The sequence below is a fragment of the Panthera onca genome, chromosome B4, assembly GCF_046562875.1.
Source record: "Panthera onca isolate mPanOnc1 chromosome B4, mPanOnc1 haplotype 2, whole genome shotgun sequence".
Taxonomy (NCBI): Eukaryota; Metazoa; Chordata; class Mammalia; order Carnivora; family Felidae; genus Panthera; species Panthera onca.
The window spans coordinates 22939821-23011909 of record NC_138345.1 but is presented as its reverse complement, the minus strand read 5'-3'; the positions used below and the strand labels follow the sequence as shown (position 1 = coordinate 23011909).

At 37.4% G+C, this 72089-nt stretch overlaps 2 protein-coding genes and 1 pseudogene across 7 annotated transcripts; 1 reads left to right on the top strand and 2 right to left on the bottom strand.

The window, feature by feature from the left end:
- Positions 1–18050: 18050 nt before the first annotated feature.
- THNSL1 (threonine synthase like 1) lies at positions 18051–27803 on the bottom strand. Of its 4 annotated transcripts, none has more exons than XM_060659136.3 (4): positions 27497–27803; positions 23909–24020; positions 21648–21822; positions 18051–20400 (listed from the first exon to the last, which is right to left on the bottom strand). In XM_060659136.3, the coding sequence occupies exon 4, from the start codon at positions 20350–20352 to the stop codon at positions 18121–18123; it is 2232 nt and encodes a 743-aa protein (XP_060515119.3). In that variant the 5' UTR covers positions 20353–20400; positions 21648–21822; positions 23909–24020; positions 27497–27803; the 3' UTR covers positions 18051–18120. The 4 variants fall into 4 exon arrangements, with proteins under 4 accessions (XP_060515119.3, XP_060515120.3, XP_060515121.3 ...); XM_060659137.3 differs by having other exon boundaries at positions 23958–24020; XM_060659138.3 differs by lacking the exon at positions 23909–24020.
- A 59-nt stretch (positions 27804–27862) lies between these two features.
- On the top strand, positions 27863–58512 carry ENKUR (enkurin, TRPC channel interacting protein). Of its 3 annotated transcripts, none has more exons than XM_060659142.3 (5): positions 27875–28475; positions 42057–42202; positions 46245–46468; positions 49352–49498; positions 57517–58512. In XM_060659142.3, exons 1-5 carry the CDS (start codon positions 28399–28401, stop codon positions 57688–57690), a joined length of 768 nt encoding a protein of 255 aa, XP_060515125.1. In that variant the 5' UTR covers positions 27875–28398; the 3' UTR covers positions 57691–58512. The 3 variants fall into 3 exon arrangements, with proteins under 3 accessions (XP_060515127.1, XP_060515125.1, XP_060515126.1); XM_060659143.3 differs by lacking the exon at positions 27875–28475 and adding an exon at positions 40065–40353 and having other exon boundaries at positions 57517–58080; XM_060659144.3 differs by lacking the exon at positions 49352–49498 and having other exon boundaries at positions 27863–28475.
- Positions 58513–65642: 7130 nt separating this feature from the next.
- On the bottom strand, positions 65643–66151 carry LOC132660390 (gametocyte-specific factor 1 pseudogene; annotated as a pseudogene).
- Between the last annotated feature and the right edge of the window lie 5938 nt (positions 66152–72089).

Genomic DNA, 72089 nt, shown 5'->3' with positions numbered 1-72089 from the left:
TATTCTCATCTTATTTTCCCACAAAATGAGAAGGAATAGAAATCTAGCTCTCAAAAGAAATGCTCCAGAGGTGCTGGCTATCTAAGTCAGAGGAGCACGAGACTCTTAGTCTTGGGGTTATGGGTTCGAGCCCCACGCTGGGTGTGGAGATTACTAAAAACTAAATAAACTTAAAAAAAAATAAAGAAAGGAAAGCTCCAGGGCAAGATGAGTCATGTAGTAAAAATACACTGGAGGAAACCAATAGGTCTTAGTCTCACGCTACTATTTCCACCAGCTTCTGATATGGCTAAGTGACTAATATCAGACCACCTCACCTAGGAATATGAATTATAAATTTAGGTAACATACAAATACAACAGCCATTTAAAGGCAATGAAGAGCAAATAGGCATAAACTCGAGGGGATTAAATTCTTAAAATAAGAGAACTGTACTGTCTATAATCCATATTTATTCAACTTTTCCCTGAGAACATTCTTCAGACTGTAAGGCATGAATGGACACAACTCAATCAAGAAGTAGCCATTTTATTAGCCTAAGAAGTCAGAGATGGAATTAGGAGCTACTAGAGTGGTTAGAAATGGGGGAAGCAGATTCCAGGTAAAAGGGGAACCTATGACAGAGATAAGCCCTCAAATCTAAGCATACCCTACCTTTAAATACTTGGTTGACCCCGGAATAGAGCATGTGCAAGGCATGACTCCAAGGATGCCTGAGGAAAAGCAGTGGCTGGACACTGCAAAGAGCAGAGATTTTCGCAGCTGTCTGCTACAGAGAAGACAAAGGGGATTAAAGATCAGAAATGTTAAAGGAGCTTGAAAAACACTCAGAACATTTCAATGAAAAGCCAGAAGAGCCACACTGTCAACGTGAAATTCAAATCCCAGTTCGAAAGGATTTACCTTGGAACTCGGAGAAAAAACTAAAATAGACCTACACTAATAAAGCCTAGAACCAAACTTCTACAAGTTCAAGATGACTGGCAAGCAATTTACCTGCCTGCTACAAAAAAAACTTGACATTCTTCAAAGGAAGATAATAGAATTCAGGATCTCTACAGTAACTTATCCAATATATCTGGTATGTAATAAACACTTAGTAGACATGAGAAGAAATAGGAAAATGTGACCCATAATTAAGAGAAATATCAACCAATACAAACAGTCCCACAGATGACCCAGATGTTGAAATTAGCAAAGACTTTAAAATAACTCTGATAAATATGTCTTAAAATTTACTGAAAAATATAATCATAATGCAAAGAGAGATGGGGACTTTTAGGAGAAAAATGGGAAGTATGAAAAAGGATCAAATGGAACCCCAAAATATAACATCTGAAATTAAAAGTATATTAGATGTTATTAACAGCAGGTTAGACACCATGGAAGTAAAGGATTGAAGACCCTAAAAACCAATGCAGCCATTGTAAAAAAATATTGTATAGAGGCAAAAAGATGTTACATACGGAGGAACAAGGATGGGAAAATGTATGAATGATAACTGATTTTAATTAGAAATTGAACAAATTAAAAATTTACTTTAATTAGAACATAAATAGGCTTTCACACAATTCTATTGATATGAAAGCATAACTGATGATATTTCAAACTAATTCCACTACATTTATTATTATTTAATTTCAGTGGTTTTGAGATATTCTGGAGCAAAAAGGTTTATAATTGACTAAAAGTGACTGGAAGTAGTGCTGTTTCTTTTTTTTAATATCAAAAAGGAACATATAAGGTCAAAATGATACAAAATGGAGTAAAAAAATATTGCTACATGTAACATATACTTTAAATTATTTTAAAATACACAGAAAAGTAAAGGTGGTAATGATCATTACATTAAGGTGGTGGGATTATAAGTGATTATTTTTCTCCTCTCAAATTTCCAAGTTTTATACCAATGGCCTATTATTCCTTAATATTTCGGTATGTATTTCTGAAACACAATGACACTCTCATACATAACAATAGCACAACGCTCAAAATCAGGAACTTAATACTGATATGCTACCACCATATAATCCAAACATTTCTCTCAAATTTTGCTGATTGTTCTAAGAATCCCATTTATAGATCTACAATTAAGTCCAGATCCTGCATTGCATTTTTATCTCCTTGTACTCTTCAATCTTGAACAGTTTTTAGATCATTCTTTAATTTTCATGACCTTGAAGTTTTTTATACTTTATATACTGAACTAATTGTAGACTAACAGAAAACTTTCAAAGAGTACAGGAATTCCTATATGCTTTGCATTCAGATTCTTCAAATCTTAACCATTTTAACACATTTTCTTTATTTCTTTTTTCCAAAGTATTGCAGAGAAAAATGCAGCGATGATCACTCCTTACTTCTAAAAAACATCAGTATGAATTGCCTATTAACAAGGACTTTTCCTTATGATACCAAGACACAATTATTAAACTCAGAAAATTAACATTGATATAATACTTTTATCTAACCCACATTCAAATTTTGTCAACTAACCCACAAATGTTCTTTTTATCAAAAGAAAAAATGATGTCTGGTCCAGGATCCAACCCAAGATCACAGGTTGCATTTAGCTGTTACATCTGTTTAGTGTCCTTTAACCTGGGACAGTTCTATAGTCTTTTTATCTTTCACAATCTTGGAACTTTTATTTATTTATTTTTTAAAGTTTATTTTGAGAGGGAGAGGGAGAGGGAGAGAGAGAGAGAGAGAGAGAGAGAGAGAGAGAGAGAGAGAATGCATGAGCTGGGAAGGGGCAGATAGAGAGGGAGAGAGGATTCCATGCAGGAGCCCAGCTCTGGGTTCAAACTCAGGAACTGTGAGATCAAGACCTGAGCTAAAACCAAGGGTCGGGTACTTAACCAACTGACCCATCCAGGCACCCCTGGGAATTTTTGAACAGTACAGAAGCTATCTTGTAGATTTCCCTCCAAAAAATGGGAAACATCAGCAGAGAAATGAAAACAATGAAAAGAACCAAACGGAAGGCTTAGAATATTATAACTGATATAAGAAAATCACTGAAGGAACTCATGAAAATAATGGAGGTGCAGAGGAAAATGTCAGTGAACTTGATGGCAGATCAATAAAAATGATCAAATGTGAAGAATAGAGGGGGAAAAAACACTGCAGAAAAGAACAGAGAAAGAGCTTCAGGAACCTATGTGACATCATGAAAACGTGTAACATACATGACAATGGAGTCCTAGACCGAGAAGAGGGATGTTGGGACAGAAAAAAAAATTTGACAAAATAATATCCAAATGCTTCCCTTATCTGGTGAAAGGCATAGGTTTATAGATTCAAGAAGTTTAGCAAACTCTGAACAGAATAAATTCAAAGAAAGCTTTGGCTAGACCTACCATAATCTAATCTGCTAGAAATAAAAAACACAGAAAAGCCCTGAAAACACCTAAAGGAAAAGGATAGATCACATCAGGAGAAACAATGATCCAAATTACTGCAGTTTCTCATTAAAACCATGGAAATCATAAGACAGCAGAATAGCTTCTTTTCCGAAGGACAGCCTCAGAATTGTTAGTGTTTATAACCCTCATCTCAAAATTACACCCCTAGTAATTTGGTATAAATAAATGATCAAAAAACTCCTAAAATGCTCATTCTGGTATTGCTTAAAACAGCAAAAACTATATAAGTAAGTAAATAAATACATGAATAAATAATTGATAAATACTTCAAAAAAGGGATTAAATATATAATTGTACATCTTTATACAGTTCTATGCAGTCATTTAAAATTCTGTTCATATACTTATTGACATGGGCAGGTATCTACCATCTTGTCAAATTTGGAAATCAAGCTATTTAAAAGGCATGCATGGCATATTTTCCGAACTTACGTACACAAGTTCTCACCAAAGTAAGGGAGACAGTATCACAACTTTGTCTAAGGAAGAAAGAACAAAAGGTTAAACTGTCATTGGTTTCGAATATTATTATTATTTTCAACATTATTTTATCTTAGTGTTCAAATTCTCAAATCATGACCAAGAAGCTATGTCTTCCTGATTTACATGAGTTCCTCTTAAAAAAGAGGAACTTCAGGGGTACCTGGGTGGCTCAGTCGGTTAAGCATCTGACTTTGGCTCAGGTCATGATCTCACGCTTTGTGAGTTTGAGCCCCGCGACATTGGGCTCTGTGCTGACAGCTCAGAGCCTGGAGCCTGCTTTTGGTTCTGTGTCTCCCTCTGTCTCTGCCCCTCCTCCACTCACGTGCTCTCTCTCTCTCTCTCTCTCTCTCTCTCTCTCTCAAATATAAATAAACTTTAAAAAAAGAGGAACTTTAATTTTAAGAGGAACATTTAATATAACTGTGGTACATGGTTTAAAAGGGTCCTCGATGAACCGTGCCTCCCCAGGTCCACACCCCCTTCCCATGTCACTTTGCTATTCTTCCCGTTGAGAGGAGGCACACACTTCTCCTGAATCAAACTAGCCATGTGGCTTGCTTTGACCAACAGAATGTAGAGGAAGTGGTACTTTTGGGTTTTGGAGCCTGTATCTTAGGTACCCTGCTAGCTTCTGCTTCTGCTTTTGGAATGCAGCAGCCATGTAAAGGCTATCTTACTGGGAAGAGGAATCACATGAGGAGGGAGGCCCAGAGGGATAGAAGACCGAGGAGAATGGAGGCACCACATCTAATAGCCAGCCCCAACGCCCAGAATTGGAAGTAAAGTTTTTTGGGATCCTGGAGGTCTAGTGACATTGTCCCAGCTCATACCACATGAAACATGGATGAGCCATTTCCACTGAGTGTTACCTGAGCTCCTAATCCACAGGATAGGTAGCAAAGGGTGGTTGTGGCACTCCCTCGTCATGCATAGGTAACTGGAACAATACCACTCAGTTACAAATCTCCACATCAACTTAGGGGTGCCCGGGTGGCTCAGTTGGCTAAGCTACAGACTCTTGATTTCAGCTCAAGTCGTGAGCTCATGGTTCCTGAGATTGAGCCCTGTGTCAGGTTCTGTGCTGATAGTGCAGAGCCTGCTTGGGATTCTCTCTCTCCTTCTCTCTCTCTCTGCCCCTTCCTCGCTCATGCTCTATCTCTCTCAAAATAAATAAATAAAAACATTAAAAAAAATCTCAACACAGACTTAAATATTGCTTATAGCTAGAGGATAAGAAAATGTCAGGAACATAACATGGTGACCATTTTGAGTGAACATGCCAGAGCAAAACAGTCCCTATTAAAAAGAGAAAATTTGGGTATTCAAGCAAAGCTTGATGAATTTGCTTTCTAAGTAGGCATCACTCACCAAGATCCTATTATAAAAAACATTTTTCAAGCTTTTGATTCTGGCATTTAGAATTGTTACGTAGCATTAAATTCATTTCACAAAGGTATATTTGAAAATTCACAGCACCAGGGTAAATAATTTAAAGCAATGTTCTGCTAAAATGACTATCAAAATTCCTGGCATTGAAAACTTTGAATTAATTTAGAGACACCTGCTATGCAAACAAATTGCCAAAGGGATGCCAATGATTCTCAGTATACACATTCTTATTTAAATAAGCCGTGCTACCTTTGACAACTATGGAACCTTTCTCAATCCAAATACTAAGCATGCAGTGTAGGTCTAGGTCATTCTATATAGTTGACATTTGAAAAATAGATACGATTCAAAAGCTATTTAATAAAACACAATTTGAAACAAAAGTGTGCATTTGAAATCATATTCATCCATTCTATTCCAGTATCAATAATCGGCATTCATTTCAGATATCAACCTAATAACAGTATTAGAAAGATTCTTCTTGAATATGTTAAAATCATTCCAAAAGTGATTTTAAAATGACTACTAAAGAAATCTCTGATTTTCTAAGATAAGCTCTTTCAAAATTTAAGACAGTAATAGTAACAGCACCCATAAGAATAATGTCACGTATTCTTGTAAAAATCTCCTCACACACATTATTTTATTAGAGCCCCATAACAGATGTGTATCAATTGTATAGATTAAGAAACAGAGGCCTTTGCATATGAGAAAGGTGCTCACTGTTGCTGTAAAAAGAGTATCTTTTAAATCATACACCTAAGTTCTCTAAGAGTTAATTGCCTAACTCATGTATTATTATCAGTGAATATCACAAAATTTATATACAGGTAGCACCATAACTCAGATAGGGAAATGGGGACACCACCCCACTCCATGTCTATTGAAAGCATAAATTTCATGAGAATCTTTCAGACAGCTATCAAACTCCTGTCATTTTTCCAGATAACCAAAAAAAATTTAAAAAACAGCTCATTTTATAAGGGAAACTATCATTTTCTATGATACCTTACCCTAGATTTAATAAATAAACAAAACAAAGACAGATATTGGACAAAATGGCACCCACAGAGAATCTGAAGTGTCCTATAATATTTTGTACCTTGGAAATGACTGCAAGTTAAAATGTTCCATTACATAAGAAAACTGCCCAATAATTGAGTGTGGGTTACATTTTATTGCCAGTTATCAGAATGAAGTCTATCAAGAAGTCAATTAACTAAAAATTTATTAACATACTGATACTGTGGCAGGTACCAAAAAATTTAGACTTCTAAAGAGAGTTATATTTAAATTGTAAAAATGGGGTGCCTGGGTGGCTCAGTCGGTTGAGCATCCGACTTCCGCTCAGGTGGTGATCTCACAGTTTGTGGGATCGAGCCCCACATCAGGCTCTGTGCTGACAGCTTGCTCAGAGCCTGCAGCGTGCTTCAGATTCTGTGTCTCCTTCTCTCTTTCTCTGCCCCTCCCCTGCTCATGCTCTGTCTCTGTCTCTCAAAAATAAATAAATGTTAAAAAAAAAAAAATTAAAAAAATAAAAAAATAAAAAATAAATAAATTGTAAAAATGATAAGTAATTATAAGAAAGATATCTGGGAGGTTAGCAAGTTAACTCTAGGAATTAGAAACAGCATATAACTAATAAAGCTAAAAAGAGCAGGCATGGTGGATGCTGGGGGAACAATGAAATGAAGTAAATCCTGAAAATGTTGATAAATAGATGGGCAGGGTTTATGAAGTCATTTCTAGTAAAACAATATAAGGAGGAAAGAAGAGCAAGAAAGGTTTGGAAGTTAGGGGAAACATAGAAATTGCATTTATTTGGAGGTAAAACTTTTGAAAATTCCTGTATGCTTTCATTAATGACTGAGGTATTTTCCTTCTCTTCTTTGAAGAGGGTTTGGAGACTATTTGAAGATGCAGTGGGAAATAAAAGTGCAAATTAAATGTTCAGTGAGTTGGGCACGTGAAACAGTCCACATCTGCTCCCTACTCCCGCATCATCAAATCTGCACGTCCTTCTATATTCTTGATCTTTGTGAATGGTAAAACCATCCATCCAGTTTATAAACCAGAATCCCTCTCTATGCCCTTCTCATTGAATCTGTCACCAAATCCTATAAAGTGACTTCCCAATTCTTCTTGAAACTGCTCACTTTCCACCTCCTCAGTCCATGCTCTGGACTCCTAATTGGAGGCCCTGGAGGCCCTTCCCTCCACCCCTCCCACTCCCCATCGCCAGCTAGCATGATCTTTCCAGCATGATCATACTAGCCTGATAGTTCTAAAACAAAGAGTTGATTATGGTATTCTGCTTAAGATCCCTCAGCGACACATCATAGCTTCAAAAATTATAAACTCATGGATCCTGCCTGCTTTTCTAGCTTCATCTTTATAACCTCACATTTACACAGTTTGTTCCAGGCAAGCTGAACAATACATACTGTACTTCAGGACATGTTGTTTCCCACTACCCACCAATTTACCTATGTAAATGTCACTTAACTTTTATTTTTAATTAAATTTTTTTTGTTTTTATTTATTTATTTTGAGTGACAGAATGCAAGCAGGGGAGGGGCAAAGAGAGAAGGAGAAAGAGAGAATACCAAGCAGGCTCCACACTGCCAATGCAGAGCCCAACACAGGGCTCGAACCCACAAACCATGAGATCCCAACCTGAGCTGAGATTGAGTCAGACACTTAACTGACTGAGCCACCCAGGCACCCCTTGACTTTTAATCTATGACTCATATGTGGTCATCTCCTCCAGAATACCTTCTTTAGTCCCTCACTCTCAAGTCTGTCTCTCTTCTTGGTTCCCGACGCATAGTTTCAGGTCTGAAACATGATCATGGCTTGGCGTGGGTGAGGGAAGCGTTAGCCAGGCAATTGTTCAGTACACCAATCTTCAAGAAGACTTAACCTTAATCAGGAACACTGCTGAGAGAGAGATTTGTGTTTATCAATGCTATACGTGGTTAAAAGGATTACTTTGATAGGCTTCTAGGAAATCAGAAGCCTGAGAAGACCCAAGAATATGCTTGAATAGCAATAAATGATTTCTAAACTGCCTTTCAAAGAGGGAGCATTTGGTTAGTTCCCATGTTTTTATTTTGCTGGTTAGGGTGTGCAGGTTTGGAGTCAGAGCAAAGCTGTTTGGAACAACATAGGAGAGGGCATCCTCTGCCAACAAACATCCTTCCCTGCACTGTGCTTGTGGTGTGGTGGTCTGTGGAAAACTGTGGTTTCTTTCCAAAAGAAAAGTGGGTCAGATACTTAAGGAACATCAGTTTCTTTTTTTTTTTTAATTTTTTTTTCAACGTCTTTTATTTATTTTTGGGACAGAGAGACAGAGCATGAACGGGGGAGGGGCAGTGAGAGAGGGAGACACAGAATCGGAAACAGGCTCCAGGCTCCGAGCCATCAGCCCAGAGCCCGACGCGGGGCTCGAACTCATGGACCGCGAGATCGTGACCTGGCTGAAGTCGGACGCTTAACCGACTGCGCCACCCAGGCGCCCCAAGGAACATCAGTTTCAAGGGAAAATAAAGACCTAATTAGCTTTCTCAGGACACACCATGTTTCTCTCTGGTCCTTCTCGTAATATTTATCACATGATCTTGTAATAAGTTAAATGACTTATTGAAGTTCTCCATAAGTTTCCCAAGTGCTGAGACTATGACTTTTTTGTTTTGTAACAAGTCTGTAAAAGGAACATGTTCACCCAAATGTGAGATCTTGAAGTATAGTGAACTGACACCCAAAGATCAGAATTTAGCAGTGGGTCCAGACAGCAGGACTGTCCAGAGAAGAATGACCTTGAGTCAAGCAGGTAAGAATACTATGTTCACTAAAGAGACTTTCTTTTCATGGGATAGACATAGAAGATTGTGAGGGAAAATATCCCTTAAAACTATACTTTCTTTGGTTTGACCTCATGTTTACCAAGTAAACTACTGACTGCCTATTTCCTACTTTCATATAAGGGATGGAGGGTCCTGGATGGAGAAAACCAAATCTATGGTCCCTAGAAAAACATATCTACCATCATCAATCAATAAATTTGCATTCTAGTTTATACATTATTTTCCTAAAAGTGTGATTAGTAGAATATAAGATCTCTAAATCTGATTGACTGTGTGTATGTGGACAAATCATAATTTCTTAACCTCTCATTCTGCTGACCACATCAACCTATCTGAGGTTTGGGGTAGATCAAATAAAATAATATGTGTGTAACCATTTTGAAAATTATAAAGTTCCTACATGTATTTTTTTCCTCTTCGACAAGAATGGCCTACATATGTCAAAGGATATTTTAACTTTGGTTATTTTTTCCCTAAAATTTTATTTCATTTTGGTACTACTTTTTCCCAGTAGAAATTTTATGCTCTTGACCTGATTTAAACTAATATTTTCCTTCTTTCCACTGCCAGTAAAATATTGTTATATTCAACTTTTCTCAGGAGCAAGACGATCTGTATTTCTTCATACTAGACTACCACACTGAAAAGGGAAAGGGGTACCTCTTGACCTGATGACTCTTCATCTGGAAAATATACAAAATACTGTGAAAAAACAAGCTAGTAGGATCTTTTAGGATTAAGTTACATTGCTTTATTAGACAAGAAACTACACAGATGTGGAATTTACAAGAAATGATGTATTTTCTGGTAATGACCCATATTGATTTGGCAGTTGTTTAAATATTATGTCAACCAATTATATTTAAAATCTCAACCAGATTGGAGAGATAATCTGCTTGGAAATTGGAGAGGAAGAAAGTACTATCGAGGGCAAGTAAAACTGTTTTTTGAAAACTGCTACTTGACTTGAGCCTTGAAACTCAAAACAAATACGAATAATCTTAAATTTTGTCAAATCAGGATATTAAATCATTTATTTAAACCACTCGACCCAGCAGAAATGCTATTTTCTTGCATATATTTTCTGCTCTATTAGAGAACTGTGCTAAAACGAGCAGGTTCATAATCCCTTATCCAAAACCCATAGGGTAAATGTGTTTTGGAATTAAAACTTCTTCAGATTTTAGAAAAGTGATATTATATGTTTGCCATATAATCAGTGCAGTAGTAAAAGGCTTTCTGAAAAAAAAGTGGGTGTTTGTTATACCTTTACTGAGTACATGATGTATAGCAAAATTATAAACAATAATAAAATATATAATATTCTTTTCTGTAATTATATATAACCGATTTTCACAGAATGCTTTAGTTAATTTTTGTCTAACTCTTATAGCCATAGCCAATCTATGGTTATGATTAATGAAGGCAGGTAATTCAGTCATGAGTGTTGGTTGGTATTTTCCTTAATTCTTAAATCTTTTGTGGGGAGTTATAAGTTCTTTTTCTAGCGTATATATACATATACACACATATATGCATACATATACATGTACATACATATTAAATGCATTGCAAGCCTTACATGTCTGACTTCCACTGTAACTGCATCCCTACAAATTTTATGTTGTACTCATTATTGTCTAGTTTTCCTTTTATTTTCAAATAGGTTGGATTAAATTGTTTCCTTACTTAAAAAAAAAATGATGTAGAGGCACTACTTTAAGATCCATGAAACTTCTTCAAAGTCCTCAGCCTTTAGTTCCCTATTCAAACACTTTTTAAAGTATGTCCTGCAAAATATTTATAATTTTCCTTTCAATTGACAAATAAATTTGAGAAGAAAGGGTTAAACATAGTTGAAACAGGTTTCCTTAAAGCAGGAATAATGTGCCAATATGTGTACCAGGAAGGAATTTAGCATGTCTGACTCCATGTTGCATCTATTTCCCTTGCTGCTGCAATCTATACTTTAGAAACTTCTGCTTAGCCCTGCAAGTAGGCATGTTACAGCTAGGATTTGCAAAAAGTGCTTTTTACCCCAAATCTACTTCACCTGAGGAGAGAAGTACATACAGAAATGACTATGCTATGTTTAAGATTTATAGGAATGACATGAACAGATTCCTGTATGCAAAGATCAACTGACTAAGGACAAGGAAGTTACTCAACCTTCTTCAAAGTCTACAGATATCAGTCACCTTTTGACTTCAACTCCCTCCTCCTTCCTTGTCTTCCTAACATAAAACAGGATTGGGACGGCGTCTGGGTGGCTTAGTCAGTTGGGGGTCCGACATTGATTGTGGCTCAGGTCATGATCTCTCAGTTTGTGGGATCCAGCTCTGCGTTGGGCTCTGCCCTGACAGAGTGGTCTGCTTGGATTCTCTCTCTTCCTCTCTTTCTGCCCCTCCCCTGCTCACTCTCCCTCTCTCTCAAAATAAATTAACAAACATTAAAAAAAAAAAAAAGAAAAGCTCAAATCTCAGGATACTGGAGATGATTTTTTGGGGACAATAGTCTGCCATCTCCTCAGCTTTTCAAAACTGTTTGACTTTTAAAATTAAGTATATGTATAACTCTGTTTTTAAAAGCACAATTTAAAACTAATACAAGCCCCCATTGGTGGGAATAGGAAATGGTGTAGCTGCTATGAAAAACAATATGGCAGCTCCCCCCCCCCCCAAAATTATATAAATAGAATTACACTATCTAGCAACTCCATTTCTGGAAATACATTCAAGAAACTTGAAAGTGGTGTTTTGGAGAGATATTTGTACCCATGTTTATAGCAGCCGTTTCTACAATAGCCAAAATGTACAAGCAATGTAAGTGACCGTCAGTGGATGGACAGACAGACAAAATGTGGTACAATGTGGATGGAAACTTGAGGACATTGTCCTAAGTGAGGTAAGCAGTCACAAAAGGACAAATACTGTATGATTCCATTTATATGAGATAACTAGAGTAGTCAAATCATAGGAAGAGGAAGTAGAATGGTGGTTGCCAGGGCCTGGCAGGAGAGGGAAATGGGGAGGTGTTTAATGTGTATAGAGTTTCAGTTTTGCAAGACGAAAAGAGTTCTGGAGATTGGTTGCACAACAAGTGAATATACCTAACAGTCCTGTACACTTAAAAACAGAGATGTACACTTAAAAAATGTTAACGTGGTAAGTTTGTTATCTGCATGTTCCCATAATTATAAATAATTTTTTGAAATACAAGTTTCTAGGGGCACCTGGGTGGCTCAGTCAGTTAAGCATCTGACTTCAGCTCACAGTTTGATCTCACAGTTTTTGGGTTCAAGCCCCACGTCGGGCTCTGTGCTGGCAGCTCAGAGCCTGGAGCCTGCCTCGGATTCTGTGTCTCCCTCTCTCTCTGCCCCTCCCCCTTTCACGCTCTGTCTTTGTCTCTCAAAAATAAATAAACATTAAAAAATTTTTTTTAATAAATAAATAAATAATAAACATATAATACGAGTTTCTAGGTCTTACTCCTGACTTGATGGGCCAGAACCTAAGCCTGAACCTAAGGAATCAGTATTTTTAACAAGGACCCAAGTTAATTCTTTTTTTTATTACATATTTTTTAATTTTTTTATTTACTTATTTATTTTTAATTTACACCCAAATTAGCATATAGTGCAATAATGATTTCAGGAATAGACTCCAGTGATTCATCCCCTGTGTATAACACCAAGTGCTCACCCCAGCAAGTGTCTTTCATACCCAAGTTCATTCTGATGTGCATTATAGTTTGAAATCTACTGCCCTGGGAATAAACCACCTACCTTCCGAATATATTAGACTACCATTTTCAGTAATTCATTAGAGCATTCCTGATCACGGGCATATACTCCCAGTTGAGGAATTAATTCCCAAGTCACTATAGAACATTTATATAGAAATTATTTATATAGCAGTTTAACTCCAAAGAGGGTGCGCTTAGTTATTTACTAATCTCAGTGACATTGTTCTTCAAAGAGTGGGGCAAATTATAAGTATTATCCATCTATAACACATAGAGAAACTGAGGTAAAAGGAGATCAATTGTCCAGAAAAGACCAAATTTAAGTAAGACACAGTATCTTTTGGTAAACATTTAGTAATCACTACATTGTGTTTACTACAGTAGAAATTTAAAGATGAATTTCCCTCTCCCCCAAGAGTTCATCTATTAGTACTGACACCCCCCTAACCTATGGAGATGAGAAACTTCCTCTTGCCAGCTAATCTCACCCTGCAACACACCTCCACCTCTGAGCCCAAGGGCAGCTTATTTAGCCCTCTCTTTCTACAATTCCTAATTTATAGACCCAATTTTAAAATATTATGTAGTTTATCAATGTTTATAATCAATATTATTTTACCAGAGACTGGCAGTCATTAAAAATAGGTAAAAGAAATGTCGATCCAATTCTGAGACCCATGAAGGGAAAACAGGTATCCTTGACGAATTATGTTTTTGGAACCCAAATCAAAATAAAACCTTATGTCAGCTTCAGGTCCTACCAGATGAGTCGCCATTTTATTTGGCCAAAGAGAAGATATCTTAGGTATCTTAGGTGAGAATATTCAAGTTCTTTCTTCAAAGCGCTAAAATTAAAACTTTAAATCTTACCCAAGAAGTTGTTTTCCAAAATACTAGTTATTCAATAAGAACAAGAGACAATGAATGCTGTACACAAAACACTTTGAAACACAGAAGTCCTCTAATTTTAAAGAAAAAGATGTACTATCACGTGGATTACCAGCCTGGGGCACATGTTGCCAAGTGTACCCAAAACAGTATTTTTTACATGGCTTTGAAAGAAACCCATTGTTGAGCACATAATTAAATTTTAATATTACTATGAGTACAAATAAGCCTAGTTTAATCTGAAATACAATTAAACAATTAAAAATCAACATGTGTTAATATTTGTGTCATAGAGTGCCCAGAAGATGCCTTTTCGTCAAAAGGTATTAACTTCATTAACTTCAAACTGTTCAAATGGCTTCTGGAGGTTTCTCTTGTTTTAGCATTTCTCATGAACTCCGGAGAATGGATCTCAAAGTTTCCATTTTAAAAAAACAACAACAAAGCATTTGTTCAAAAAGCCTTGTAAGGATACCATTACACTTGCTATGAGATGATATTACATTGACTAATTTTAGAACTCATTCACCAAATATGAAAATTTATTTAAAACAATTCATTATGGATTTAAGTAAGTTAAATTATAAGCTCTCCTATTATTAATAAATAAAATTTAACCTGCCATTTTAACTCTGCATATTATAGGCCACTAAACTCTCAATAAAGTCTATTATGATAACCTAATTAGTGACACATCTGCACATGTAACTTCAGTGCAGTGACTCCTCAAGACGACTGTTATCACCACTTGGAAGAAGAAAGTCATAAGAACTCAGAAATAAAAGAGTTTTAAAAGAAAAATAGCTAGATTGACTAATGCAGACTTCTATTGGAAGCAAATTCAACTTTTTGATGTAGAGCTCTGGTGAAAAAAATGCCAATGGATCAGAGTATTGTTAGACATGCTGATTCGGTTTCCTGTCTTTGACAGGTCACTTTTGTATGACACTGGAAACTTTCTTGGCTCTGCTGTTTTGACTCAGAGGAGCTTATGCTAACTTTGATTTTGAAAGAGACTATTTGTTTTAAAGTTTCAAGAGATGAAACTACTGATTTTAATGGTTGGAGCACACACTCAGGGTCCACGCAAATAAATATTTCATATGTAGATTTTATTCATGTTCCTGGACAGGGGCAAAAGCTATACTATTTATGTTTTCATGGGTTTGAGATCCACATGAAAACGGCCTTTAAAAAAAAACTAACATTAAGTAGTGTGAATTACATAAGGTTTATAAATTATTTAAAGGAGTGAAACAGTATTTGCATAAGTGATTCTTTTTAAAAGTGATTTGCTATTCCAATCTGACAAAAACCTCAAACAAAATAATTTATTGCCTTCTAAACTCTATTTTGATGGAAACATATTTTATGATTTTCTATTAATATGTAATATTAATTTTTTCCTCATAAATCTTATTTTCACTATAGTTATGGCATTATAAAATAATTTCAAAGATAGTTAAAGCTAGAAATTATAATCAGAGCCAGAACTTTGATAATAAATTTTCATTTCATAAAGCATTTCTAATAATGCCAAGATATGATATCGATTTTTACACGTTATTAGAAAGAAGCACAAACGTTTGAAAGTTCATATTCACTAACCTTTAACACAAATTTGACAAAAGTGTACCTACTGCATATAAGAACAGATAAAACTTAAACAATCTAGATGTCCACTAACTGGTAATGGATAGACGGTGGTATTCATACAATGGACTATTATACAGTAATAAAAATTAATAACTGTGGCTCCGTTCACCTGCATGGATGAATTTTAAAGTTTTTGAGCAAGAGAAAGTCATGTAAAAATACATGCAGTGTGAGTGTATTTACATAAAATTCAAAGAGAGGAAAAACTAAACAGTGAAAAGCTATAAAAACAAACCAGGGAATGGTGAATAGAAAATTTAGGATATAGTTACCTCTGGGGGAGAGAAGTGCACGTGATCAAAGAGAAGACAGTGTGGCTATCAGAGATGTGAGTAATGTTCTACTTTCAAAGCAAGGTGGTGAGTACCATGGGTATTTGTTTTATTATTCATTCTTAAACTGTGCATATACTTGACAATGTGGAGAAAATGAGAGGCAAGAAAATGGTGACTGTACATGTAGACAGCTCTTTTTGAAGAGCATTCATCTTGAGTATAAAGAAATAAAAGAGTAGATAGGAAGAAATATGAATGTTTACAGAGATTTTGTTTTGCTCTTGTGCTTTCTAAGATATGGAGAGCATCTGAATGACACAGAACATTTCCATCAAAGGGGAGAGGGTGGAGGAACAGCAGGGATGACTAATTAGGCAAGGCACACTTGAAGAGGTTCGCCTCTGAACTGAGGGGGAGCACAACTAATTCAGCCAAAGGGCAGTAAGGAAGGATAGAAACAGGCACAGATTCATACAGTCGCTGTAAACGCAAGTCCATCATGTATGGTAGCTTGCTCCTCTTGAATGAGGCAAGGTTATCAGCTGAGAGGGAAAGGACAGACCTGGCTTTGAGAAGTGAAGGCATGAGTAACAGGTTGGGGCAGTGAGAACAAACGGACTACAGATAAATAAATGCCAGCGTTCTCTTGGGCATTTCACCTTAATTCGTTTCCCTTCCCTCTGCCTAGAATGTATTTCCCCTTCCTTTTCACCTAGAAAATCTTCCCATCCGTCAAGACTCACCTCAGATTCTACGTCCTGGGTGAAACGTTTTCTGACTATTCCATGGCAACCCTTGCCTCTTTTAATCCTTATAACACTTAGCTGTATCACTAATATTTTACTTACTCATCAACTATCTTGCAGTAACTCCTTTGTGTCGTGCATGATTTTTTTGTCTCCCTAACTACGGTTCTCAAGGACATAAATCATGTCTTAAAAAAAAAAAACAAAAACTTTTGTCCTCCTTTTAGAAATAGTGCATTCTTATACACACAGCAAACATTTAGCTGCATTTTCTAAATATGCCATCTACTTAAAACAGATATTCTTAAAAAAAATAAGATATGCAAAAAATAAGTAAACAAAATAAGAACACATGAGTAAGTGAACTTTGAGTCCTCCCATTATTTTGTCACTGCTTCTGATTTTCAATTTTTGGTTTTAGAACTTTGTAGAAACAAACCAGAGATCTAATGTTAACATAAAACTGGTTTGAATTTTTATATTTTTTTTAAACAAATTGTTTCTGGTCATTCAGCTATTTTTTTTTTTTTTTTTTTTTTTTTTTTACAACTTTTAAGATGCTTCTTCACAGAGGTAGGTCTCTTAGGAAATGAAGCAGAACGTTATCAGCAAAGACAAATTATGTTAGGAATGCCATCTTGTGGCTGAGAGTAGTCCATTACACTATAGATCCTTTTAGTGGCAATCTTTAATTCAGAAATAAAATATCCAGGAAATTCACAAATATAAATCATGGTTAAAATTATAGTTACTACCAAGAAAAGAAAGCTAAATGTGTGTGTATGATTGTGTGTGATTTCAGTTGCCAAAAGAGACAATGTTCATTATAAAGAGAAATAATAGGCAAATTATATAGGAATGGATTCCAAATAATACGGAAAAACTGCCACCTATAACTATAAGCATACTTCTGTTAAGACGATTCAAATACTCTGAATTTTGGGAAAACTTTTCTCATGAAAGAGATAAGTAATTTTACTTCTATATCCACTACTAAGTAGTTCCGTTGATAATTACATCCTAGATTTTAATCATGTGTCTTGATTTTCAAACTGCATCACCCTAACTATAGCTATCCGAAGGGATGTGAAGGACTAAGCACTTATCTAATTTGGATCATGTAGGATCCATTAACTGCAGTCAAAAATGTGAAGTTTGAGGAGAGCTAAAAACACTGGCCCTATCTTAAGAGATGGGCTTACTACTTCTTCCATACAAGTTTGCCATTTGAATGATAAATTCTCTTTCTAGTCAATACAAACCTAGTAATGGTTACAGATGTATTACAAAACGACTGTTTAAATATTTTAATTGCCAGGGTGAATAGCAGACATTTTGGTCCACTTAAAAGTGGGATGAGGGAGTGGAAATTGACATATCCCTCACGAGTGCAAAGCACTGCACAACGGCACAAAGGTCCATGCACTATGCTACCCTTTTGTCACTTCTAGATAAGGTTCCAAGCAGCATGTGCAGGTACGATGTTCAGTCACCGAGACTAGGTTATTGAAATTCCAAAAGATAACAGGCCTACGTATAGATGTATTTACAAAAAAAAATGAAAATACTATCGTACTCCAAATCAATGTTTGTGATTTATTATTGCATGCTTATCGCCAGAAAAAAACATTTTACTCAAAACATTTTTATATGAATTGATTTTGTATTAGTTTTTCCACATGATTCTTTAGGACGTCCACATCAGCTGCACAGACCTGGTACTCCATCTTCTCTTGCTGCTTCATTCTTTCTAATAAAGCTTCATGAGGTGGAGGTAATGCGTTGTATGAACTCAGTAAATAAAGCTGACTTGACGAAGTATGGTTGATTTCTTTAATCTTTAAAGCCTGCAGGATAGCAGGTGCAAACTTTGAGTAATGAGCTGTAGACGCGACAATCACTGGGCAAGTTTTGTCTCGCATTCTGTCCGCAACCACTTTTGCAACCGCAGTGTGTGGATCCAGAATATACCCTGAAGTACTGTAGGTGGAATGAATAGCTGCAAGGCACTCTCTCTCAGAGCACCAGTCGGCTACAAAATCCTGCTGAAGTTTCTCGACTAGCATCTCGTCGATCTGGAAGTGCTGCTGCTCTTCTAGTTGATTAAATAATTTTGTCATTAACCCTCCATCTTTATTAGCCATCATGTGTAAATGTCGTTCCAGGTTCGAAGCTTTAAGAATATCTATTGACGGTGAAAAGGTAGGAGTTATTTTTCTTTCCCTCAGATCATAATGTCCTGTTTTTATAAAATCAGTCAGAACATGGTTCTGATTAGAGGCACAAATAAATTTTCGAATAGGGATTCCCATCATTTTGGCATACACTGCTGCTAAAATGTTACCAAAGTTTCCTGTGGGAATACAGACATCCACCGGGCTTCCAAAAGAAATAAATCCTTGGCTAACAAGATCAAGATATGCAGAAGCATGATAAACTACTTGGGGAAGCAGTCGGCCCCAGTTGATGGAATTAGCTGAACTTAAGATAGTTCCATGTTCCATAATAAGAAAGCCAGTAAAGTCAGAATCTTTAAAAATTCTTTTTATAGCTGTCTGGCAAAAATCAAAATCTGACTTGACACCCACTGCCCACCCATTGTCTTTCTGGCTGCCAATTATTTGTGCTTTTTGAAAATCACTTACTCCATTTTCAGGGAAAAATGTGGCCACGGCTATTCTTTGCTTGTGATTCTTATTAATACGACTAAAACCATTTAAGACTGCGCTGCCCGTGTCTCCTGACGTAGCTACAAGTATCATATAATTGCAGCTTGGTGGAATACAGTGTGCAAACAGATGAGGCAGAAGCTGTAAAGACAAATCTTTAAATGATCCTGTTGGTCCATGAAACAGCTCCAGGATGAACTGGTTGCCTGAAAGGTGCCTGACAGGGGCGATTTTTGAGCAGGCAAAGTTTTCCCCATAAGCAGTTTCAATCATTTCTCCCAATCTGGCAGCAGGTATGTCAGCAGGATGTATACACTTTTCCAATAGTATTTGTGCTCTTTCTATGTAGGTTGCTCCTACTAGGCTTTTCCACTCCCTACAGTTTAATTTTGGAAACTCCTTCTCAGGAACGAAGAGTCCACCATCAGAAGCTAACCCCTCAATCACTGCTTCACTAAAGAATTTTGTTGAGACCTTCTGCTCGCAGTCTTTAGGCCAATTGTGTCTTGTTGAAATGAATGTTTCTGAGTCCACATCTTGGTATCTTTTAACTGCATTAAGCACTTTGTCAGCTACCTCCTCTGGGGAAGCCCCACTTTCACAAAAAACACGGGTATCGTACCATTTCTTATAATACTGTCTTCTAAATTTAAGTAAGTCTTTCATAGATGTGCCAGCATTCTGACCTACAATCCTATCTACTTTCATGAATTTTAAACGACTGACTAGATCTATTAGAGGTACGTCCAGGTATACAATTATCCCATTTTTCTTCAGATGCCACATGCTAGCATCATGCATTGGATTGGACCCAGTAAGGGAAATCACACTTCCAGATGCAGAGAAGTTTAACACAGCTTTTCCTTCCTCTTCTAAAAATTGCTCATTACCAACATCCTGTAATTTTTCAGACACACTCATATTCCAGGTTTTTTCAAGGATATCATCATCCACATCTATGACACAACAACCTAGTTTCTGACCTATTATTCTGCCTACTGTTGTTTTCCCAGCACCAGGAGGTCCCATCAGGATAATATTTTTGTCTCCAACAAGAGAGTGGGTTGAGTGCCATGACTTCCTGAATTCTGCAAGTGCAAAGGTTCTTGAAAGAAACAGCTGCACATGTTTATCCGTTCTAACATGTACACTAGGAAAACATTTCTGGGCTATTTGTTTCAGATGCGGACATCGGTTAAAGTGGAGCATTCTCTTTTCACTTTTCTGCCCAAGTCAACCTAAAAACTGGCTTTAGCCCTTTTCAAAACATAAAAACAAAAAAGACATTTGGTTACTAATTTCAACGGACTTAAAGTCCCAACAGGACTGAAAATAACCATGTCCACTGTACATAAACTGTTTAGAAATCTTTCAAATGTATGGGACATTTAAAAAGTACTTAAACCCAAATTCTCAAATATTACAGATATCCTCTTAATAATCTTTTCGATCTCAAGACTGAATCATCAAAGCTTTAGAAATTTGTAACTATAAGCAACACTTTATTCAGAAAATGCCTTATCATAGAGGCTTTAAAACACACACACACACACACACACACACACACACACACACACACACAAATCAGAGTAGTAGTTCTTTTCCTCTAATGAAAATTGTTTCTTGGTTTATAACCCATATAAACAAGGATTATTTGGAATGCTATTTACTTGCAATTCACAAAAGCTGAGTAATATTCTTCATATTTCTCTTTAGTTGTATGAACATGTAGACAGACTTATAAGTTTCTTATAAAATTCACAACAGGGAAGCAGGCTAAAATATTTGCTTACAAAACACTTAAATAACTTCCCAAATGATAGGGCAAAGGTATGACATTTTTTTGTCTTATGTGTCTTTTATATGCATGTTGTAAAAGATCATCCTTACATACTTTTCATATTGAAGACTTTTAAAAAGCTAAAATGAAAGGTATAATATTATGCAAATAGTTAAGAAAAAATTGATAATTAACAGCAAAGTCAAAGGCTACGTATCTATAACCTTATCTGCATGAAACTGTCACTTTTGTTTCTGTCCTCTAAACATGATCAGTGGAGAGACTTAACTCAAATTCCAGACTCTACAGTGATAGCAAAAAAAAAAAAAAAAAAAAAGCCTCAGGAATGCTTCCAGTGATGAGAGAAAATAATTATTCTGGCATGCAGAGCAGCTCTGCAATTCCCCACGCTAGTCAGATCCCTGTCTTTGGAAATATACTCACCATTAAAACATGAATGTAAGCCATACAAGTCAAATTCTTAGTCGTGTGCAAAATGCAATTTAGGAACTGCTGCAATGTTCATGTAAATTCACTACAGGAGTTCTACAGACATGTAGTGGGGCTTTTCACACGTTCCACAACTAAGCCATATTAAATATTAGGTGGTATGTTTAAATATGTTCTGAAAACTTTCAATCATTTACTACTCTGATTATCTGTAATACTGTGTTCTGTAATTAAACATTTAAACCACTTTAAACTAACAGCGAATTTAACTTACAAGTTAAATTAGAACTGTCAAGAGAAGCATTACATTTCCTTATTTGGCTTTTCAGCTTGTATGTGCTGACTTGTAATTTCCACTGACTTGTAAATATATGACACACAGGAACCAATCTTAGATGAAGAGTTTGTTGATGCTGAGGCAAAGTCAATCTTAGCAAAAAAAACGGAGTCTATAATAGAAAAATTTTCAAGTTAATCATCACTGCATACAATATTATAAAATTCCACACATAGACTGGTCTATTATTAAGATATCTACCTAAAAATTTTAAAGTATAGACAAATAATCAATTGACCCCTTTCCCGTTTCCCCAAATCTATTATTAAAAGATTAAGATACTTTTTTCCAATATCTGTGTCTTACAAAAGAAATTTTATTAAACCGTACTGAAGGAATTTTTTCCACCAAGCAATATGAAAGAGTAATATTACCAAATAATAACAAATGTACAATCTTTCACAATGACACCTAAAATTTTCATTTCTTAACTGGATGTTTAGTGATGACAGAAAAATTTAAATCTGTGGCCTAAAGCTATAAAATGAGTGTTTGAATTTCTCTTGTCAGTTGTTTTATCCACCTGAATCACTACATGATTTGTACGTAATGATAACCTACTGTAAAAAGTGCAAATAAAGTGTCTGCCACATACAGGTACCTCTTGGCTACTTAACTGAGCTTATAATAAATTCAAAGCACATATCACAGTGGCTGGCACATAAGAATATTCTCATATATGGTAATATTAATTACTGCCATGCAGAAACAGTGGACCAAAATCATTTAATTTGAATCAGAATACCTAGACTCAAGGCTAAGTATATTTTTTTACGGTCTGGTTAGTTTATAAACCTTCAGAGAAAATAATGGTACTTATCCATGAATCAAGAACTGTTTTGCTGTGCAGTCTAATTCTCTTCCTGTAGTAAACCAAGGACCAGAGAACTGTACACTTGAGCCATTTCAGCAATCTCTTTTATTGAACTGTATTCTAGTAAAGTACTTTAACACTAGTTATTTTTCCTGGAGGAGAGAACACTAGGTGTTTTGAAGGCACTTTATAAAATAACCTGATTAACCTCCTATTCAGGAGGCTTTGGCTTATGACATCACAGTGTGTGTTCTTTTTTTTACTTCCCAATGTGTAATTTTCTGATGTCTGTATTAGCAATCATTCTAATATTACCTGAGTAGCTGGTTTGTTTTTATGAACATTAAATCTTTTAACTGATCTTCTCCACTTTGTGTTGGTTACTACAATGCTCACCATCAACTATTAAAAGTAGAAGACTGTAACACAAACATTATGCATCATTCACCTTATCTCTTGTAACCTGAGTTTTCCTTTACTTTATATGAATTAAAAATAGAAAATTATGACAGTTCAATTTAATTCTGTATCAGTATTATTTACTGATACAGTAGCAGAAGGGAGTTGTTAAGGGCTAGAATATGTAAACAAATAGTATTACTGTTAAAGAAAAATAAAGAAGATGAATTCTATTTTAAGTAACATACTGAATTTTGTTTTATAACATTTTAGCCTCAAATTAATTTTAGGGCTTCAACATCCATTGTAAGCCAGCCAAAAGGCAAGATGAATAATACCCACACTATGTAACTTCCATCTGGAAACTAGGTTTACTTAAGAGTAATATAGTCAATTCTTCTTATTCATGGTAGTTATATTCTATAAAGTCACCGTGAGTACTAAATTAGTGAATATTGAATATTCTCATTGCTCCTAGGGGAAATACAGGGTTAGGTTCCTGTGAGCCTCTAGTCACCTTTTTGTCAACTGATCAATATATAACCTTGTTTTATGTCTCTGTTTAAAGACATTTTATATATTTTTTATATTTTTAATATGTAATTTGTACATATATATGCTTGATTCAATACCACTGAACAGCCAATAGTACTCTAACTTATACCTGGATGAAGCTTATCTAACGCACATTTTATCTGTTAGGTGCATCATAGCCTTATTGCCTTCGGAACACTAAGCACACTTCAGCCCTCTGGGGGCCATTGTAAACATCAAAAATCACTAACTAGAGGCACAGAAATGTGAAAAATGTGGCACTAAATAGAATGGGAGAAGGACACTTGTTGGCCGTATTTGAGCTGAAACCAGAAGGCAGACAGCATCACCTTGCTTGACCTCAGCTTGGAGCACGCGCATCAGGAGACTCCTATCTTTCGCCACAGTGCGTGTGTCCATGAACGAATGCACAGGTTCTACAGGGAATTACCTTGGGGTTATAAATAAATTCTAGCGAGCGGAATTCACAAATGTCGAACCTGCAAAAAGGGAGGATCAACTGCATATCATCCTCCTTTTTGACTCAAAGCCATGTTGTGACACTGCAAAGGCAACAGACAAAACAATTTCCAATTAAATGGAAGTCAACTACAAGAGTCAGAAAACAAAAGCAGTATTTAGACCAAATCACTTGGCTATAAAGTACTCAGGTTTTACTATCCCAATATCCTGAAGTATTTTTTGCAGAGCCACGTTCCTCATGAAAATATTTTAGTCCTACTCTCTAACTCCTCAGAGGACGGAAGACCAGCACATTATACAGTAATACTTTTTAAGTAGGTTTTCCTACTAATCACTTAGAGTGGGGCTTTTTGATCCACTAATCCCACTGGCTACTTTCTAGACATAATAGACACCTGCCATTCAAACAGACAAATGAAAAGGCAGTAATGTGTCAGTGTCACAGCAAGAACTTTAAAATACAAAAACACAATGTCCACATGGACATAATGATTCACGTACTCTTTGATCTCAAGACACAAAATTTAACAATTTTACTGTGGCAAGCTGATCAAAACTGAATAAAGAATTCAAGGGAAAAAAAGTAAAGAAATCACTTTTTAAATCACTTTCAAATTATTTCCCATAAATGCTAATAAGCTTACATTTTTTAAACCAAAAACCATATTAATTTTCAGCAACCTATGTACAGTGAAGTTTTCCTAAGGTCACACTAGATGACTGCTCATCAATTAAAATCATACCCATTGTCAATTTTTACTTCCAGAATGGTTGAGAAGAATTTTTCAATTCCATTATAAAATTACCTAGTTTCCAATTCCTCTGGGAAATCATCAAAATCCTATTTAGTCAGGATGATTTAGCATTTCTCACTCATTTAAAACATACTATTCCAAAATAAAACATAAGACACAGCACTTTAAAAATTATTTTATGATGAGAACTGGCTATAGTTCAATAAACTTCTGAAAATATTCATGTCTTGAGTATGCTTGTCACCCTATATTAATGCAATCTAAATTTCTCAGAAGAATGACTAATCCAGTCCATTGTCTTAAGAAGTAAGACATCCTGATTTTTTAAAATTCTTAAAAATGACTGCATTTTTACAGCAATAAATCGTTTCCCAATACATAATTTAAAAAATGCAAATATACTGACATAAACTAATCACAGGGGGTAAAATTCCGCTCTGGAACACTGAGCAAAAATCTTCTCATATCAAGCCTTTGTGTCAGTCAGCTCCTAACTTACCTAGAAATAGCAAGGTGGAAAGGGTGGAAGGAACATACACTCCGGTGCCCTGTTGTAATCACAGGGCTCTTATAATCAAAAGTAGAATTTACAAGTTCAACCCTCATCCTTGCCCCTATTTAGTATCAAAGCTGATTAAGCCTTTCCTGTGGCTACTCTTTTGCTGTTGGATATCCTCTTAATGGTCTTGAGTATTTAATTCAAGACTTCCTAAGTATCCTTTTAAACTCTGTAACTTAGAAGTATTACAAAGAATATCTCTTACACAGGGTTTATTTTCCTCCTCCTTGTCTTATTTATATTCCCACCTATGCCCATTTTATTCATCTAAGTAAGTTAGATTAATCTTTAGCAAAAAAACTCAAATTTGTATGTACAAGCATTTATAGCAGGGGTCTGTGCAAACCATAACCCACCGGCCAAATCTGTGCAAAACCTGGATAATTAAGTTTTTTGTAAATTAAGTTTTATGGGAACACAACTTTACTTATTTGGGTTTTTTTTTTTTGTAAATTAAGTTTTTTTGTAAATTAAGTTTTTTGTAAATTAAGTTTTATGGGAATACAACTTTGCTTATTTATTTGTTCACCTGTTTAGTATTGTCTTTGGCTGTTTTTGAGCTACAACAGTGGAGTTGAGCAGTTTTGACCAAAACCATTCAGCATGCAAAGGCCTAAAATATTACGTAGCCCTTTATGGAAAAGGTTCATGACCTCTGACAATATATCAGTACTAATTCTTGGCGGGCATACTGGACACAGATATTTTCTTTAACAGTATTGCTATTTTGAGGGAATTATAAAAAACAGAAATATATTCTTTGTAAATATGTTTTCAAAAGGCAAGAAGAATTATAGACCAAGGATCTAAGGGAAAAAAGTTCCTTTCTAAATGATTTAACAATTTCATCAAGACTGTAAACTAAATATACTATAGTGAGATCAAATTGTTTGGTATTTTTAAAACCACAATAAATACATTGTCTTCTGTGAAATTACTGTATTTGGTAACACCAAAGAGTCAGGACTGTAGCTAAGGTCGGTTGGTACTAACTGGAGGTAACAGGCTTTACACTTACTGGCTCTTTTAGGAACTGAATAATATAAAACATCCCAAAGTGTTTCTTCATTAGAATATTTATAAGCTTTAGGCCAATGACCATCCATTGGCTAATGGTGTTATCGTTAGGAGTCCTTAGTTCAAAGTTTAGTATGTATTCTTTAGAAAAAGATTTTTTCTCTTTATACATGCTAAGCAAAAAGAACCCCCACCCCCCAAAAAAACATAAAGGGGAAAGGAAAAGGACAAAGTGGTATATACACACAGAAAAAAAAGTTTTAAAAAGTAGAAAATCTGATGTGAACAGGAGCATCATTTCCAACGTGTCACCCATCTGAAATAAAATGTTAAACACACGGGATAAAGATAAAAACCTGATTAACTGGATAAGAAAAAACTAAATGTATTCTTATCTAATGAAATTCACTAAAAGTCCCAAATGATCAGCACCTACATATTCTGCATAGCCTTTTAAGTAGGAATTAAAAGGTTAATGAAGCAATCGTGCTGTTTTTCTCTCTCCAAGGAGCACCCTGGCAGTGAGCCGACCCACACTGGTGTTGTCTTTTATCTCTGACCGTCTTTATTCCCTGTGGGCAGTGGCCTCTGTAAGTTTGGTTCAAACCAAATAACTTATTTCCCAAATCTTGCCAAAATGCCTTTTAGAGACTCGGGGTGGCAAAGGCTTCTATATGAATTTCTTTCAGCAATCTTACGTGAATAGGCTTATGGAAGACCAGGCGGTTCAAAACGGAATAAAACCTTTTCTGAGAAGACAGTATCAAAAAAGGGACAGCAACCAATCAATCAAACAAACAAAATAAGCAAAAATTCAAGGGCCCATTTAAAAAAGCTTCCCCTTCTGGTTTAGGCTGCTGTTTTTAAAAACAGCCAGTCCACACGTCGGTGGAGTAATACCTAAGAGGAGGGACCCGACTAAGAGGTAAACGGGCGGAGCAGAGAAGCAGCGAGGCGCAGGAGAAAGAGGGAGGCTGGGGAGGACCTCAGCGCGACAGGTGGATGGGCGTAAGGCGGGACGTGGGCGCGCACTCCCGCAGGTGGTGAGCAGGGCAGCCGAGCGACCTCCGGGCAGCCCAGGCAGAAGCAGCGGGGAAAATGCGCCCAGACACAGTTGATATCACAACGGAGTAGCGGAAAGGGGAAGAAACAAAAAGGGGAAAGGCATGCGATGGGAACGGACCGGTTTCTACAATTTCCCTTTCTTTCTCCTCAAATCACTCACCAAGAAAATCACACTGAGAAGACTGGGGGGAAAGGAAAGAAAATGGGAAGGAGCGTTCAGGAGCCGCCACTGCCGCCTCGGGACGGACTCCCACACCTCGGGGCCTCTCCCCGGCTCGCCCACGGCCCAGGCCCGAGGCCCTCGCTAGGCCTGATCCGCCCCCAGCCCCGCGCTGCGGTCTCTGCGCCTGCGTCTGTCAGGGAGGGCCTGCGCGCCGGCGCGCCACACCCACGCCCCGAGCAACCTCACGCCGAACACGTGACTAGCTGTCCGCGCTCCACCTATGTGAGTCCTCCCTGCTCCTCAGGCTTCTCCCCACCCACCCCGTCCAGCTCTCGGCGAAGGCCTTACGTCAGCCTGGCCTCAGCGGCTCGCCCCACCGCCGCCGAGATTGGCGCCTGCGCACGAGAGCCTTATTGTGTGACGCTTGCGCAGGAGCTACGCTTCCCTACGGTCTGCAGTGGAGCGTGTTTTCCTCTCCAAATATGCAGACAGAAACGAGCAGTGTGTTTAAGTAAGGGGACGCCATTCAACTCATTATTCCCAAAGGCACATATAAACAGTGGTTTCCATATTGAACTTCTCAAGCAGAAGAACTGCAGAGGGAAGAAAACCTAGTTTGCAGGGCTGCCTTCTACTTCCACGTAGCCTAGCAACTGTTACCCAAGCAACCACGCCGTCAACAACGCTAAGCAACCCCTAGAGAATTAGAAGGGCTATTTTATTTTCTTCCCAAGAGAGGACTGCTGACAGGTCAAAGGGGAATTAGGTGAAAGAGACAAACCTTAGTTCCGTGAGAAGTCAAGAGTAGGAAAGGAAACGGGAAACAGTGAAGAAAGGGACAGACATACTGGTATAGTGAGAAAAAAGTTGACCATATTTAAGGAGTCATTTTGGTGGCCATGGATACAACTTGCTTTTCTGAGAGCATTTATAACCTCATACCCAGTGACCGGAAGGAGCCTCCCCAGCCTCCTAGGTATGTGGGTAAACAAAAGATTATCACTTGAAACAAGAATAAGGAATAACTATGCCATTTCAAGATTAAGCAACATACGACTTTTAAAAAGAAATTACATATATTTTTGTCTTAATGAAGTAGACTTGGATGCCAGCTTTTTAAGGAAGTGTCTGCAAAACCTGGGTATTTAACATCTATGTCACAATTCAGGGAGAGGACGGTCCAGTGCTGTGAGAGGGCCGTTTTATTATGTTAGCCACCTGTTAATATAGTATGTAATTGTTTTGTAATCTAATTGTTCGTACATGATGTGGCATACAAAATAGCGTGAAATTTCTTGTTACTGAAAAAAGAAAATCACAGTTTTATTGTCCTGTGTTAGGATACTTCCTACTTGGTTTCAGGGGTTCGTTGTTTTATTTCTGACTACACTACTGCTCCCTCTCTAAAGGGATAGTAGTTATTTCTGAGATTGTTGTCAAATATACATTCCTGTTTGTTTCTGAGGCTCAGTTTTTTGACTGGTAAGACAAAATAGATTCGTTTCTACAGTCTTTTTCAGATCTGATAGTTGGATAGAAAGAAGAATAGATGGGTAGAGACCCAAAAATATATAATTGAGTTAAAAATTTTACATGGGTGTTAGGACCCCTTAAGTTCCCCCACATTTCAAAAAGGTAACCCTGAAGTAAATATCTTAGTTAGCCTCCTGTGTATAAACTTAGAACTTATGTAAATCTATGGGGAGAAAAGAAGGTAACTAGTGCAGAAGATCTTATTCCTCCGAGAATTTGAAATATTTGCTGTTCTTTACCTTTCTTATTTTCCTGATGCACGTCAAAACCACATTGAAAGTGCGATGGGCTTAAAAAAAAGACTCTGCAACTAACTGGTTTGGGAATCATGAATAAATTTTCATTTATTTTCTTATCTGTAAGACACACTAAATGATCCGGATCATCTTTAAGGTTCCTTTCAGATCTAATGGTCAATTATTTATACTAGTAATTCCTTGGGGTATATAACATCAACAAGTGGGCAAACCCTTCCATTGTAAGCCCAAGAATCTGGTTTAAATAAGAGCAGTACCTATATTATTTTCCATTAGTTTCTCAGAATCTAGCAGAGAATGGAAAGAGGAATGTAAAGTAAGATGTGATGGACTTGTAGAATTTATGATGAGTGTTCAAATTAACTATTGCTGAATGAACTTTTGGTCAAAAAATCCAGTATGTTGTACAAGATAAAGTTCCTCTTCTCTGAAACCCACTGGTAGGCTGTATTTTCTAGAGAGTACTGAATTTGAAAGTTAAGATATTTTATTAGATAGGTGTTCTGTTCATTGATAAATTAAAAAGAGGCATCTTTACTGCATCTAAGTAATTTTTTCAAGAAATTTTATAGGAACAGTCTAGTCTGTTCATTTGATAAGCAATAACTGAACCCCTATTTATGTGTATAACATTGCCTTTGGAGAATGTTCTTGGGAAATGTTGGAAGTGATAGCACAAACTCCTTGGTTGACTCTGAAGGAATAAGTAAGAAAAAGGAACTTAGGGTGAAGGGAATAGAAGGCATCAATTGTGGTGCCAGAGAACTCTCTGTTAGGGTGAGACTGTCCACAACATCCTACACTGTCTGCAACAACCTGGGGAGGTTTTACTTTGATAAAGATGCCATACAGGCAAACCACTAATATGTAAAAACAGAGCATAATAACACATTTAACAAATTCCTCCTCACCACACTGACACTAACTTGCCCTGACCCAATCCCCCTGTTAGTGGTGTTACGGAACCAGGCTGGAACACTGGCGGAAAAACCAAGCGGCATTCAGAGATCTTGGTGGATCGGAGATTTATTTAACACCGGTGGGCTCAGGGGAGACCATTTCTCCAAAGATCTGAGCCCTGAATGCAAGCAGGAAGCGTAATTTATAGTTGTCTGCCTCCGTATTTGGGGGGGGGGGGGAGGGGGGTTGCGCGCATGGCAAACAGGGCAAGAAGAACCTGGAAGAGGGGTTTCTAAGCCAGAGACCAGAGCTTGTTTTAGTCCTCGCGGCCATCTTATGGTGTAAAACTTTATTCATTTTCCCAACAGTGGTAAGAATCTTAAGAAGGAAACATAGGGGGCACCTGGGTGGCTCAGTTAGTTAACCCTCTGACTCCTGATTTTGGCTCAGGTCATTATCTCACGGTTTTGTGGGTTCCAGCCCTGCGCTGGGCTCTGCACACTGACCATGAGGAGCCTGCTTGGGATTCTCCCTCTCTCCCTTTCTTTCTGCCCCTCCCTGTCTTGTGCTCTTTTTGTCTCTCTCGAAGGAAGGAAGGAAAGGCAGGAAGGCAGGAAGGCAGGGAGGCAGGGAGGCAGGGAGGCAGGGAGGCAGGGAGGCAGGAAGGCAGGAAGGCAGGAAGGAAGGAAGAAAGGAAGGAAAGAGAAAGAAAGAAAAGAAAGAAAGAAAGAAAGAAAGAAAGAAAGAAAGAAAGAAAGAAAGAAAAGGAAGGAAGAAAGAGAAAGAAAGAAAGAAAGAAAGAAAGAAAGAAAGAAAAATCTATTTGCATTACTGAGTTATAAACCCAGCTTTAAGAAAGCTCACTGTGGCTCTTTGCAAGACTAGCAAGATTACTGTCCAGCTTTCACAAAGTGGTGGATTTCTCAACAACTGACTGCATTGTGATCTCTCATGCCTCAGAGGTTACAGTCTCCTTGGGAAACTAAAATACAAACATTAAAATGTTGATTAACAATAAAACCATATCCCAATGAGAGATGCGGATAACTAATGAGAACTTAGAAAATGGATCTGTGCAATGAAAGTGGGGTGAAGGCCATCCTCTTGCAGTTGAACTTAATGAGCTGGGATTTAAGATCTAACAATGTTAAAGTCAATGGGAAGCCATGAATCAGTTTTCAAAATTTCAATTGCTCATGACACATGAGATGGTTTCCAAGATGTTCACCAAATTTGTCACCCTTCTGTTGATGGCTCCAGTTACTTAAAATCTCCAACCATTCTCTCTTTCCCTTTTGTTTAAGGTAATATTCCAGATATGTACCAAACAGTTTATGGAACCATTATCTTTAGCACAATACTTCCATTAATGAATTCATTAGCATTTTGACACTCATGTCCCACCATTGCCTCACATTGAAATGCCCACATGACTTATAGCTAAGGTCAGTCTCTCTCATCCTATAATTAATGTAACTGATTTTTTAAAAATCTAAACTCATCATTGAGAGAGTGCCGGAAGATGGCGGCGTAGGAGGACGCGGGGCTCACAGCGCGTCCTGCCGATCACTTAGATTCCACCTACACCTGCCTAAAGAACCCAGAAAACCGCCAGAGGATTAGCAGAAGGGAGTCTCCGGAGTCAAGCGCAGACGAGAGGCCCACGGAAGAGGGTAGGAAGGGCGGCGAGGCGGTGCGCGCTCCACGGACTGGCGGGAGGGAGCCGGGGCGGAGGGGCGGCTCGCCGGCCAAGCAGAGCCCCCGAGTCTGGCTGGCAAAAGCGGAGGGGCCGGACAGACTGTGTTCCGACAGCAAGCGCGACTTAGCGTCTGGGAGGTCATAAGTTAACAGCTCTGCTCGGAAAGTAGGAAGGCTGGAGGACAAAGGGAGGGAGAGCTGCCGAGCCCCCGGACGGCAGAGCTCAGCTTGGCGGGGAACAAAGGTGCCAGCGCCATCTCCCCCGCCCATCCCCCAGCCAAAATCCCAAAGGGAACCAGTTCCTGCCAGAGAACTTGCTCGCTCCGCGCAAATACCCAACTCTGTGCTTCTGCGGAGCCAAACCTCCGGCAGCGGATCTGACTCCCTCCCGCTGCCACAGGGCTCCTCCTGAAGTGGATCACCTAAGGAGAAGCGAGCTAAGCCTGCCCCTCCAGCCCCCGTGCACCTTGCCTACCCACCCCAGCTAATACGCCAGATCCCCAGCAACACAAGCCTGGCAGTGTGCAAGTAGCCCAGACGGGACACGCCACCCCACAGTGAATCCCGCCCCTAGGAGAGGGGAAGAGAAGGCACACACCAGTCTGACTGTGGCCCCAGCAGTGGGCTGGGGGCAGACATCGGGTCGGACTGCGGCCCCGCCCACTAACTCCAGTTATACACCACAGCACAGGGGAAGTGCCCTGCAGGTCCTCACCACGCCAGGGACTCTCCAAAATGACCAAACGGAAGAATTCCCCTCAGAAGAATCTCCAGGAAATAACAACAGCTAATGAACTGATCAAAAAGGATTTAAATAATATAACAGAAAGTGAATTTAGAATAATAGTCATAAAATTAATCGCTGGGCTTGAAAACAGCATACAGGACAGCAGAGAATCTCTTGCCACAAAGATCGAGGGACTAAGGAACAGTCACGAGGAGTTGAAAAACGCTTTAAACGAATTGCAAAACAAAATGGAATCCACGATGGCTCGGCTTGAAGAGGCAGAGGAGAGAATAGGTGAACTAGAAGATAAAGTTATGGAGAAAGAGGAAGCTGAAAGAAAGAGAGATAAAAAAATCCAGGAGTATGAGGGGAAAATTAGAGAACTAAGTGATACACTAAAAAAAAATAATATACGCATAATTGGTATCCCAGAGGAGGAAGAGAGAGGGAAGGGTGCTGAAGGGGTACTTGAACAAATTATAGCTGAGAACTTCCCTGAACTGGGGAAGGAAAAAGGCATTGAAATCCAAGAGGCACAGAGAACTCCCTTCAGACGTAACTTGAATCGATCTTCTGCACGACATATCATAGTGAAACTGGCAAAATACAAGGATAAAGAGAAAATTCTGAAAGCAGCAAGGGATAAACGTGCCCTCACATATAAAGGGAGACCTATAAGACTCGTGACTGATCTCTCCTTTGAAACTTGGCAGGCCAGAAAGGCTTGGCACGATATCTACAGTGTGCTAAACAGAAAAAATATGCAGCCGAGAATCCTTTATCCAGCAAGTCTGTCATTTAGAATAGAAGGAGAGATAAAGGTCTTCCCAAACAAACAAAAACTGAAGGAATTTGTCACCACGAAACCAGCCCTACAAGAGATCCTAAGGGGGATCCTGTGAGACAAAGTACCAGAGACATCACTACAAGCATAAAACATACAGACATCACAATGACTCTAAACCCATATCTTTCTATAATAACACTGAATGTAAATGGATTAAATGCGCCAACCAAAAGACATAGGTTATCAGAATGGATAAAAAAACAAGACCCATCTATTTGCTGTCTACAAGAGACTCATTTTAGATCTGAGGACACCTTTAGATTGAGAGTGAGGGGATGGAGAACTATTTATCATGCTACTGGAAGCCAAAAGAAAGCTGGAGTAGCCATACTTATATCAGACAAACTAGACTTTAAATTAAAGGCTGTAACAAGAGATGAAGAAGGGCATTATATAATAATCACAGGGTCTATCCACCAGGAAGAGCTAACTATTATAAATGTCTATGCGCCAAATACCCGAGCCCCCAGATATATAAAACAATTACTCATAAACATAAGCAACCTTATTGATAAGAATGTGGTCATTGCAGGGGACTTTAACACCCCACTTACAGAAATGGATAGATCATCTAGACACACAGTCAATAAAGAAACAAGGGCCCTGAATGATACATTGGATCAGATGGACTTGACAGATATATTTAGAACTCTGCATCCCAAAGCAACAGAATATACTTTCTTCTCGAGTGCACATGGAACATTCTCCAAGATAGATCATATACTGGGTCACAAAACAGCCCTTCATAAGTTTACAAGAATTGAAATTATACCATGCATACTTTCAGACCACAATGCTATGAAGCTTGAAATCAACCACAGGAAAAAGTCTGGAAAACCTCCAAAAGCATGGAGGTTAAAGAACACCCTACTAACGAATGAGTGGGTCAACCAGGCAATTAGAGAAGAAATTAAAATATACATGGAAACAAACGAAAATGAAAATACAACAATCCAAACGCTTTGGGATGCAGCGAAGGCAGTCCTGAGAGGAAAATACATTGCAATCCAGGCCTATCTCAAGAAACAAGAAAAATCCCAAATACAAAATCTAACAGCACACCTAAAGGAAATAGAAGCAGAACAGCAAAGGCAGCCTAAACCCAGCAGAAGAAGAGAAATAATAAAGATCAGAGCAGAAATAAACAATATAGAATCTAAAAAAACTGTAGAGCAGATCAACGAAACCAAGAGTTGGTTTTTTGAAAAAATAAACAAAATTGACAAACCTCTAGCCAGGCTTCTCAAAAAGAAAAGGGAGATGACCCAAATAGATAAAATCATGAATGAAAATGGAATGATTACAACCAATCCCTCAGAGATACAAACAATTATCAGGGAATACTATGAAAAATTATATGCCAGCAAATTGGACAACCTGGAAGAAATGGACAAATTTCTAAACACCCACACTCTTCCAAAACTCAATCAGGAGGAAATAGAAAGCTTGAACAGACCCATAACCAGCGAAGAAATTGAATCGGTTATCAAAAATCTCCCAACAAATAAGAGTCCAGGACCAGATGGCTTCCCAGGGGAGTTCTACCAGACATTTAAAGCAGAGATAATACCTATCCTTCTCAAGCTATTCCAAGAAATAGAAAGGGAAGGAAAACTTCCAGACTCATTCTATGAAGCCAGTATTACTTTGATTCCTAAACCAGACAGAGACCCAGTAAAAAAAGAGAACTACAGGCCAATATCCCTGATGAATATGGATGCAAAAATTCTTAATAAGATACTAGCAAATCGAATTCAACAGCATATCAAAAGAATTATTCACCATGATCAAGTGGGATTCATTCCTGGGATGCAGGGCTGGTTCAACATTCGCAAATCGATCAACGTGATACATCACATTAACAAAAAAAAAGAGAAGAACCATATGATCCTGTCAATCGATGCAGAAAAGGCCTTTGACAAAATCCAGCACCCTTTCTTAATAAAAACCCTTGAGAAAGTCGGGATAGAAGGAACATACTTAAAGATCATAAAGGCCATTTATGAAAAGCCCACAGCTAACATCATCCTCAACGGGGAAAAACTGAGAGCTTTTTCCCTGAGATCAGGAACACGACAGGGATGCCCACTGTCACCGCTCTTGTTTAACATAGTGCTGGAAGTTCTAGCATCAGCAATCAGACAACAAAAGGAAATCAAAGGCATCAAAATTGGCAAAGATGAAGTCAAGCTTTCGCTTTTTGCAGATGACATGATATTATACATGGAAAATCCGATAGACTCCACCAAAAGTCTGCTAGAACTGATACATGAATTCAGCAAAGTTGCAGGATACAAAATCAATGTGCAGAAATCAGTTGCATTCTTATACACTAACAATGAAGCAACAGAAAGACAAATGAAGAAACTGATCCCATTCACAATTGCACCAAGAAGCATAAAATACCTAGGAATAAATCTAACCAAAGATGTAAAAGATCTGTATGCTGAAAACTATAGAAAGCTTATGCAGGTAATTGAAGAAGATATAAAGAGATGGAAAGACATTCCCTGCTCATGGATTGGAAGAATAAATATTGTCAAAATGTCAATACTACCCAAAGCTATCTACACATTCAATGCAATCCCAATCAAAATTGCACCAGCATTCTTCTCAAAACTAGAACAAGCAATCCTAAAATTCATATGGAACCACAAAAGGCCCCGAATAGCCAAAGTAATTTTGAAGAAGAAGACCAAAGCAGGAGGCATCACAATCCCAGACTTTAGCCTCTACTACAAAGCTGTCATCATCAAGACAGCATGGTATTGGCATAAAAACAGACACATAGACCAATGGAATAGAATAGAAACCCCAGAACTAGACCCACAAACGTATGGCCAACTCATCTTTGACAAAGCAGGAAAGAACATCCAATGGAAAAAAGACAGTCTCTTTAACAAATGGTGCTGGGAGAACTGGACAGCAACATGCAGAAGGTTGAAACTAGACCACTTTCTCACACCATTCACAAAAATAAACTCAAAATGGATAAAGGACCTGAATGTGAGACAGGAAACCATCAAAACCTTAGAGGAGAAAGCAGGAAAAGACCTCTCTGACCTCAGCCGTAGCAATCTCTTACTCGGCACATCCCCAAAGGCAAGGGAATTAAAAGCAAAAGTGAATTACTGGGACCTTATGAAGATAAAAAGCTTCTGCACAGCAAAGGAAACAACCAACAAAACTAAAAGGCAACCAACGGAATGGGAAAAGATATTTGCAAATGACACATCGGACAAAGGGCTAGTATCCAAAATCTATAAAGAGCTCATCAAACTCCACACCCGAAAAACAAATAACCCAGTGAAGAAATGGGCAGAAAACATGAATAGACACTTCTCTAAAGAAGACATCCGGATGGCCAACAGGCACATGAAAAGATGTTCAACGTCGCTCCTTATCAGGGAAATACAAATCAAAACCACACTCAGATACCACCTCACGCCAGTCAGAGTGGCCAAAATGAAGAAATCAGGAGACTCTAGATGCTGGAGAGGATGTGGAGAAACAGGAACCCTCTTGCACTGTTGGTGGGAATGCAAATTGGTGCAGCCGCTCTGGAAAGCAGTGTGGAGGTTCCTCAGAAAATTAAAAATAGACCTACCCTATGACCCAGCAATAGCACTGCTAGGAATTTACCCAAGGGATACAGGAGTACTGATGCATAGGGGCACCTGTACCCCAATGTTTATAGCGGCACTCTCAACAATAGCCAAATTATGGAAAGAGCCTAAATGTCCATCAACTGATGAATGGATAAAGAAATTGTGGTTTATATACACAATGGAATACTACGTGGCAATGAGAAAAAATGAAATATGGCCTTTTGTAGCAACATGGATGGAACTGGAGAGTGTGATGCTAAGTGAAATAAGCCATACAGAGAAAGACAGATACCATATGGTTTCACTCTTATGTGGATCCTGAGAAACATAACAGAAACCCATGGGGGAGGGGAAGGAAAAAAAAAAAAAAAAAAAAAAAAAGAGGTTAGAGTGGGAGAGAGCCAAAGCATTAGAGACTGTTAAAAACTGAGAACAAACTGAGGGTTGATGGGGGGTGGGAGGGAGGGCAGGGTGGGTGATGGGTATTGAGGAGGGCACTTTTTGGGATGAGCACTGGGTGTTGTATGGAAACCAATTTGACAGTAAATTTCATATATTAAAAAAAAATAAATAAATAAAAAAAAAAAATAAACTCATCATTGATCTACGGAGATAGTTTTGCACTTTAAATCTTTCATACACTGTCTCAACCGTCCCTCCCAGCTTTGTGTTATTTGTAAATCTAATAAGTATGTCTTGTATATCTCTGTCATTGAATAGGGCAAATATTTTGCTTAGTAGACTAAAGGACACTTCTTTCTAGGCTGACAGCCATTCAATGTTAGGAGGGTTCAGTCAGTCATCCATGTGCATACATTAATCAATTCATATCTCTCTTATCAGTAAGGATAAGAGGCTCTGCTAACATAAAGGTATATATTATGTCTAAGGTATTTGCCTGATTTATGAGTCAAGTAATCTTTTTTAAAAAATGATATTCATTTCAGGGAATTGAAACTCCAAATGGCTCATTTAATCATTGCTTCTCTACAGGTTTTTAGATGCTCTCTAAAATTTACATCAGATTCACCAGCATGGAGTTTCTGGATGCATGCTTATTTAATGTGGGAATATTTAATGTCTAAGCACTCACTAGTTGGCTGTTTGGTTTTTTTTTTAAGGCTTTCTGGTTTTCACTGGCATCAACTGTGACATGGAGTCTGAATTTCATTTTCACAGCTTTTCATTTTTCTTGGACTATCTTTCATTTTCTTTATTTTCCATTCTATATTTTCTGAGGTTTTATAACATCTCTTTGTTTAAAGTCTAGTTATGTATCTGACTCTGCTAAGTAGTCTTGACTATAATGAAATCTTAGATAACATACTTATTTTCTCCTGAGGTTCTTATCTACTTTGCTGACAATTTGTATCCAATAATTCAACTGGGGAAAGCAGTAGTCCTTTTAAATGAACTTATATTCAAAGAAAGCCAGGAATATTCCAAAGTCCTTGTTTATAGAATAATGAAATTTTATGTTAAAATTCTCATTGCTGCCATATGTGGTCTCAGAGTTTTATGACTAGTGTTAGAAATTGTTATTCAGATTTTAATATAGCTGTCCAGTCTCTCTCTGCAGACTTCCACAATAATAACATGTTTCTTCATCTCTTGTAAAGAAAAGAAACTTTGCATGTACTAATATGGAAAGAAATCACATTATATTAAGTTTTAAAAAACAAGGTATATTTCATACATAAATAGAAACATAGAAAACTAAATTTATTTGGAAAATGGATTGAGGAGATAGAGTAAAACTAGATTTTTATTCATTTTTAAAATTGATATATAATTAGTATATAGCATTATGATAGTTTCATCATTTTTTATTTTTGTAATTTGGAAAAATAAAAAATTATTCATCAAGTATAAAATATATTGTTTTGTATAACAAATGGGTAAGCTTTCAGCTCACAAAATAATGTATTGAATCACAAGATAGCAAATTAAAAAGAAGTGAGAGCATATACACTCTTTTCTTACCACAGGGGAAGTTATTATATTAATCAAGAGATATCTGCCAATTCCAACTTCTGTAGGAAACTTAAGGCACAAATTTAGATTGAACATTATTTTATAAAGGTATCTAATAAACTCATTCTTTTTAGACCATAATTAATCCCCAACCATTGAATTCAAGGATGAGGAAAGGCCTCTAAAAGCAAGAAACAATTTAATGTTTTTCCAAGCAAACTTATCAGCATACATAAGAAAATAATACAAGTGGGTGCCTGGGTGGCTCAGTTGGTTGAGCATCAGACTTCAGCTGAGGTCAGGATCTCACAGTTCGTGAGTTCAATCCCCACATCAATCTCACTACTGTCAGCACAGAGCCTTCTTCAGATCCTCTGTGCTCCTCTCTCCGTCCCTCCCCTGCTTGTACTCTCTCTCTCTCTCAAAAATAAATAGACCTTAAAAAAAGAGACAGAGAATACAAGTTGTTAAAAGTGGCATAGCTAAACTTCTGCTTCCAGTCAAGGATGAAATTTATCGTCTCACCTTAAACAACTAAAACATCTGAAAACAAAGTGTAAAACAATAGTTTTTCATACACTGGCCAATAGACAGCACAGAGCAGTCACCCCTAAGAAAGGAGAAACAAGCCCTACAATTGCCCCAACATTCTCCCTAGAGAGTTTCCAGGCCAAAGCTCAAGTAAGAGGAATTTAAACAAAACTCAGCAGTTCCCTTCTAGACATAAAGGATACCATGCCTAAAATGAAAATAGTCTACTAGGTGGGATTAACAGTAGCTAAAACACTGAAGAAAATATTGTTGACTTTGAAGACACAGTAATAGAACAATACAAAATGAAACAGGAAAAAAAAACTGAAAAGGAAAACAGTGAATCAGTGAATTGTAGACAACATCAAGCAGCCTAACATAAGTATAATTAGAATTACATAAGAAGAGAGATGGGTAAACAGAAAAAATATTTGAGTAATGTCCAAAATTTTGACAAATTTAATGAAATTTCTAAATACCCAAATCCAAGAACCACAATGAACACCAAGCAGGAAGAAGAAAAAGAAGGAGAAGGAGGAGGGGAAGAAGACCATACCAAGGGACATTACAATCAAATTTCTTAAAACCAGTAATAAAGGGAAAGTCTTAAAAACAGCCAAAGATAAAAGAAACATTAAATACAAAGAAGATAGCAAATATCTCATCAGAAACAATGGAATCCAGATGTTAAAAAGTCCTTAATGCACAAGAAAGGATACAAGTTGGAAATTTGGATCTGCATAATGAAATAAAGAACACTGGAAATGGCAAATACATGGGTAAATATTAGAAATTATTTTTTTCTCTTTAAATTTCATTAAAATATAGTTGGCTTTTTAAGGGGAAAAATCACAATGAATTATGGGTTTTATAGCACATGGAAGTAAAATATATTACAACACTAGGACAAAGGTGGGATGATGGGTAAATGCAAGTATTCTTTTGTTAAGGTTTTTACACTCTATATGAAATGGTATAATGTTACTTGAAGGTAGACTATAAGTTAAACATGTATATTATAAACTTCAGAACTTACATAAAACAAAACAAAGTCAAAAAATAAAAATAAGGCAAAATAAAAAGAAGAAGAATGAACAAAGTGGTATGTAGAAAACAAATAGCAAGATGGAAAATTTAAACACAGATGGAGTTTTATTCATTTTTTATTTTTACTTTTTAAATTTTTTGTTTATTTTTATATTTTCTTTTTTTCTTTTTTTGAGGGGGGAGGGGCAGAGGGAAAAGGAAAGAGAAAATCTTTAAAAACATTTTTTTTAATGCTTATTTTTATTTTTGATAGAGAGAGAGAGAGAGAGACAGAATGTGAGCAGGGAAGGGGCAGAGACAGAGGGAGACACAGAATCCAAAGCAGGCTCCAGGCTCTGTGCTGACAGCTCAAAGCCTGACATGGAGCTCAAACTCACGGACCATGAAATCATGACCTGAGCTGAAGTTGGACACTTCACCAACTGAGCCACCCGGGCACCCTTGGAGAGAGAAAATCTTAAGCAGGCTCCACGTCCAGCATAGAGCCTGACTCCAGGCTCAATCTCACGACTGTGAGACTATGACCTAAGCCAAAATCAAGAGTCAGAGGATTAACTGACTGAGCCACTCAGTCCCCCGCAAATGTATTTTTAAAATTACATCAGATATGAATGGTCTGAACACCAAATAAAGGAGATTTTTAGAAAGGTTAAAGTTTCTATGCTTTCCATAAGAAAACTCCTTTAATAATAAAGTCACAAAATAAGTAAAAAGTCAAAGAACAGAAAACACTGTGCTGCCACAAATCAAAGGAGTGCTGAAATAGTTTTATTAATATGACATAGAGTAGATTTTTGAGTACAGAGTTTTAAAGGGGATAAAGAACATTACTTTATAATGATGAAGTAGTCAGTTCAAGAAGATGTGATAATTTTATTTATTTTTATTTTTAAATGTTTTTATTTATTTATTTGTGAGAGAGTGAGAAAGAGAGAGCACAAGTAGGAGAGGGGAAGAGAGAGAGAAAGGGAGAGAGAGAGAGAATCCCAAGCAGGCTCCACACCATCAGCACAGAATCTGATACAGGGCTTGATCTCATGAACCAAGAAATCATGACCTGAGCTGAAACCTAGAGTCAGATGTTTACCCACTTGAGCCACCCAGGCACCCTGATATGATCATGTTCTGTTCTCATGGAGTTTATAGTGGGGAGAGAAAGGACACAGTTCACCAATATCAGGAATGGGAGAGGAGACATCACCATTGATGCTACACACATTCACATGATAACAAGGAAATACTATAATCTTTACACTGGCACCTCTCAGGGCCAAACTTCCATCATAGGGTACCTGATAGGGCTCAGATAATTATGCTTTATGTCTGTCTCTGAATGAATATAGACTTATATACATTAAAATGTATATCCTTTCTTAAACTGTAAGCAATTTTTACTAGAAATATAAATGCTACAATTTTTTTTTTTTACTTTTAGGTACGTATCCATTTTTAAGGCCTCTATTAAAGATAACACGCAAAAATGTAAAGCTGCAATGAAGACTATGGGGCCACCGAAAGTTGAACTACCTTCTCCAAAGAATTTCCTGAAGAAACATTCAATGGAAAAAACTCTACCACCCAGTAGGTTTCATCACTCTTTTTAATATTAAAAGTGCTAACAGCGGGGTGCCTAGGTGGCTCAGTCAGTTAAGCAGTTGACTTTGGCTCAGGTCATGATCTCACGGTTTGTGAGCTGGAGCCCCACATCTGGCTCCATGCTGACAGAATGGAGCCTGCTTGGGATTCTCTCTCCCTCCCTCCCTTTCTGCCCCTCCCCCACTTGCCCTTTCTCTCTCTCAAAATAAATAAATAAACTTGAAAAAAAGTGCTAACAGAGAATTTAACTAGAATTATCTTACTGCCTATGAATATTAAATGTTCATAGGTGATTGGTTTACCTCATATTTAACAGAAACTGAGAGGCTAGGAGAAAGTAGAAGTAGAGAATTCAGTGGAAAAAGAAGGTGGAGAATGCTGAGTTATACCCCAAATAGCCTTTCCCTGTCCTGGTGCATACATCTGAATGACATCTTGGACTACTTAATGAAGCCCTACCGCTAGCACCACATGCCTCACCATCCTAGTCCCTAGCTGTATGACTTCAGTAACAAATGACAATTATAGGAAGAGTCCTAAGCCCCAGTGAGAAGATGGCCTAGCATCTAAACCCTGTCTGGTCTTCCCTGCAAGAGATGAGAATCACAACTGTTATACCAGCTGAAGCAACTATCAGGCATGGGCTTTAACTCTCCCAGATCTCTAAGACCATTAGGACAGCAAATAAGTCAGGTGTAATGGAGGACCCTTCGTGAATGAGTGGTAGACAGAGCCAGCTTCTCGGGCATTCGCATGGGGAGGGCCACATGCTGAGGAGCTTGGTGTAATGCTTTGCTTTTGCCATCTTGAAATTCTTGATGTTTGATCAAGGTGCCCCATGTTGTCATTTTGTGCTAGGCATTGAAAATTGTGTAATTAATAATGGTCATCGAGCATATAGATTTTAGGAAGAAGGCTATCTGGAAAATGGATGTATGCATGAAAGAAGCTTCTTCCCATCCTGGGTGTATCTTTCCTGATGTTTTAAGACAATAGAGAGGAGAGAGAAATTAGTCTCTCTTTTAAAAAGTTAGCCTTTTTTTGTCACCTGGCATCAAGAAAATAATTCAACATCTGAAGTCCAGCTAGGGTGGATCTTTTGACAAAAGTGGAACTATTTCTCCCTATGGCAATATTTGATATCCCATAATCCTCTTGCAAACCCCATGTGCCATGACAAAGGATGAGGACATTATCAGGAAAGAGGGAAAAAAGCACATCTAAACATCCACGCATAAGTTCATGTCTTCAAAAGTCTATTTTCTGTCTTTCTCAAGAGGAGTCTTGGTATTTTGTGACTCACAACCACTTGTGAACACTGGAAAATTGTAAAATGAAATTAGTTTATGTCAATGATATTAGTTGGGTTCTCATGTATCCTCTGTAGGGTTAAGCACATTATACAATACACTGACAAACTATATAAATCCTAAACATCAAATAAGGAAAAAAGGGAAGAAGTCTATCTCTCCCATTAAAACAGGACAACACAAACACAAAATTATATCTGCCTTATGAATAATCAAGAAAGCTGGGGTGTTGCAAGAGTTCAATACAATGAGTTAAATAAAGGTTATATATATATATATATATATATATATATATATATATATATATATGCCAAGGCTGCTGCTAGTCTCTTTTTGAATATTCTGCCATTTCAAACACAATAGTTTTGATGCCAGCAATTTGTTAGACACACTGAAAACAGATACATGAACACTTCTCTAAATTCAACTGATAGAACATTGACATGACTACAAGGCTGTGTTGACATTGCCATTTTGACATAACGTTAAAAAGCCAAACCATTTTGTTTTCAGATTCATTATCCCAACTGCCGAATAATTTGTGAAAAGACATCCTCATCCCATTTTCCAAGCCTCACCCCATTGCCAACCCCTCCTCCTGGGATGAGAGAAAAGATGATGTTTAGGTAGGTTAAGGGAAAGAAGGTGGCCAGTGTTAGGCTCCATCCACTGGACAATCATAACCAACCAAGGGTTGTCATTTGCTCTACTTCCTCACCTAAGAATGAATTATCAGTCTTTCTGAACTGTTTCCTCACGTTCTAAGAATTTAGTTTACCTCTTATATACATTTATAAAACTACATATTCCCTTATAGCTACAGGAGCCATTTGCATGCACTTTCAACTCATAATTAAATTTGGCCAATGAATAATTTCAGTGTGAACATCTAGAGGAGAGATACCTCTGATTTTTTAGGCAAACATTATGCAAATCTGATTTGGTTAAGTGTATCTGGCAGAAAGAAACTCTTTGGGTTGTAACAACGAGTCCTTATTCTCTGCTCCAGGCTTTATAGGAACTCCAAATGAAATCTCTAACAATGCTCACAACATCTCAGTAATGTATTACATAGGAAGATACTATTTTGGTAGATCAGAAACAGTAAACAACTTCCACATATGGTTCAAGCAAATATATATATTATATTCTACATATTAAATTTAATTTTTCTTTCCCCACTATAAACTCCATGAGAACAGAACATGAGAGTTCTCTCCATAAGAACTTTGTCTCTTTTGTTTACTATCGTATCTACAGTTCCCAGATCATTAACTGGGGACATGGTATTTGTTCAACAAAAATATGCTGCATGAATTCATGAATAAACAAATTTTCCAAAAACTGCTTTATAATATTTCTAGGTGTGTAGAACTATATCAGAAGTATTAGTTTGCTGGAGCTGCCATAACAAAGAGTCACAGATTGAGGAGCTTGAACAGAAATGTATTTGGTCACAATTCTGAGTGCCAGAGTCCAAGATCAGGGTGTTGTCCGAGTTGGTTTCTTCTGAGGCCTCTGTTCTTGGCTTGCAGATGGCTGTCTTTTCCATTTCTTTTCATATGGTCTTCCTTCTGTGTGTGTCTGTGTCCAAATTTCTTCCTCTTCTAAGGACGTCCATTACATTGGGTTAGGACCCACTCTAGAGTGACCTCATTTTAACTTAGGTACCTCTTTAAAACCCTGTGTCCAGAGGGTTTTACCTCTGGTACTGGTGTTAGGGCTTCAACATATGAATATTGGGAGGGACACAATTCAGCCCATCATGAGAGGTTAATCCAGTCCTTAGACTTTCTAATAATATCTTTTTTCCTGCTAATACAAGTCACATAAACTCATAAAAAAAGTTCAAACAGTGCAGAAATGAATAAAGCCAAAGTACCTAGTAATTGTGTGGAGTTAAGATTTGAATAAGGTTTTGTCAAGACGTCTGTTGCCTTCAGTTCTTGGAAATAAATTGTAGTTATTTTACATTCTTTTCTGACAAACCATTTTGATGTGGCTGTATCAAAATAGATGAGTTGGAATGGTCAAGTTGAAGAGGCTGTGTAAAAATGGCCAATTTCATCTGCTGCTAATGAAGAGAATGTGGTAGAGAGAAATAAATAAGATGAATTCTGTATAGTAGTAATTTTAGGAAGTGAGATGCAATCAGGGAGGAGCGAATAGGAAAGTTCAACTGTGCTGGTAATTTTTGTTAAGCTGCATGTTGGGTACATAGTTATTACATGATCTTCATACCTTATAGTAACAAGAGTTCTGGTGAAAAAAAAATCCATACAGTCTTGGATTTTCATCAAGTTTGATGTATTGGTGATTTTTCAATAACTTTCCTTTGAATAAGCAATTATTAGCAATATTGGTAGTACTCAGAAAAGAGTTGAATTTTTTCCAGTGAGAAAGCTGAACATTTGTTGTTGACATCTTTATTAGAAAATATTTTCACAATAACTAGTAAAAATATATTGGTTAGCTAGCATATGATTTGGGGGGCTTATCTCCTTTCCTTAGGTTAGTATATTGTTCTTCAGCATATTAATTGATTATGTTGCACTTAATATTTTGCATTTACGATTACTGATTTTTTACCCAAAATATTTGAATATATTATTAATAAAACTCTAATATCCTCATGGTAAAATATCTAGATATTATAAACAGTATTGAATAGCAATGTTTATAATTTAATATTAACAAGGGTATGTTATATTTAACAGAAAAAAAATTTGATTGGAATGAGCCCAGAAAGCCTCCTGTGCCACTGAGAACTGATCATCCAGTCATGGGAATACGAAGCGAAAAAAATTTTATAAACACAAATGCAGCCGATGTCATTCTGGGAGTGACTAAGAAGCCTAAACCAATTTATGTTGACAAAAGAACTGGAGATAAGCATGATCTTGAAACTTCAGGACTATTTCCAAAATACATCAATAAAAAGGTAACCTTATATTACTGGACCTAAAATTCAAATAATTTGAGAATGATGTTCATAATGATCATCTATATTATCACTAACAGTGCTCTCACTGGGAAAATTATCTAGATTGCCAATTATCATTCCTCTGAAGTCTGTGCTTGATCCAAATTATATGTGATGAAATTATGAAGAATTTGGAAAGAATAACACCATGTTGCCTAGTAGAGGAAAACTCAGGTTGTTCCCTTAATTTCAATTATTAATATATTTACCAATTCTAACAGTCTCTGAAAGATGTTAATTTTTAGTGAGGTAGAAATTTCATGAAAAGCATAGTCATTACTATGAATCATTACTAAGAAATAGCTTTTCAGAAAGTCCTAAGGGACACCTGGGTGGTTCAGTTGGCTAAGCATCTGACTCTCGATTTTGGCTCAGGTCATGATCTCATGGCTCCTGAGTTCATGAACTCTCTTGGGATTCTTTCTTTCCCTTTCTGCCCCTCCCCTGCTTGTACTCTTTCTCTCACTCTCTCAAAATAAGTAAATAAACTTAAAAAAAAAATAAAGTCCTAAGATTTAGTCATTAGGCTGCAGGATCTTGGTAGCAGAATGAGGAAAAATGAAGAGGAAAATAATTTTAGAGCCATCTCTCCTATCAGTGTACAATTTCAGCTTGAATGTGCTTGGAGTAAAGGAGACCTTGAAAGTACTATACAATAATCTAGTCCTTTGGGGACCTTCATCTCTATCTGAAAAGGTGCTCATCGTAGAGGCATACAATTTCATTGGCGAAAATTATAGGAGCCTGAGTTCATTTAAATATAGAAGACCTTTAAAATTTGAAAAGCTTACAAAAATACCTTATACAAAACCTATTTCACTTTGTATACTTACAGAGTACAACATTGCTTAGAACACACATAGGAAAATATGAGTGCACAATCCTAAAGAATAGTAATATGTAATAATGAGTCATGGCAAAAAAAAAAAAAAAAAAAAGAAGAAAGGAAGGACAGAAGGAAGAAAGGAAGGAAGAGGAAAAATAGAAAAGAAATTGCAACGAAATTGCAAAGAAATTGTATGAAGGGCTTGCACTGAGGTAGTCCAATGATCTACCATGATAAATCCAATGCCTGTTCAAAGCTGAAACAGGAACTTCGAGGCTGTCATCAGAGCACACCACCTATTCTCTGAGAAACTCTTACCACTCCGTAAGCTAAGACGCTTCTGGAAGACCTCAGCAGGTATCGAGGGGTTGGCAGCACATGCTCATGAAGTTATGTCAGACTTCTTTGAGTAATTCCTCCTTCTGTGTCCTGGAGGCTGCCCATATTCCTTGTCCCATGGGGTGTGGAAAAGCAGAAATTTCAGTCTCCTGGCTGACTCTTCAGAGCCATTTCCAAGCCATTATTTCTCCACGATGACATAAAAACCCTTCTCCTTTGCTGGTTATGCCACCAGTGACCACTTTGTGCCCCTCCTTCTGGCTGCCTTCTGCCTCAGCTGTCCACTTCAATGCATCTTCTTCCCTGAACGGAAAATTGAGAGTATTCCACATGGAGACAGAAAAATGTGAAGTTAATCTACCTGTGCTTGTTTACCAAGCCATGCAAATGCTCTGCACCGATGGTGTTGCTGGCCAAGCCTTCAGGGCTCATGAAGGACTTCTCAACTTACTTCCCACTGATCAGAGTTCAGTTTTAAAAATCTGTGAATGATAAGTGAGATAGTAAGTCTTTTGAAGGTAAATGCCATTTTTTAAAGTGTATTTATTTATTTTGAGAGAGAGAGAGAGGGAGAGAGAGAGAGGCAGGGAGGGGAAGAGAGGAGGAGGGAGAGAGAATCCCATGCAGGCTCCGCACTGTCAGCACAGAGCCCAATGCAGGGCCCGAACTCACAAACCAGGAGATCATGACCTGAGAGGAAACCAAGAGTCAGACGCTTAACCGAATGAGCCACCCAGGCTCCCTGGGCAATGCCAGTTTTTAAAAAGTGAGTGAACCTCATGTTTTAGGTCCAAATGAGAAACCATTTATGAAAACAAACCGAGGTATACAGCAATAGTAGTAAGACAGTGTTTCCAGTTCTCCCTCTGTGATCTTTAAGAAGTCATTAGATTTATCCCAGGATTGTAGTGAGGGTTAAATGATATAAAACCTGGCAAGCGCTTGACACAATATCTGGCACCTAATAAAAGTTCAATAGAGAATGGCTATTATTAATTATTAACATTAATGGTATGCATTAGCCCTCAGTGACCCAGCACACGGGAGCATTTCAGATCACTGAAGCTTTTACCCATTTGTGAGATAGTTCTTTTTCCTAAAATGTCTTACCTTATTCCCTTTATTAAACAGAATATGCCAAAAATAATTTTGTGATGACTCAGAATCATTATTATGAACATCAGGATCTGTACCGAGCTTTAATGAGGTGTTGCCCTAAGTGTTTCCGGAAACGAATTGGACTGTTTACCACTGCACTAATTTACCAGAATGCTATGGTCTTAGAATTTATTTGTATAGTGTTTTGCAACTTTCCAGAACACATTTAAAGCTAGGATTTCTACCCCCCTTTTTTTTTAGCCAGGGTGGGTTAAGTTATGCTTTGATGACAGACAATCCCCAATTTCAGCAGCTAAAAACCAACTAAATTTTATTGTTTGCTTACACTCCATGTCCACTGAGAGTTGGCAGCTCTGCTTCTCGGGTTTAAAAGATGAGAATCAACAAGTTCCCAATGAGAAAAGAGAAAATAAAATTGAATTTTGTCAATTTTCCATGTTCTGAGCAAAGGCTTTAAATCTGTAACATTTCTTTTTCTCTCAATCACTAGTTGGTATGTATACATATGTAAGTTGCATTCAGGATATTGATTTTTTTTTCTGAAAAATCCTTATAAGGATTACGGTGTCACACCTGAGTATATATGTAAGCGAAATGAGGAAGTAAAGAAAGCCCAAGAAGAATATGATAAATATATCCAGGAAAACCTTAGGAAAGCAGCTATGAAAAGGCTGTCTGATGAAGAAAGGGAGGCAGTTCTTCAGGTAAGTATCCTGTAATTTATATTCATATGTAACACTTTAGAACATCTCTGAAAGAAAGGTCCATTGTCGATGATTCTTAAAGCCTGCACCTTGACTCTAAAATCAGAATGCTTTCATTTGGTTATGGTGACAGCTACGTGCGGCACACTGGGTTCTTTGGGGAGAGCAAAAGTTGTAATATAAGAATTATTGAATAATGTTTTGTTTCCAATTTTGTGAGCTATTGTTTTTCCTGGGATAGTTAGTGCCGTAAGGAAGCCCACCTTCTCCTTCAATGAACATGCAGAAGTAAGGCAAAAAAGCATTTTTATTTTCATTCTCATGTCCCTGAATTTTTCAAAAATAATATCCATAAAATAGATATTTTTCACTAGATGGAGCTCTAGAATAATTGAAACAGTTCCTAGACCAAATTTTTTTTTCTTTCCTGTAAACCAAATGTCCAAATTTTAAAATAACCAGCTGTGAGGTTTTTAATATATTTTCCTTATTTTGAATACAGTAGACATAAAGATATATGACCTTATGTGTTTAGTGCAAGACTTTTAACTGAAGCATTTAAAATATTGAGAGATGTGAGCAGGGTTGCTCCATATCTTAGGAGATTATTTATTAAGCACCTAATTGTTCTCTTCTAAAGTCATGCTATCTTGGGGCACCTGGGTAGGTCAGTCAGTTAAGCGTCTGACTTCGGCTCAGGTCATGATCTTGCGGTTTGTGAGTTTGAGACCCGCGTCAGGCTCTGTGATGACAGCTCAGAGCCTGGAGCCTGCTTCGAATTCTGTGTCTCCCTCTCTCTCTCTGCTCCTCTCCTGTTCATGCTCGCTCTCTCTCTCTCTCTCTCTCTCTCTCTCAAAAATAAATAAACATGGAAAAAAAATTTAAACTAAATAAGTAAATAAATAAAGTCATGCTATCTCTTCTAGAGGTAAAAATAGTACTTTATTCTTTGTTTTGTTAGTTTTGAAAGATTTCTACAAATACATTTCTAATGACCTTTTAAAAACATAAAAAAAATTTTCCTACATTAACTTCTGTTGAAAATGGATTTGTATGCTGTTATAAATTCTTAACATTTTATCAATGTCATAATAGTAAACATTTACTAAATTTCTGCTTTGCATATAGTATCATGCTAAGCCTCATGGATGATAAAAAGGGCATGAGATAAAATTCTACTATAGGTAATGTTGTAATATAATAAGAGGTGATATGTATATATGTAGGTGTGTATGTGTGTGTGTGTGTGTGTGTGTGTGTGTGTGTGTGTAGAAATCATAAGTTTTATTAGGTTCCACGACAGAGTATCTATCCACTGAAATATGTAGGTACATGTCTTTATCTGGGCCTTCAACTGCACAAGAAGAGGCTATTCCAGACAGCAGAAGCGGTCTAAAGGCAAGGACAGTGTCTCTTTGTTGACAGCCTTTGTTGAGTACCTTACTCAGTACCCAGTATAAACACAGATGTTTAACACAGGTGTGCTAGAAAGAAGAAAGGAAGAAGGTAGGCAAGAAGACTGGAAGACAGGGAGCTGGGACTTTGCATGTCATTTTCACAAAGACTACTGGTTTTTGGTCCATTCTCTCTCTTTCTTTTTCTCTCTTTCTCTTTCTCCTTCTCCAACCCCATCTCTCCGTAGTTCAGATTCTATCATCTTTAGAAAGTACATGCTTTTGTGAAAGTCAGGTTTTTATATCTAACCAATGCTGGAAAATAGGAAAAGGCACCAATAGATAGATCATCCGGACAGAAAATCAATAAGAAAACCTTAGCCTTAAACAACATTTATTAGACCAGATGGACTTAACAGATATATACAGAACATTCCATCCAAAAGCACCAGAATATACATTCTTCTCAAGTGCACATGGAACATTTTTCAGGATAGACCATATCTTATGCCATAAAACAAGTTTCAGTAAATTTAAGAAGATTGAAATCATATCAAGCATCTTTTCCAACCACAATGGTATAAAAGTAGAATCAATTACAAGATGAAAACTAGAAAAATAACACACTTATGGAGATTGAATAATATGCTAATGAACAACTAATGGATCAATAAAGAAATCAAAGGAGAAATAAAAAATACTTTCAGACAAATGAACATAGAAATACAACTAAAATATATGGGATGGCAGTCTAAGAGGGAACTTTATAACAATAAAAATCTCAAATAAGCCATCTAACTTTATACCTAAGCTAGAAAAGAACAAACTAGAAAAAGAAGAACTAGAAAAAGAAGAACAAAATAAACTCAAAGTTCTAGAAGGAAGGAAATAATAAAGATCAGAGTGGAAATAAATGAAATAGAAACTAAAAAGACTAGAAAAGATCAATTAAATTAAGAACAGTTTCTCTAAAAAGATAGATTAACCTTTAGTTAGATTCACTAAGAAAAAAAGAGGACTTGGGGCGCCTGGGTGGCTCAGTCAGTTAAGCATCCGACTTCGGCTCAGGTCACAATCTAGTGGTCTATGAGTTCAAGCCCCGCGTCGGGCTCTGGGCTGATGGCTCAGAGCCTGGAGCCTGCTTCTGATTCTGTGTCTCCCTCTCTCTCTGCCCCTCCCCGTTCATGCTCTGTCTCTCTCTGTCTCAAAAATAAATAAACGTTAAAAAAAATTTAAAAAAAAAGAAAAAAAAGAGGACTTAAATAAATAAAATCAGAAATGAAAGAGAAAAAGTTACAACTGATGCCACAGAAGTACAAATGATCATAAAAGACTACTATGAACAGTTCTATGCCAACATTTTGGGCAACCTAGAAGAAATGGATGAATTGCTAAAAACATACAGTCTTCAAAGACTGAATCATGAAGAAGTAGACAATCTGCATAGACCAAGTGCTAGTAAGTAGATTTAATCAGTAATCAGAAAACTCCCAACAAATAAAAGTCCAGGGCCAGATGGCTTCACTGGTGAATTCTACCAAACATTCAAAGATTTAACATCTATCCTCCTCAAACTCTTCCAAAACATCAAAGATGAAGGAATGCTTCCAAATTCATTTTATAAGGCCAGGATTACCCTGATACCAAAACCAGACAAGAACACCACACACAGTCACAAATCATAGACCAATATCCCTGTTGAACATAGATGCAAGAAACCTCAACAAAATATTAGCAAATCAATTTCAATAATATATCAAAAGTATCATTTACCATGATCAAGTGAGATTTATTTCAGGGATGAAAAGTTGGTTCAATACCTGCAAATCAATCAACATGATAGACCATATTAATAAAATGAAGGATAAAAACCATATGATTATTTCAATAGATGCATAAAAAGTATTTGACAAAATTCACCATCAATTTAATTATAAAAATTCTCAATGAAGTAGGTATAGATGGAATGTACTTCAGCATAATAAAGGCCATGTATGACAAGACCACATGCTGAACAGTGAAAAGACAAGGATGCTCACTCTCACCACTTTCATTCAACAGAGCATTGGAAGTCCTAGACAGAGCGATTAGGCAGGGAAAAGAAATAAAAGTCATCCAAACTGGAAAAGAAGTAAAACCCACTAATTATGGATGACATGATTTTTCCTCCAAAAATCTGTTAGAACTAATAAATGAATTTAGTAAAGTTGCACAGCACAAAATCAAGATCTGTTTTGTTTTTATATACTAACAACAAACTTTCAGAAACAGAAATTAAGAAAATAATTCCATTTACAATCACAATAAAAAGAATACAATACCTAGGAATAAATTTAACCAAGGAAATGAAAGATCTTTGCACTGAGAACTTGTAAGACACTGATGAAAGAAATTGAAGAAGACAAAATAAATTGAAAGGTATTTCATGCTCATGGATTGAAAGAATTAATATTGTTAAAATGTCTATATTACTCAAAGCAATCTAGAGATTCAATGCAATCCCTATCAAAATTTCAAAGAACAAAGTTGGAAGAATCACACTCCCTGATTTCAAACCATATTATTAGGATATAGTCAAAACAGTATGGTATGGGCATGAAAACAGACACATAGATCAATGGAACAGAATAGAGAGCCCAGAAATAAGTCCATGCATATATGGTCAATTAATTTATGACAAAGGGGGCAAGGATATACAATGAAAAAAGGACAATCTCTTTTAAAAGAGTGTTGGGAAAACTGGACAGCCACATGCAAAAGAATGAAACTAGACCATTATCTTTCACCATATGGAAAAATTAACTCAACAAAGATTAAAGATTTGAACATAAGACCTGAAGCCATAAAACTCCTAGAAGAAAATATAGGTAGTAATTTCCTTGATATCAGTCTTGTCAATGATTTTTTTGGATCTGACTCTAAAGGCAAGGGCAACAAAAGCAGAAATGAGCAGCTGGGACTACATCAAACTAGAAAGCTTCTGCACAGGGAGGGAAATCATCAACAAAATGAAAAGGCAAAACCTCCTGAATGGGAGAAGATATTTGCAAATCGTATATCTGGTAAGAGGTCAATATCCAGAATATATAAAGAACTCATAGAACTCAACAACAACAGTAACAACAACAACTAAAACCCAAACAATCCAATTAAAAAATGGGCAGAGGATCTGAATAGATACGTTCCCAAAGAAGACATGCAAATGGCCAACTGGTACATGAAAAGATGCCCGACATCACTAATCATCAGGGAAATGCAAAGTAAAAACCACAATTAAATATTGCCTCACATCTGTCAGAATGACTATTACCAAAAAGACAATGAAAAGTGTTGATGATGATGTAGAGAAAAGGGAAACCTCATGCCATGTTGGAGGGAATGTAAATTGGTGCAGTTACTATAGAAAACATTATGGAGGTTATTCAAAATTTAAAAATAAGACTATCAAATGATTCAGTGATTCCACTTCTGGGTATTTATCCAAAGAAACTGAAAACACTAAGTAGAAAAGATATATACCCCCCTATATTCACTGCAGTATTATTTACAATAGCCAAGATATAAAAGCAATCTAATTGTCCATATGTGTGTGTGTTATGCTAAGTGAAATAAATCACACAGAAAAAGACATACTATATGATTTCACTTACATGTGGAATCTAAAAAACAAAACAAAACAAAACTCATAAGAGTGGTGGTTGCCAGAAGGTAATGCGGTTGGGGGTGGGTGAAATGGGTGACGGGAATCAAGAGATACAAATTTCCAGTTATAAAATAAATAAGTATGAGGATGTAATGTACAGCATGATGACTGTAGTCAGTAATATTGTGTAACACGTTTGAAAGTTGCTAAAAGAGTAAATGTTAAAAGTCTTCAGCACAAGAAAACATATTTTGTAACTTTCTACAGTGACAGGGTAGCTAGACTCATATAGTTGTATGTTCTTGAGTTAGCCACATTCTGCTCATTCTTCATAAAATAATAGTCTCACTATACCTGCAAGGGGTCATCTAGTCTAATGATTCCACACTTCTCATTTTACAGATGAGGATATAAAATGCAAATATATTGAGTTTTGTTATCTATTCATTCATTTGTATGGCACTGTATCCAGGCCAGGGGGTACTATTGTGAGCAAGACAACTGCAATCTTTACTGACAGTGAACTTAGAGTTTGGTTTACATTTGCCCTTGGTCACAAAATTATCGAGTAGCTAAAAAGGGACTAAAACCTACATCAACCACTTCATAGGTCAGTGTTTCCCCACTACGTCATACACACATGCATAGGAAGTAACAAAAGGAAGCTCTGTCAGTTGGAGATCCAACAGGAAATACAAGGGACCTTCAGGATTCAGGATTCTGAATTTATGAAGGAACTATTTACAGAAGTGAAGCAGGGCTAAGGGAGCAAACAAAAAACACCGAAGCACCTCAGGACTGAGGACAGTGGGAATCCATCACCACCCTAGGCTTAACAGCAAAGGCAAGAAAGTGTTACCAGAGCATGATGAGATCTGGAGCCTGGAAGAGGGGCCACCTATCAGGATTGCAATTACAGACAGATGAGCCAGAACTAGCGTCCAGATAGTCAAGGGAGAGGAAGAAGAAATGCCCCAACCTCTCTCTCCTCCCACCAGTGCTGATTCCAGAGGCTGGAGGGCAAAAGAGCTGGAGGTATTGTGGGGAGCCTGCCCACAAGAATGAACCCTGACTCCCACCCCACAACACCATGGCGCTCATCACAGAGCAGGACAAGAAGGTGGAGAATGGATGGGGGTGTTGTGGGCACAAAAGAAACATGGAACCAGAGCCACTTATTTATTTTATGACTGCTTCTTCCTAGTTGAAGTTTTCCCCAAATTAATGATAAAAAACATGGAAGAAAGAAAAATTAATAAAAAAAATCACTATTGCTGCAATGAATAAAAGATGTTTTCGATGCAGTAACAAAAGTAAGTTTTAAAAACAGCAAAGAGGCTATTTCAATATAATATGAAATATGAGTTACATCTAGTTCCCATCTCTGGCTGTTGACTTTGATCCAAACATTTTTGTACACACTGGAAGATAAAGCAAACTATCCTTTAAAAGATAAAGGCTACAGAGAAAAAGTGTAGCTGCTGTGACCACAAGTAATGTGGAAATATCACTCAAGTAGCTAGAAAAACCTTTGATATTTGAAAGTGTATAAATGCATGGATTTCTTCTCTGCAGTAGACACCCCTGTGGAGCACTGTGGAAACATATTTTTCATTTCATAATAAAAGACTATGAAAAAAGAATTCTGAGGTCATCTTTTTGGAATACATCTCATACACTATTAAAGACTATACACTAACCCATCCCCCTCTTTTTAAAATTTAACCTGGATATCTTCCCTGTATCTTTTCTTTAAACCCTTTATCTAGACTCACTCAATGAGGTTCAAAATCCGTTGCCCTTTCCCCCAGCCAACCTATTCTAGTTCTCATCATCATTTTAACCTAAGCATAGAAATAAGCCATTGACATTTTATTATCCCCCAAAAGTTTTTACAAGATTAAATTTGTACTATGAGGGCTTATTATGCAGGTGTGATTATAAGGCACTTCTAATCTTTTCCAAAACCTAAATATATAGCCATGGATTTCAAGGACTGTATTTTCAAGACAATATCTTAAATTCTATGTTCAGTTTGACTGTTTTTGTGTAAATAAAATGATTTGTGCATCAATAGTAAATAATAGAAAGTGTTAATTTTTCAAATTTCAGAGCACGAATTCGATTAGAGGTTTCGGCCCATTTTGTCAATGAGATCTCTGGTGCACTGTCATAAGGGACTATGCAGAGATGAAATTACCTTTATTGCTCCTAAAAGATCCCTAATTTTGAATTCATAGATTACTGAGAATATAAAGCATTAACTCATTAACTACATTATTGAATTAGCATGTGTGTTACATTTAATGACATCTCAGTCATTTCTAGTATACATTAATGGGAAGTATAGATCCTTTGACTATATGAAGAGTTCTTTATAATACATGGAAAAAATACATAAAAGATCATCTCTTGTTAAATTGAGTTTTGGCATTTATGCAATTCCATTTAATCCCATATAAGCAAACATGCCATGCAAGCCCAAATCAAGCCTTTTCATGAATGAAGATAATGGCTTAAAAAAAAAGTTAAAGAAAAAAAACCTAAAATTTTTACAATAAACAATTTCCTATTCAAAAATATGTTTTGCCTGGTGAGGAGGTGTGGGGGTGGGGGTGGATATCACTTTTAAATTGTTTTTACCAAAACATTTGCTATGAGTTTAGTTTCATACTACTTGTAACTCTGCACATTCATAGTTGATGGTAAAAACAAGTACAGTAACATTAAAAACAGAGCAAATAAATACTCCCTCTGGGAATTGAACACACAATCGAGGACAGGACTTGGCCTCTGTATAATATGTTTTGTTACTTAGCCAAGTGCTTGATAAATACTTATCATCCTGTAACGTTATCTTCCTCTGTTTTCTTTACCAATTTGCATTTTTCTTCACTAGTATACTTTTTTTTTTTTTTTTTTTACCATCGACATTACTTTTGCAGCTACTTTAGTATTTACGGTGTTTGTCACATTTTCAGGGGCTGAAGAAGAACTGGGAAGAGGTACATAAGGAGTTCCAGTCCCTCTCTGTGTTCATCGATTCCATACCGAAGAAGATTCGCAAGCAGAAGCTGGAAGAAAAAATGAAGCAGCTGGAACATGACATCGGTGTCATTGAAAAGCACAGAATTATTTACATTGCCAATAAGTAATAACGGATTTCTAAAATAGAGTCATTTTCACATAGGAAAAAGCCCGCTGGAAAACATAAACATGAAACTTTGCTTTTCAAAGAGGAAAATACTCTGAAAGAGAATAAAAATAGTTTTTACCGAAATGCTTAGGCAATGTTTAAAGGATAATTGAATTATTCTACTTACATGAGGGAAAATTCTGTTTTTACCAGCGTTAGGTTTTCTAAGCATGAAGTTTGATGTTGCGTGTTCCAACTTGTAGTATAATCCATTATTATTATGTACTTGTTTCACATAAATATTAATTTCTGGGCCCCAAAGAATAAAGCCAGCACTAGGAACTTCCGATTCTACACTGCACGATACAAAGAACACAACATTAAAAACTTAAGTATTTTGAATTGGAAATAGTGGCATATGCTTTCTTGCTTCTCCGGTGTTCTTGGCATATTTTTTCAGAACCGCCCACGTTTAGCAGTGTATATTCTCAGATAGCCTATGTCATTTCCAACCATTCCCAACTGCAAATATTTTCAATGTCTATAATGCTATATATGCCGAAGGGCTTATATTTCAAGGAAGAAAAATGAAGAAGGCAGCATAAAATCAAGAACACAATTTACAAAATGCATCACTGAGGATAATCAAAGAGAATAACTCTTCCAAGCATACCAACTTTTAAAAACTTTGCTATTCACTGTAAGTGCTTTACTCCATAATTCATTATATGTGTTGCACTGAAATGGGATGTTGCTTTTTCTTTTTGGTCCTATGTATCTATTTTTTTGAATTATAATGTTTCTATTTGTAAGATTATTAAGCAATAAATTTATGTGAGTAGAGCTGTCTTCAACTCTATGGCTATAAGGAAAGTCTAAAAGGAAAAGATTTTTTTTATGAAACTTTAGAGAAATTCAGTAATGCATATGAAATAGAAAATATCAGAGAATAACAACATCTGCTACTAACACTGATTTTAATCTTATGGAAAATAGAAAAAAATATGGCAGCCTTTTGAGACTTTTCCCAAACAGAATTTGAGAGCATGGTACAAAAGCTTACTTCAAATAAAATGGTTATACACAAATGTTTTTGAAAACTCACTTTAGACTTTTTTCATATCTTTTTATGAACATCATTTCTTTATTTCTTCACCTTCAAGCAGATCTAAAATTAAAGATAGCAATTATCCAGAATGGGTGGTTGCCTCTTAGGGTAAGCTAATAGCTATAACAATAAACCCCCAAATGTATAATAATAACATAATAGAAACTCATTTCTTGCTCACATAACAGTACTGTGCTGTGAATAAATGAGCAGAAACTCTTTTGCACACAGTTGCTCAAGAACCCAGACCTAGCGAGTGGGTAGGCTCTGTTCTATCCAGAGTTGGGAGACTCATGGACAGGCCAAGCCTAGAAAAGATACACACCATTTCTGTTTGCATTTTCTAAGCCAGTTACACTAATTGCACCAACTACCTCCAAATCTTATTTGCCTGATAAAAATTTCTCATTTACATTATTGTCCTATGTTAATGAGGAGGGTATGTCCTCTGTTTTCATGCAGTCAGTTAGGGACTCAAGTCTCCTTTTGTCTAGTGGCTCTGCTCAGTACAGCCATCCTTCTCCATGACACTTAAGGATAAGATGTAGAATTTTATTTGTGAGATGATTCCTATACATACTAAATTTTAAATAATTCAAAGTCAGTAGCAATGCAAAAAAACCCGAATTATTTCAGCCTTATCATGGTTATGTTTTGGGGCCATGAATGAGAGTTGCCTTAAGTGATATCCCTGTGGTTCTAATGGATGATTTTTCTCTCGATTTCTGTAAATTTCTACTAAAGAATACAGACTTTTCCCCAGGCCCACAATGTTGTGGTAGATTGACTTTATTGCCTTTCTCACTCACAGGCTTCCTAGGGAAAACTTCCTATCCGTTGTTCCTGAGACATTATCCTAAACCACCCTACCATGGGATCCCAAACTTGAAAACCTCCAGTGCAAGCTTCCCATATCCACATCCAAACACACACACACACACACACACACACACACACACACACACACACACACACCTGGGTCATCCTACCAGGCAGGGGAGGGACAGACACCTGACTCAGGCGTTTGGCCAGTGACTGATCAGATTCTCTTTCTTGAGAACGTGAATTAAGAGACACAAGACCACAGGCATTTGGGAGAAGGCACTGGAGCCTAAAAGGTCAAACTTCATGCCTGCAGCTAGTTTGACTTGGTTTCTATTCCTATTCAAAAGAGCTCTGAATAGAATAAACATCTGATATGGTCTGGCCCCTTGCCTGTGATTTCTTCCAATTGGCTCCTTGAAATGCTACCCCCACCCCACTGTGACAGGCGTTCCTTTAATATTGAAGTATAGAAGCCTCCCAAAATTTTGCACAGTGTTTTTCTCTACCCTTTTGTTTCTCCTCCTGCCTATCTGCCTGGAAGATCTCTGCTCTTCAAGAGTTGGATCACATTACATTTCTGTGACATCCCTTTTTGATGCCTCAGACTCTGTCCTCCTATTCTAGCATTGCTCATATCGTATTGTGCATATGTGGTTATCTGCTGCTTCCCACAAAACGGCAAGCTTCTGGGGGAGAAGGGACTGTATCTCATCATCTGCATTCCTTAGAATCTACATAATAACTGGTAGATAGAAGGTGCTCAGAAAAGTCTTTGTTGAATAAATTAATGATGCCCAAGCATATATATTAATGACCCTTTGGTATTATTAATTATCATGACAAAAATCAGACTTAGAAGATAGGGATTACTAAACAAAGCAGTTAATACAACAGCAGCTTGCTGCATGATCAAGTCAGGGGAAGGCAATTTCATGTAGTGCTTATGAACTTAAGCATTGGAGTTGGGTGGATTCAGGTTCACATCCCAGCTCAATGCTTACTAACTGTGCTAAAATCTTTTTAAGCTATGTTTTCCTGGGGCACCTGGGTGGCTCAGAGAGTTGAGCACCCAACTCTTGATCTCAGCTCAGGTCATGATCTCACAGTTCATGAGATGGGGCCCTGTGCTGGGCTTCGCACTGACAATGTGGAGCCTGCATGGGATTCTCTCTCTCCTCCTCTCTCTTCCCATCTCCCCTTCTCTCTCAAAATAAATAAATAAACTTAAAGAAAAAGATACGTTTTCCTAATCTGTACGATGGGGTCGATAACCCATAGCCATGCTTTGCGGAGTTGTGATGAGAACAGAATGAAACAATACGTATATAAAAACATAGTCTCTGGCATGTAGAAGGATAATACATTTATTGCTAAGATTTATTATTAAGAATCCTTCAATTCTGTAGTACTTCTGTCCAATTGGTTCTGGGTCCATTAGTATACTGTCGATAGCACTTCCCAAGCTTATAAAATCCAGTTGCTGGGAAGGACCTAACTGAACATTTTAGAAGTCCTGAAATTAGCCTAGTCTGGCTAATCTCTTTAGTGGCTCATGCAGATGATAACTGTATTTGGAAACTGCTATCTTTAATAACTGGCAAAAATTTGGCAATACTTCCTGAATTACTCAGCACAGATATTCCCCCTCAAAAAGATAAGCTTAAATCATAAGGCTGCCAAGCATCACTAAGGAAAAAGGTTTGCAAGGCTATCTCTAACAAAGCCTCATGGGTTATATTTATTAGTGAATTAATGTGACCCAGGGCCTGACCCCAAGTCTGAGGGCCCACAGGTTCACTGTTCTCAGGACCTCAGAGACTGATACACATGAATGAAAAGGTACATGAGTCTGAGTTGTCCTCTGAAAATCATTTTTTTTACTGTAATCAAACACATAACAAAATTCATCATCTTAACCATTTTGAAGCATACAGTTCAGTTGTATTAAGTACCTTCAATATGTTGTACAACCATCACCAGCATCCTTCTCCATTAATATTGTCATCTTATGAAACAAACTCTATAGCCATTAAAGAAGAACTCCCCATTCAGTCCCTTCCCCCCACCCCCTGACAACTGCCATTCTACTTTCTGTCTCTATGACACTTAAAAATAGTCTGAAGAATTAATAGAAGTTGGGAGAGGTGGGGAAGAGAAAGGTTGTGGGAGGAAAAGAATTCCAAGCAGAGAGAATAAAATGTGTAAAGAATCTGGGGCAGGAAACCCTCAACCCTTAGGAGGAAGGCAGCCATTGGAGCTGGAGTGTACAGAGAAGGGAGAAAGATTCAAGCTGAAGATGAAGAGGGAAGTGATGGGCATTAGTGTGTTCTAAGCAGGGAAGTGGCATGATCCAGTCCATTTTTAAATGATCACTTGCTACATGGATTAAAGTAGAATGAATGAATGAATGAATGAATGAGGGAGACTAGGAGATTATCCTAATCCTGCAGGTAAAGAAAATTGTGGTATAAAATCAGTGCTGTGGTAGTGAAGACAAAGCGTAGCTGTTGGCTTCAAAGAAATATATAACAAATAAAAATAGAACTTTGTGATGGGTTGAAAGAGGTGGAAGAGGGAGATTTCAAGGACGACCACCAAATTTATGGTTTTAGCAGCCAGTCAGTGGAGGTGCCATTTTCTGAATTGGGGAAATGCAAAGGTGAACCGGATTGGGGAGGATAGGTAAAGAGATCATGAATACAATTTTAGACCTCTTGTATTTATGACAATCTTGTGATTTCTAGTTGGAGATAAATGATGACAATGGTGATGATAGACAGAATTTTACACATGTATTTGTGACAATCCTGTGACATCTAGTTGGAGATAGATGAGATAGACAGATAGATAGATAGATAGATAATTTGAGTCATAAAAGAGATCTGGGACAGAACTATAAATCTGGGGATTCATCAGCATGAATGAAATCACCCTGGGACAAAGTATTGAGTGAGAAGACAAATACATGTCAATGACTCTACCATGTAGAAGTCAGATGGGAGAGCAGGAAGGAGCAAGTAGAAGACAGAATGAGTGGCCTGTGAGGTTAGAAGAAAACCAGGAAGCCAAGAAAATTCAAAAAAGGAGCACCCTTTTAGTAAGGGAGAGCCTTGACAATGGGAATGAAATTCTCAACATCCCAGCTGAGAGGCTTCCCTCTCCTCTGCTCTGAGCAGGATACTGGTCAACTCCTACATTGGCTCCTCTCTTCCTCTTTAATATTTGCAGTTCAAGCTCTTATGCTGAAATCCTTTTATCTCTCTAGATATGTTAATGTCATTGGCCAATGTCACAACATTAGCAGGTGACTTACATGTCTATTAATACAGCCCACATTAATAGTTTGACCACCAAAGCAAAGGATACTTTCCAACAGCTCAAGGAAATTTTTCAGTAGGTAAGAAGGCTAATGCTAGTTAATATCATAATCAACTCTCAAGAGGGCAATCTAACTTCTCTCATTTCCACATTCCTAGGAACCCATAGAATATGATTTGTTCATAAACACTGGTGATTCCAAGCAGAAGACAAGCATAGAAGGGACAAAAAAAGGGCAAGATAATTTTTCCGGAAGGTTTGTTTCTTCCTGACTGAGATGTGTTATGGTGAAAAAAAAAATCAGCAAGTTTGGCTCTGACAGTAAGTTATGCAATCTTTGGGAAATCACTTAGTGTCCCTCAACCTTAGTCTTCTCATCTGTAAAGCAATGAAACTGAAGTAGATTTTGTTCAACCCTCCCTCTGGTTCTAATGGTCTGTCATTCTAAAAATACATGACGATTAAAAAAAAAGTAAATGACCGTTTTCAATTTAGCTTAAGCAGAAGTTTGGTCTCTAAATTTGTCAGGACACAAAAAAGCACTAGAAGACCCAGAGCCAATGATTTGCAAAACACTTATCAGCCCAATCTGCCATTTGCCATACTGGAAAGAGTGTTAAGTAAAGCAAAACTCTCACTAGTTTTTTGGTCTTTTTAGATGTAAGCTTTCTTAATAATAGTCATTTGAGGTTTTCAACCACAGGGTGTTCATTCCTCTAAGGATTTTAAATAGATGGTCTCTCTAGGACACTAGTGCAGCAAGAAAGAAGGAAAGGAGGGGAGAACAAAAAGAAGGAGGGAGGGGAACAGGGACAGAAGGAGAAAATTTTTAAAAGAAATGGAGTAGGTCCTATTAACTAGAAAGAGTGGTTCCCATTAGAAAAGAACATTCTCTTTGACTGTATCACCGACTCTGTGCTCTTAGAACAATGTGGCAAAAAAATTTTAAAAAGAGGAATTTTGTCTTCATGATAAAAGATTGATTGATTCATTCATTGGTGAGTGACATCAAAGGTGGCAGCATTTTTTCTTCATAATGTACTTGGTGAGAAATAACTGAAATTAGCAACAGACTAAGTTAATGCTAATTATCCCTAGAAACTGAGCATACTTTTAACAAGATGGGTGTAAAAAAGCCATGAGCATATTAATTTTTTTAAGTTGCATATGCAGATATGGCCTTTAGAATCAGACTTATTATTCCACAGGATGCTGCCTATATAAAGAAATGAGGATGGATGGGTGATATATATATGATACATATATTTCATATATATATATGATATATATCCACACATATGCAAACACACACACACACATAGACTTTTTAAATGCCTTAAATTTAGGCACTCAAATGTAGTCTATGAAGCAAGCATATACACTTACCTAAATGTTGTTATTGATATGGAAATGTTACTATCTATGGAATTCTTTTTTTTAATTTTTCCAATGTTTATTTATTTTTGAAAGACAGAGAAAGAGTGTGAGTGGGTGAGGGGCAGAGAGAGAAAGAGACACAGAATCTGAAGCAGGATCCAGGCTCTGAGGTGTCAGCACAGGGCCCGATGTGGGGTTTGAACTCACAAACCATGAGCTCATGACCTGAGCCAAAGTCGGACACCCAACTGACTGACACACCCAGGCGCCCCTCTATGGAATTCTTTTGGAGTAAAAACTATCTATCCCACCCATGAACCTCTGCCACCAAATTCTCTTTTCCTGAAACAGCCAATGTTATCAATTTTTATGTACCTTTCAGAAATATTTTATAAAGAGAAGTGAATATATGTATGTATATGTATACATAAGACATAACTGTACATACATATAGACATATGTGTATATATGTATAAATATATATATATATATATATATATATATATATATATTCCTATTTCTTTCATTTTGTTACCTCAAAGGAGAGGATGAAATACTTACCCTCTTCAGTTAGTAATATTGTAGAGCTCATTTTTTATCAATACATAATGTTTTTCATTTCTTTTTTGTGGATGTGTGGTATTAAATTGTATGGGTCTGTATAATTTGTTTTATCAGGGCTCTATTGACAGACATTTAATATTTCACTTAAGTTGTTTTCAATATTTGCTATTAAAAGCAGCGCTGCAGTGAATGACTTTGAACATATATCATTTCACACATTTGGCTATATTTGCAGGGAATCATTCCCAGGAGAGAAATAAGGAGGTCAAAAGGTATGTGCACTTGTAATTTTATTACAAACTATTTTCTACTTTGCTGTGTGTGTGTGTGTGTGTGTGTGTGAATAAGTGATGTATATACAAGGACCAATGATTTACCCAAATGGAAGTTGGGGAAAGTGAGTCTCCCACATACCTATTTCTCACAGTCACTGAATCCCCCACTGAATCCCCCAGAAGAAACCATTGTGACCAGTGTCTTGTGTAAGTTTCCAAATAATATTCTATGCAGATATGCATCTATAATATAAAAACAATCATATATGTATCTATAGGAGAATTATGACAATTTGACAGATGTGCACTTTTCTTCTGTTAGTTTGTGGGGATCAGAAGACTCTTGCCAAGAGAGGTTTTTGTTTTTGTTTTTGTTTTTTAAAGTCACAGACAGTTAATCTTTCTACAATGAGATTAGGAGGGGAAAAAAAAATGAAGAACCCACTGGTAGCAGTAGGAAGCAAGAGCCTTCTAGGGTCTGGCATTTGATGAGATAGATATCAGTTATTGTGCATTTCCGTTGATTTTACATGGCAGAACATATGGCAGAGATTTGGGAACATGCATGCCTGAAACCAGGTTACTGTTACACTCCCTAACTATGTTGCTTGCAGGGCTGTTGTTGCCACAGTAGTTGGCTGTGCCCACGAAAAATGGGGTGCTGGTCTGTTCCCACAGATTGTTATCCTACTCCTCATGGTAAGGAGGGCACTGCCATGTGTTCTCAGCCAGAGTCTCTTGTCCAAGGTTTCTGGTTTGGTTGACAACATCCTCCTGTTCAGTACAACTTTTATCATCACAGTTTGAGATATGGTGGCCAATTTCAGCCTGAGCAACAAGCATTGAAGGGAGAAGTGGCCAATTTGTTTGCGACATCAGGTTATTTCTTTCTGCACTTGATAAGATGATAAGGAAACCTGCAGGCCCTGATCTGGTGGTTTTTGTCATAGGGACATTGTAATAGCTTTTCAGGGTCCAGGGAATCGATGTAAGTTTCTTCCATGTTGGAAATGAAGGAGGAAATCCAAGTGCTTTTCCCTAGAACTAGACCGCGATGAAATGGACAAATTACATGAAGCAGTCAAGTTTGGGGGCTGGATGTATCTCCTAAAGCAACCGGTTAAACACTTAACAGAGCTGAGGTATCCATAAAACAATTGTTTTTCTTCCTCCGTGGAGACGCGCTCTCCTTACAGTCGCTTTCTCCGCCCACTGGCGCCCCAGCTACCCTTGCTTCTGGCTTCAGACATTAAGGGGGCGGAGACACCCCACTTCCTGTGACGCTGGTCTTGGCTCTGCGGGAGCTTGGGCCTCCTGGAGCCTCCTTCCCCTTCGAGGGGCACACCACCCTAGGCCCTTCCCACTCTTTAGGTTCCTGTTTGTTTGTTTGTTTAATGTTTATTTATTCATTTTAGAGAAGGGGGGGGGCGGGCACAGTGAATCCCAAGCAGGCTCCATGCTATCAGCACAGAGCCCGACCTGGGGCTTGAACTCAGTAAGCATTAAATCACCTGAACCGAGATCAAGAGTCGATGCTTAATGGACTGAGCCACCCAGGTGCTCCAGGAATAACTTTTTTGTTGTCTTGTCATTTTTTATCAGCCCACACACCAACAACATTGTGGATTCCATCAGGAAAGCTATGGTTCTACTGACCTTTACTATGCCTATATGTACGTTCTGGATGGAAGAGGGCCCATGGATAAGGGTTGAATTTTCTAATCTGTATTCGCTGCAAACATCTGAGATCTTTCATCTTCCCAGTGGTAGAGGCTGTGATGGGTCTACTGCTCCCTTTGTTTTGTGTTTTTCTCTTTCTTTACTGGGTTTTTTTTTAAACACTAGAAGGCTACACATTTGGATTTTAAATTGCAAGCTGCATTCGAAGAATCTCTCTTTAACACAACTCTGTTCACTTCCATCTCTCTGTGCAAACTGCATGGCCCTTGCCAGAGCTCTTTTCTCCCATTATATCTTGCTAAAAGCAACAAAGAGCAGTCAACCCACTGTAATATTCTCAGTTTATCCAAACAGTTCCCTTCGAGGGGGTAGATAAGCAGATGATTTCTTCTCTATGACAGATCAAGTGACAATTTTACCAAATACTTTAGCCATGGAATAACAAGGTCAACAGCTTTCCAGTCTGCCCAAGAATCTTGCCTATCATCTGTATATCATAAAGTTCAATCACTATTAAGAGGAATCAGACCTTTGTAAGGTACAGAAAGCCTGTCAAGTCTTATCTTTCATAGAATTCTGCTCCAATGATGTGTCTGTATCACCTAAGTGCCCATAAGCACCAGAGTTTGCTATCACATGCTCAAGGACCCCTATTCACCAATAGAGTTAATCAAGACAAAGGTAACTGTCCAAAGCTTCTCATAAGCAAGGAAACCAACAAAACAGAGGCACTTAGCAGCTGTCTCCTTTCTATTCCCTGGCTTTTGTGAGGCCAATACAGAGGACAAACCCTAATCTTGTGCAATTCCCACACATGAACTGTGCTGGTTTGGACCAATGCAGGTTTCTTTTATCTTTCCTGGCTTTGAGGAGACATCAAATTTTCTTCTGGATGAGCTCTGTGGCTCTGCATAGCCAGCAGGCTTAGGCGTCAGGCCCAGAGCACCCTGGAGGCCACATGTGGCTTCATCTGGACAAATACTTTAAAACAAATTCCCTGGCTTTTCTTCAGAGTTATAGAGATGACAGGCAAGTGCCACCCACGTAGTAAGACGGTGTCCAGCACTTACCTGAGGGCCTTCTAGGGTATGGATAGTATAAACAAGTGAGATGGGTGAGTTAAGCCTGAAATTATAACATTATCTTAGAATTTGGATCACCATCTTACTATAGCATTAAACTGCTGTAGTTCTTTTGTAACGCATCTAAAGTTTGTTTTTGTTTTTTTTTTTTTATCACTTTGACACACCCTTTGGAGAATTAAAATACGGTAGTAAAGCCTAAAAGACTCCGTTTCTTCTAAGTATATTTTATAAAATAAAAAGTAAAATAAAGAATGTGCCAAGATTCTAAGTGTTCAAAATTTCTAATTACTTTAGTATGAGCCAGGAAATTGATGGAAACTGACCCTTATGCTTTTAAAACTTTAAATAAAATGGAGAATTCTAAAAAAGTAAAATGTAAGCCAAGGGCTTTAAGCAGAATATGCTCTTTGTAAAAGACGCATTATTCTATCAGCATTTACTCTTATGTTTCTAGTATTATCTCATAAGTTTAAGTGTATTTTAAGTAATAACCTGGCATTGATTCATCATCTGGTATTTGAGGATTATTTTTAGACTTTAAATGTCATGTAAATTCAATTCAGTTATAATGAGTCTTTAGATTGATACTTTATTATTACAATCATTTTAATACACACATTGAGACCAATTTTCTGAAAAATGTTAGATTTTAAAACTTTTAATTTGTTAGATTCTTTCACAGCTCACATCAGAATTCATGTGTGCTAGATAGTTTATTCAAATGTTTAAGAGAAAACTAAATCTAAAATTATTATATTTTCTAACTAGTATTTTTCTGGGGGTCTTATGTTGTATGATCTTTCACTCCACCCCCACCTCACATATTGAACTTCTGCTTTTTTTTAATGTTTATTTATTTATTTAGAGAGAGCAAGACTGCATAGGGAAGGGTTAGAGAGAGAGGGAGAGAGAGAATCCCAGTACAGAGCCTGATGTGGGGCCCGATCCCACAAACCATGAGATCAGGTTATCATGATCTGAGCTGAACTCAAGAGTCAGATGCCTAACCAACAGCCACCCAGGTGCCCCTGAACTTCTGCTTTTCTACTGCGTATTCTCAAGATTAGATTTTCCTTATTCATCCTTCTCCCATGCCCGTATCTCATTAAATCTGTCATCATAGATATATCATTTTACATACCATTAAGAAAAAAAACCTTAACATACTGTCACAATGCTTTCTTATCACTCAGAATTTTTGTTTTATAGGAAAAGAACCCTTTTCAACTTAAGATGCATATTTCTCCATGTAGTCTTATGTGAAATAGAAAGATCAAGGTTAAGGTAACCCTAAAATGTCTTTGCATTCAGAGCTGCACTCCAATCCAGCTCATTTTGGAAGCATCCAGAACTGTAACCCCATTGGACACTTCCCATTGCTCACGGAACCCTATGAAGCTGCTTACGTGGTGCTATTACATTTGCCCTCTTTTTCAGGATAAATTCTTATGAACCATGCTGTAAGAATCCTCTCTGATATTGGTTAGCACAGCTTCCAGCTGAGAGTTGGGGCGATGTCCTTCTGGGAAATTAGAGCAGAATATAAAAGCGATGGGCACTGAGGTGCCTATTTTGATGGTCTGTTTATCAAACCTGGTTTGATCATTGGATGTGCAAAAATTTTTCCTTATATTACAGTTCGTATCCTTTCCCTCTAACGTCAGTCTAGTAAATCCACAATCTGTTGGATTTGACTCCCAACTGATGCTCAATTGATGTAGCTCAGACATTTGTGTGGAAATTTACTACAGTGACTACTCTTCCATCTAATAGGGAAAAAGTTTTGTTCCTATGGTAACTGTTTCAGAGCAACGCATACTTACTATACTTCTAAAATATGCAGCCCATCCTTATGGGAGTACACATCATCCTGAAAGATTTTTTACCCCTTCAATAAACATTGATTTTTTTTTTTCCTTTTCACCTGATTTCAGAATAACATAAAGCTTTGTTTGTAAGAACTGCTGAGGAAGAGCTTCGGGAAATAAGAACTATGGATGAGACTGGCCCCTGGCAGCTGTCGTGTGAGAGCAGAAACATAGTCCTCAAGTGATTTCTGGGAACCCATGACCAGTCCCTCCATAGCTGTATTTCTACCAGACTCTTTCTATTTTCCATGCATCATCATGTTTGCTGTGTTTGGGATGTTGCTATGCAAAACGATATAAAAGAGTGGATTTTTTTTCCTGAGGCAATTAAGTTTAGCAAATGCTACTTTAGCATGATGCAAAAGTTCCTTAGAAAAATTTTAGAACTCCTTGGGGAATGATCTAAGAATGTTCATGATAAGAAAGGATAAATTTCAATAATGGCCTAAAATGTCATTCTGCATGATAAAATCCATCAGTTCCAGGGGCTTTGTGACAACTGACATCACTTAAGCCACAGTTTTCGAAAGGGTTCTTATTTGTATTTTGCAAACAAAAGGCCCTTGCCATCTTTTTATTCAAATTCATTGGCCTCTATCAATTTTTCCCTTTAAAAATTATATACTACAATCCTGTTATAGCCAAAAAATAAAAAAAAAGAAGGGAAGAAAGAAAGAAAGAAAGAAAGAAAGAAAGAAAGAAAACACCAAAACTAGAGCTTACAGCATTTGTTAGAAAAGTTTGCATCATGGGGTGCCTGGGTGGCTTCAGTCAAACTGACTCTTGGTTTCGGCTCAGGTCATGATCTCACGGTTTGTGAGCTCGGGCTCCACATCAGGCTTTGTGCTTACAGCACAGAGCTTGCTTGGGATTCTCTTTCTCCCTCTCTCTCCGACTCTCTCTCTCTCTCTCAAAATAAATAAACATTAAAGAAAAACTTTTAAAAAAGTGTGCATCATGGTCTCCTTTTCATTTTATCTTTCTTTTGTGGGTGTGTGTGTGAATCGTTTTCAGAGCTCACTCACAGAAAGAGGGGTGTGGATTCTGTAGTTCTGTGATAGAACATGAAGAAGAGGAGTCATAAAGCATGTTCATAGTATCTTAAGCCTGTAACCCCCCATCCTCAGCAAACATGGTGTATGGACTCTAAAATAGTGAGTCTTCATAACTAAAGGGGCAGCATGAACTTACCCAAGGTTTGGCAGCATCATTTTGCTGCTTATAAAGAAGCCAAAATACAAGGGTTGGGAGAGTAGAGAGTGAGTGCTTCTATATGATCCAACTTTGGGGCCTCCATAGACAGCAGTGCCTATGTGCAGGTCAACCCAGAGTAAGATACAGAATTCCTAGGCAGATTCTATAGGTTTCCAGACATCCTGCCTGCCCTCATCGACATGCTACAGTACTGGAAAAGTCTTATCAGGTCCTCTGGAATTAGATTATCCAAATAGGTAGAAAGGCCCCAATGGAAGGAGTCAGAGGGCACGTAAGGGAGTAGGGGCAGTGCAGGGACCAAAAAAAAAGCCATGGGCATGCAGTAATATTGTCAAGGCAGGTCTAGGGGGCAGGACCCTGGGGGAGCTTGAACAGCAAAGGATATTGTGAAGGACAGTGGCTGCTTGATGAGTGAGGGCGTGTCAACACCTGTAAGAGGAGATTGCTGAAAGACCTAGAAGCCTTTTTTTCTTGCTAAGTTTGCCTTGCAAGACACTAAATTGGTGTCATCTCATACCTCGTGGGCAGGAGTGCCTCAGCATGACTAGGCTTACATTTTTTTTTTTTTTTTTTTTTTGCCTTGTTCATCAGCCCTGGAAAGGATTGTTGTTAGGGAGAAAGCAAACAGAATTCTTCCTTTTGGGCATAGGGAAACCTCACTTCCTGTATCGGGATCAGAAGGAAGAAACAATGGTACAGGGCAACATCTTACTTGCTGATAGGCTTTTAAAAAATCTACCAGGTAATGACATTTCCTACCATTATTTTCCAGTCCTTTGGTGTCCCAATGATGATTTTGTTGATAACCAGAAACACCAGAAGCCTAGACTGTGGAAATCTGTTAAAATGTTCTTTAAAAATTATGCATTGCGTTACTACATTTCCTTTTATTTTTAAGATGAGTAACTTCTTAAAAAAAATTTTTTTAATGCTTATTTATTTTTAGAGAGAGAGGGAGAGGGTAAGTGGGGGAGGGGAAGAGAGAGAGAGAGAGAGAGAGAGAGAGAGAGAGAGAAAGATACAGAATCTGCAGCAGGCTCCAGGCTCTGAGCTGTCAGTGCAGAGCCTGATGTGGAGCTCGAACCCACAAACAGTGAGATCAT

What these genes read in the sequence shown, in the direction of transcription:
- THNSL1 (XM_060659136.3), bottom strand. Translation starts at nt 20,352, where the DNA reads ATGCTCCACTTTAACCGATGTCCGCATCTGAAACAAATAGCCCAGAAA.
- ENKUR (XM_060659142.3), top strand. Translation starts at nt 28,399, where the DNA reads ATGGATACAACTTGCTTTTCTGAGAGCATTTATAACCTCATACCCAGT. An exon ending in GGAAAAAACTCTACCACCCA is followed by an intron (nt 42,203 to 46,244) that starts GTAGGTTTCATC and finishes TATATTTAACAG; the next exon opens with AAAAAAAATTTGATTGGAAT. An exon ending in CAAAATACATCAATAAAAAG is followed by an intron (nt 46,469 to 49,351) that starts GTAACCTTATAT and finishes AATCCTTATAAG; the next exon opens with GATTACGGTGTCACACCTGA.